Source organism: Triticum urartu, chromosome 6A (assembly GCF_056163025.1).
Source record: "Triticum urartu cultivar PI428250 chromosome 6A, HENAU_Tu73, whole genome shotgun sequence".
Classification (NCBI taxonomy): Eukaryota; Viridiplantae; Streptophyta; class Magnoliopsida; order Poales; family Poaceae; genus Triticum; species Triticum urartu.
In genome coordinates, this window is record NC_141878.1 from 17,418,227 (window position 1) to 17,479,174 (window position 60,948).

Genomic DNA, 60,948 nt, shown 5'->3' on the forward strand with positions numbered 1-60,948 from the left:
CGTACCTATCCCTTTTCGGAGTCTGAAACATTCCGGAAAGTGTCCCTTATGTATTCCTCCGGGGTTACAATTTTAATAATATTAGTTTCAACATTTATAGTATTACCTGAGATATAATGTTTAATTCTTTGACCGTTCACCACCTTCGGATTTGTGCCTTCGAAGTTGTTGATTTTTATGGCACCGGAACGATAGACCTCCTCGATAACGTAAGGACCTTCCCATTTAGAGAGAAGTTTTCCTGCAAAAAATCTTAAACGAGAGTTGTATAACAATACATAATCACCTACATTAAACTCACGCTTTTGTATCCTTTTGTCATGCCATCTTTTAACTTTTTCTTTAAACAGCTTGGCATTTTCATAAGCCTGGGTTCTCCATTCATCAAGTGAGCTAATGTCAAATAACCTCTTCTCACCGACAAGTTTGAAATCATAATTGAGCTCTTTAATGGCCCAATATGGCTTATGTTCTAATTCAAGAGGTAAGTGACATGCTTTACCATAAACCATTTTATACGAAGACATACCCATAGGATTTTTGTATGCATTTCTATAGGCCCATAATGCGTCATCAAGTTTCTTGGACCAATTCTTCCTGGATCTATTAACAGTCTTTTGCAAAATTAATTTGAGCTCTCTATTACTCAATTCTACTTGACCACTAGACTGTGGATGATATGGAGATGCAATCCTATGATTAACGTCATACTTAGCAAGCATTTTACGAAAGGCACCATGAATAAAATGTGAACCACCATCAGTCATTAAATATCTAGGGACTCCAAACCTCGGAAAAATAACTTCTTTAAGCATCTTAATAGAGGTGTTATGATCAACACTACTAGTTGGAATAGCTTCTACCCACTTAGTAACGTAATCAACAACAACTAAGATATGTGTATACCCATTAGAGGAAGGAAAAGGTCCCATATAATCAAAGCCCCAAACATCAAATGGTTCAATAACAAGTGAATAATTCATAGGCATTTCTTGACGTCTACTAATATTACCAATTCTTTGACATTCATCACAAGACAAGACAAACTTACGAGCATCCTTGAAAAGAGTAGGCCAATAAAAACTGGATTGCAATACCTTATGTGCAGTTCTATCTCCAGCATGGTGTCCTCTGTAAGCCTTGGAGTGACACTTGCGTAGGATATGTTCATGTTCATTCTCAGGTACACAACATCTAATAATACCATCTACTCCTTCTTTATAAAGATGTGGGTCATCCCAAAAGTAATGTCTCAAATCATAGAAGAACTTTTTCTTTTGCTGGTATGTGAAACTAGGTGGTATAAATTTAGCAACAATATAATTAGCATAATCAGCATACCATGGAGCAGTTCAAGAAGCATTTATGACATTTAATTGTTCATCAGGAAAGCTATCATCAATAGGTAGTGGGTCATCAAGAACATTTTCTAACCTAGACAAGTTGTCTGGAACGGGGTTCTCAGCTTCCTTTCTATCAATAATATGCAAATCAAATTATTGTAGCAAAGAACCCATCTAATAAGTCTAGGTTTAGCATCTTTCTTTTCCATAAGGTATTTAATAGCAGCATGATCAATGTGAATAGTTACTTTAGAATCAACAATATAAGGTCTGAACTTATCACAAGCAAATACAACTGCTAAGAATTCCTTTTCAGTAGTAGCATAATTTCTCTGGGCATTGTCTAGAGTTTTACTAGCATATTGAATAACATTTAATTTCTTATCAACTCTTTGCCCTAGAACAGCACATACAGCATAATCACTAGCATCACACATAATTTCAAAGGGTAAATTCCAATCAGGTGGCTGAACAATAGGTGCAGAAATCAATGCTTTCTTAAGTATTTCAAATGCTTCTACACAATCATCATCAAAGACAAAAAGAATATCTTTTTGTAATAGATTAGTCAGAGGTGGAGAAATTTTTGAGAAGTCCTTAATGAACCTCCTATAAAAACCGGCGTGACCTAGGAAGCTTCTTATACCTTTGATTTTCTTGGGACATGACATCTTTTCAATAGCATCAACTTTAGCTTTATCAACTTCTATGCCTCTCTCAGAAATTTTATGCCCCAAGACAATACCTTCATTAACCATAAAGTAACACTTCTCCCAATTCAAAACAAGATTAGTTTCTTCACATCTCTGCAAAACTCGATCAAGGTTGCTCAAGCAATCATCAAAAGAGGATCCATAAACGGAGAAATCATCCATGAATACCTCACAAATCTTTTCACAAAAGTCAGAGAATATAGCCATCATACATCTTTGAAAGATAGCAGGTGCATTACATAAACCAAAAAGGCATATGTCTATAAGAAAAAGTACCGAAAGGGCAACTAAAAGTGGTCTTTGCTTGATCATCAGCTGACACATGTATTTGAGAGAAACTAGAGTAATCATATAGAAAGAAAAAATGTGTATCTTTGAATAATCTTTCTAGCATTTGATCAATAAAAGGTAAGGGGTAGTGATCTTTTTTAGTAGCCTTATTTAATTTGCGGAAATCAATTACCATCCTATAACCTATAATAATTCTTTGCGGAATCAATTCATCTTTATCATTAGGAACAACAGTAATACCTCCCTTCTTAGGGACATAATGGACATGACTTACCCACTGACTATCAGCAACGGGATAAATTATACCTGCCTCAAGGAGCTTTAATGTTTCCTTTCTTACCACTTCTTTCATCTTAGGATTCAGCCGTCGTTGATGATCAATAACTGGTTTGGCGTATTTCTTCAAATTTATTTTGTGTTGACATAGAGTGGGACTAATGCCCTTAAGATCATCAAGAGTATATCCAATAGCAGCACGATGCTTCTTCAGAGTTTTCAATAATTTCTCTTCCTCCTTCTTTGAAAGGTTAGCAATAATAATAACAGGATATATCAGGTAATGGTTTAAGCTCAAACACGGGATCACCCTTGGGTGGAGGAGGATCCCCTAGGATTTCAACAGGCAAATTGTGTTTTAGAATGGGTCCTTCTTTAAAGAATACTTCATCTATTTCCCTTCTTTCATTCATAAACATATCATTCTCATGGTCTAGCAAATATTGTTCTAAAGGATCATTAGGAGGCACATCAATAGAAGCAAGACCAATAATTTTATCTTTACTAGGCAATTCTTCATCACGGGGTTGTCTATGAAATTTAGAAAAATTAAACTCATGAGACATATCATCCAAACCAATAGTAACGACATCCTTCTTGCAATCTATCTTAGCATTAACAGTATTCAAGAAGGGTCTACCAAATATAATGGGACAAAAGCTATCTTGTGGGGAACCAAGAACAAGAAAATCACCAGGATATTTAACCTTCCCACACAAGACTTCAACATCTCTAACAATCCCAATTGGTGAAATAGTATCTCTATTAGCAAGCTTAATGGTAACATCAATACCTTCTATCTCAGCTGGTGCAATATCATGCATAATTTCTTTGTATAAGGAAATAGGTATTGCACTAGCACTAGCACCCATATCACACAAGCCATGATAACAATGCTCTCCTATTTTAACAGAAATAACATGCATGTCTACCACAGGTCTATGTTTATCCTTAGCACCAGGTTTATCAATTCTAGCAGTTTCTTCACAGAAATAAATAACATGCCCATCAATATTATCTGCCAAGATATCTTTAACATAGCAATATTAGGTTCAAATTTAACTTGCTCAGGGGGTTTGTGTGTCTTAATATTACTTCTGTTGACTACAGTTGAAACTTTAACATGATCCTTTATTCTAACAGGGAAAGGTGGTTTCTCAACATAAGCAGTAGGAACAATAGGATCATTATAAGTGATAGTCTTTTCTTCAACTTTAATAGGTGCAACTACTTTTACTTCAATGGGAGGATTATATTTAAACCACTTCTCCTTAGGGAGGTCAACATGAGTAGCAAAGGATTCACAGAAAGAAGCTACTATCTCAGAGTCAAGTCCATATTTAGTGCTAAATTTACGGAAAACATCGGTATCCATAAAAGATTTAACACAATCAAACTTAGGTGTTATACCTGGCTCCTTACCTCCGTCGAGATCCCAATCTTCAGAGTTGCGTTTATTCTCTCCAATAAATTCCATTTGAATTCAACAGTCTTCATCATAAAGGAACCAGTACAAGAAGTATCGAGCATGGAGCGATTGTTGTCAGAAAGCCGAGCATAAATTTTTTGAATAATCATTTCTCTTGAGAGCTCATGATTGGGGCATGAATATAACATTGATTTAAGCCTCCCCAAGCTTGAGCGATGCTTTCTCCTTCGCGAGGCCAAAAATTATATATATAATTACGATCACGATGAACAAGATGCATAGGATAAAACTTCTGATGGAATTTCAATTTCAACCATTTGTAGTCCCATGATCCCATATGATCACATAGCCTATACCATGTCAATGCATCTCCCTTCAAAGATAAAGGGAAGACATTCTTCTTGATAACATCATCGGGCATACCTGCAAACTTAAATAATCCATAAACTTCATCCACATAGATTAAGTGTAAGTCGGGATGTAATGTTCCATCTCATGCAAAAGGATTAGCTAGCAGTTTCTCTATCATACCCGAAGGAATTTCGAAGTAAACATTTTCATTTTCAGTAGGTCCAGTAGGTTGAGGAGCAACTATTTGCTCTACCGGTCGGGGTGAAGATACCCCGAACAAGCCCCTCAAAGAATTACTTTCCATAGTAACAAGTGACAGTAAATTTCAGCACACCATATAAATTTTTCCTTACCAAATTCCACCTGCCAAAGGCGCTTCACTCCCCGGCAACGGCGCCAGAAAAGAGTCTTGATGACCCACAAGTATAGGGGATCTATCGTAGTCCTTTCGATAAGTAAGAGCGTCGAACCCAACGAGGAGCAGAAGGAAATGATAAGCGGTTTTCAGCAAGGTATTCTTTGCAAGCACTGAAATTATCGGTAACAGATAGTTTTGTGATAAGGTAATTGGTAACGAGTAACAAGTAACAAGTGTAAATAAAGTGCAGCAAGATGGGCCAATCCTTTTTGTAGCAAAGGACAAGCCTGGACAACTTCTTATATAGAGAAAAGCGCTCCCGAGGACACATGGGAATTATCGTCAAGCTAGTTTTCATCACGATCATATGATTCGCGTTCGGTACTTTGATAATTTGGTATGTGGGTGGACCGGTGCTTGGGTGCTGTCCTTACTTGGACAAGCATCCCACTTATGATTAACCCCCATTGCAAGCATCCGCAACTACAACAGAAGTATTAAGGTAAACCTAACCATAGCCTAAAACATATGGATCCAAATCAGCCCCTTACGAAGCAACGCATAAACTAGGGTTTAAGCTTCTGTCACTCTAGCAACCCATCATCTACTTATTACTTCCCAATGCTTCCCTCTAGGCCCAAACAATGGTGAAGTGTCATGTAGTCGACGTTCACATGACACCACTAGAGGGATGACAACATACATCTCATCAAAATAGCGAACGAATACCAAATTCACATGACTACTAATAGCGAGACTTCTCCCATGTCCTCGGAACAAACATAACTACTCACAAAGCATATTCATGTTCATAATCAGAGGGGTATTAATATGCATAATGGATCTGAACATATGATCTTCCACTAAGTAAACCAACTAGAATCAACTACAAGGAGTAATCAACACTACTAGCAACCCACAGGTACCAATCTGAAGTTTGGATACAAAGATTGGATACAAGAGATGAACTAGGGTTTGAGAGGAGATGGTGCTGGTGAAGATGTTGATGGAGATTGACCCCCTCCCGATGAGAGGATCGTTGGTGATGACGATGGTGATGATTTCCCCCTCCCGGAGGGAAGTTTCCCCGGCAGAACAGCTCCGCCGGAGCCCTAGATTGCTTCCGCCAAGGTTCCGTCTCGTGGCGGCGGAGTCTCGTCCCGAAAGCTTGCTTATGATTTTTTCCTCGACAAAAGACTCCAATTAGCAGAAGATGGGCATCGGAGGGCCACCAGGGGGCCCACGAGGCAGGGGGCACACCCAGGGGGTAGGGCGCGCCCCCCACCCTCGTGGCTGGTGGGTGGCCCCCCTCTGGTACTTCTTGCGCTCAATATTTTATATATATTCTGGAAATAACTTCCGTGAAGTTTGAGGACTTTTGGAGCTGTGCAGAATAGGTCTCTAATATTTGCTCCTTTTCCAGCCCAGAATCCCAGCTGCCGGCATTCTCCCTCTTCATGTAAACCTTGTAAAATAAGAGAGAATAGGCATAAGTATTGTGACATAATGTGTAATAACATCCCATAATGCAATAAATATCAATATAAAAGCATGATGCAAAATGGACGTATCAACCGTCCGGACCCGTTGGGGTCCGGCCGGGCCGGTGGTGGCCCGGCAAGTCTCTATTGCTATGTCCGGTCGGCTCCGCGCGGCGGTGGAGGTTGTTCCCTCCTGTCAGATGCGGTGCGGTTGCCTCCGAGCCCGGTGTCTTCTCGTCCTACCTCCAGGTATCGTGTTGGTGGCCTCAGTGAAACGGTGAAGATGGTGTGATATCCGTGGTGGCACAGGCTGGTGGGCGGCATGTTGGGCGGTGCGCTTCCGATTGTCTAGGGTGGCGGTGGTGGTTTTGGGGCGGGAGAAATCTCTGGCGGCTCGTTCGCCATCGGCGCGGCTGCGCCCATGGGCGTTGCCGGACCCTCCTGAGGGGCGTCGGTAATACCCCCTTCCCCACTGCCATCCGTGTACCGGGGGAAACCCTAGGACTTGTCCGGGCAGCAGCGTCGTCGTCGTCGCATTTCTTCCTGAAGATGTTGCTTGGTACGCAAGGCTTCGGAGTGCTTGGCGGGCGGTGGTTCTTCTACGGTGGGTGCAGCGGGTGTCGGTCATCTTTGCTTAGTTGAGCTGCCGGCGCCGGCATTTGTTTCTTTTTTTCTTTCTCTTCTTTTTCTTTTGGGCTTGTTTGTGCTGCGGCCCCAGCAAGCTGGTTGTATCCGTTGGACGTTGCTTTATAATCTAAAGCGGGGAAAACCCTTTTTCGTAAAAAACCATCCTTCTAACCATTCAATCACAGGTTGGTTCGTGAAATCGGTTTGGAGTTGATTCCCTCCTTGTGCGTTGCAGAGAAATTTAATTTATATATTGCACATGCAACGTCACATCAGATGGTCTATCATTGATTGAATGCCTGGACGGAATCACAAAATATCGGATGCTTAACATACGTGTGGAGAAATCAAGTTTACGAAATAGCCTAGCTAACCACAGAACATCCGATGCTTGAACATCCGTGTGGAGAAATCGAGTTTACAAGATAACCTAGCTAACAAAGTCTGTACTTTTGTTTTGAGCTTCTTTCTTTCGATGCCTTAGGTGCGCCCAAAACGAATGAAGTCACAAGAAGAACCTATTGGCTAATGTGCCCCAATCTGACTTCTCTTCCATCGGGCCTGCTGTGAGCACGCACCTTTGTCTCTACAAGCTGATTAATTAGCTCACCAAGGCCGTCGTTATATTAAGAAACAATTCATAGCATACTAGCTACTCCAAAACTAAAGCAAACCATAGACCTTTCGACACCGCGAGGACAACCTTTGGCAGGGGAGGAGGCCATATTCTCAAACAAATTGATAAAATTTGGTCGGCACCAGAAGAAGACGTTAAGTTCCTATCGGCTACCTGCTAGCTCGTCCATGTGGCAAAGTTGGCCAGCTCCAAATTAGAAACTCCCGTACGAATCTTTCGTATGATATAGCTATATAACAAAGAGCCTATCAGTGATGTAGCTATAATTGTACGGGAATATTCCCGTGCAAAGCTTTACAAAATTCCTAAGTTATACTAGTTCTATTTGACCTTGACCTAGATGGCTACCGTGTCCACATGGTGGCCGATCAAATGCAAATCTCAAGAGACATTGGAGAATGCGTACATGATTTATGAGATCCGGCCACTCGGCATTATCTTATGCATGATTGTGTAAACTAACATGTTACATGCGTGTGTGGGTGAGTAAGGATGGTCGCATTAGACATTTGAAATGATAATGTCGACTGATAAATGATGCATGGAGTACTTATTTCGTAATAGGTAATTTTAATAAATTATTACACTAATCTACCCAGTCAGTGTCATGGCTACTTAGCATAACTACTAAAACAAAAACAAAATGAATATATCCCTTGAATATAAGTTGCCTTCGACATTAATATGGTCTACAAGGTAGTATTTTGAACATTAATTTTTACAGAAGTATGTTACATCGAATCAAAGTAAGTATGGAGTAAAAGAATATATGTCATGACAGATCGATTGGTTTTGATACTGTAATTATCGGTAAGTATTGTTTAACAATCTTCAAAATAATTAAAAGTTTGGCTTCCATAGATGCTATCCTTACTTGAAGACATGGAGAGATTAAATTACTAATTCTTAGGTAGATTATCGTTGTTTCCAGCTTCACAGCTGAACAAAGTCAACTCAATATTTACCCATGATTAGATATCACACTATGTAGCTAAATTTTCGGAAAAACTGGAGGATAGTTCCTCCCCTTGCGTTTAGATCCACAAGCTTGTTGCTTTCACAGCACAAAAATGGAAGTGCTGGTCACAAAGAATTTATGTTGCCAGATTATGAACTTCGCTAATGAAAATCAGATATGTAAGTCGCCCTACATCCGTTTGTGGTAGTTAGGGTTCACATCATGCTATTATTTTTACAATTGATTTACTCTTTTCGTGCACAAGGTCGATGGGTCGGTTTCTGCTCTGGAGATGGACCAATGGAAGATGGCGGCGGCAGCCTTTGAGAGTGCGTCGGTCGGGTATGAGACCCACCCTCGATGTGTGGCTGGGCTGGAGTATCCAGCTTTAGATATTAAGGTTTGGTGCGATGTCCGTTTGGTATTAGCCCCGGATATTCAGCACACCCTAATCAATGGGATAGGAGTAGCAACAGGTACTGTTGCCTAGATGATGGCTTCAGCCTGACTGATATATTACTTTGTATGACCTCTATGAATAATTATAGCTACCTGCTAGCTCGTCCAGATGGCAAAGTTGGCCAGCTCCAAATTAGAAGCTCCCGTGCGAATCTTTCGTATGATATAGCTATATAACAAAGAGCCTATCAGTGATGTAGCTATAATTGTACAGGAATATTCCCGTGCAAAGCTTTACAAAATTCCTAAGTTATACTACTTCTATTTGACCTTGACCTAGATGGCTACCGTGTCCACATGGTGGCCGATCAAATGCAAATCTCAAGAGACATTTGAGAATGCGTACATGATTTATTTATGAGATCCACTCGGCATTATTTTATGCATGATTGGGTAAACTGACATGTTACTTCCTCCGTTCGGAATTACTTGTCTCCAATGTTCTAGATACATCCATTTCTGAGACAAGTAATTCCGAACGGAGGGAGTACATGCGTGTGTTGGGTGAGTATTAAGGATGGCCACATCAGACATTTGAAATGATAATGTCGACTGATAAATGATGCATGGAGTACTTGTTTCGTAATAGGTAATTTTAATAAATTAATACACTAATCTACCCAGTCAGTGTCATGGCTACTTAGCACAACTACTAAAACAAAATAAATAAATTAATACATCCCTTGTAATACAAGGACATAAGGTGCCTTGGACATTAACATGGTCTACAAGGTAGTATTTTGAACATTAATTTTTACGGAAGTATGTTACATCAAATCAAAGTAAGTATGGAGTACAAGAATATATGTCATGACAGATCGATTGGTTTTGATACTGTAATTATTGGTAAGTATTGTTTAACAATCTTCAAAATAATGAATTTCTTTGCTCCCATAGATGCTAGCCTTACTTGAAGACATGGAGTGATTAAATTACTAGGTCTTAGGTAGATTATCGTTGTCATTCCCAGCTTCACATCCGAACAAAGTCAACTCAAGATTTACCCATGATTAGATATCACACTATGTAGCTATTTTTTTTTTGTTAAAGAAGGAATATAGTTTCTCCCCTTGCGTTTACATCCACAAGCTTGTTGATTTTACAACAGAAAATGGAAGCGCTGGTCACAAAGAACTTATGTTGCCAGATTCTGAATTATGTTGCCAGATTCTGAAATTCACTAACGAAAATCGGATATGTAAGTCGCCCTAGATCCGTGTGCGTTAGTTAGGGGCAGATTTCACATCTGGCTATTGTTTTTACGATTGATTTTCTTTTTCCGTGCACATGGTGAACTGGTGACCAACATGGTGAAACAAACAGAATAGCTTTGAATTCAACAAATGTTATCCAACAAACATAATAGTTTGAAGAAGAAAACAGCTTGATGTGGTCAACTGAAAATCCCATAATTACTTCTTAGAATCCAAAAGATCTTCTTATTTTTCCTCTAATACATATGTATTTCCTGATTTTGACTGTTTTGTACAGTCCTCCCTGACATCGAGTGCATCGGACTCCTAGCTAAGTGGGCAGATCAATGACACTACGCAACCGCAAAAACAAATGGTGTACGTACTTTATATTCCCTCCGTCCTGAATTATTTGTCGCAGAAATGGATGTATGTATCTGAATAGAGAAAAGACAGACCTAGCTAGACACTATGTGAAATCTGCAAAGTAATCGTGACTGGTGTGCAGCTATTCTTGAATATATATTTTAAAAAATAAATGGACTCTCAATTCTTTTCCGTATTAATTAATGTTGTTGTGTACTGGATACTCTCGGGTATTAATGTTTGATGTGCAACTATTGTTCATGGTGGTCTCTTCTGGACGCCGGGGCAGCGGCCTCGGGTGGCGGACCGCTAGTTTGGCTTTCAGCAAGCGGTTTGGCGGCGGTGATGACCACGGCTGCTGGTCGTGTGGGCGGCAGCGGCTGCGACTGCGGCATTGGGTGACTCTGGTCTCGGCGGTGCCTCGGCGGTGTTCTTTCCCAGATTGTGCTCTGGAGGTTTGCTTGGTGGCGGCATGTCCTTCCTCGGGTTGGACAGGGGCTCGAGATTCCTCGTGAGGGGAGATTAAGAGGATCCAGGCGAAAACTTTGTGCTTTGGCACCAGCGATGACGATGCCCGCGGGTGTCGCATCCCTCTTGGGGGCGTCGTTGAGGTTCCTTTTGCCAAGCCAGGGCTTCGGGTTAAAACCCTTGACCGGTTCCTCGGTCTCGATGGCGGGGGCACAGTGTGTCGTCTCCTTCTTGAGGGCATCGTCGTGGAGCCCAAGTTACCTCTTGTGTGTCGCGCGGTCATCGGCGACATTTTCAGGTCCTGTCGAGGAGCTCCCTTGACGCTAGCGTAGGTGGATTCACTTACCTCCTATCTTTTACATAGGTCCTTGTTGGTTCCATTCGCGGTCCATGTTTTCCGCAGGCAGGTTCGGGCTCCACGATACGGAGAGGGAGGGCAGGGGGGCCCTCTCGGGCGGGAACTGGGAGTGAGTGGCGAAACGAGGTCCGGCGGTTTCCCTTGGCGGCGAGTCTCTGTCCTTGTTGGTAGTTTAGGTTGCTTTGTGGTAGGGTGTGATCTCTCTTGTTTTCTTGTATTTTCTTTTGATCTGCTTTGTAAGAGGTTCTTCTCATCACTATATATCGGTTCGGCTGTGTTGCTTTATATATAAAACAAGGCGGAAGCCTTTTTCGGTAAGAGCAAATTTTTGAATGCAGCCGGGGTCTGTGCTGAAGAAGAACACAGGATTGGAGAAGGTGAGCTGTGATTTACGGACGAAGGGCTGTCAGTCCCAAACTACAATCACTACTCACGCGAACACGTTAGAACACTTTGAGGTTTTGTGCTGCAAAAACTAGCAGTGTTTTCTGTTGTATTGATCTCCTTTTATTCAGAAGGAACAACGACCTTGCATGATCTCCTCAAATCGAGCATGCCGAAGCTCGCGGCAGCAACAGACTCGGTCCTATACTTATCCAAGGCGGCATACACACAATCTGTGAGCTCGAGGTGGTTGACTGAACTCAACTGAAAACTCGACTAGAGTAGGAAGTAGATGACCAGCTGCAGTTACTAATAAAACTTAAAATGAAATTAAGAACGAGGCCAACAGCTAGATTATATCTAATAATCACCTCCCTAATCTAGGTGTTCGACTGCTCGATCTCGAGGATGCCAATTTTTGCATGCGGAGCTCCTGAAAATGCACATGGCCGAGCGATTTTGTGAGGCTACTCCTGTGTGCAGTGTGTTGATATAATCAACTGCAATCACCCCACTCTCCACATAGTCACGAAAGAAGTGGTACGTAAGATTGATATGCTTACTTCGATCGTGGAACACAGGGTTCTTGCAAAATTGTATGGCAGATTTGTTGTCGACGCGAAGTTCAGCTTGGAGAGGGTCCTCCTTCAATAGATCGCCGATAAGATGGACGATCCAAACTCCCTAACAGGCGGTGTAATCCGACTCGCACAATGAGAGAGCTATGACCTTGTGCTTTTGACAACACTGGCGAGGTGGAGTTAGATGCTAGCAGGAGCACATCGGGAATGTTGTTCTTCTACGGCTCATGGCACCTATAACATCTGGTTCGCAAGCGATCTATACCATCTGGTGAGGCGTCTGGTGGTGGAGTGACTCTACACCTCCCGAAGCTGAAGCTGTAGAGGCGTCGACTGGCCTGGATACCATCTGCGGCATGACCAGCGTGGCCGGCGCAGGTGGCGTCACCAGCATGGCCGGCATGCCATGTCCTCCTAGCTCATGTGTAGGTGCCAGCACACCCGGAACCAAGTACACCACCGTGAGGCTGTTGTCAACGTCGTCGTACGCGTCGGCGCGCTCTAGTCCCAGCTCTGCTCTTCGTCGAAGATGACGTCCCATGTCACGTACAGGTGCTCGAATACCTTGTACGTCTTGCCGCCGCCCTCATACCCAAGAAACACTTCTGTCATCAAGCTTCTTGGCATGTGGCTTTGTGATCTTCATGTGCACGACGTAACCCAAGACCCGCAGGAAGTGGACGGGCGGCTTCTCGTCATGCCATGTTAGCCCGTCGAGTGGCTCAAGAGAAAAACGGCCGTAGCAACCGCTTCACCCCAGATACACGGCGGCATTGACATGGGTTTAAGCATACTCCGGGCCATGGAGATGATCATCTGGTTCCGCCACTCCAATGCCATTCAGCTGTGGTGAGTAGGGCACGGAAAGTTGCCGCTTGACACACGTTTCCACACAATAGGCTGCGAAGTCGTTGGAGTTGAACTCACCGCCTCGGTCAATGCGCAGGGCGCATAGCTTCATCTTCTTCTCAACTTCAACGCCAACCTTGAATCTACGGATGGTCCTCGCGGCTTCGTCTTTTGCCCCGAGCATCAACAGCCATATGAAGCAGCTGTGATCATCGATGAGGAGGAGAAACATCTTTTTCCCACCGGGTGTTTGTGGCGTGATCATGCCGCACAAATCGGCATGTACGAGGTCCAGCACCTTTGGAGCACGCCGCTTTGCGGCCTTGGGAAATGGTGTGCTGCGTTGCTTGCTGGCCAGGCATGCGTCACACAATTGATCCATCCGAGAAAATGTGTGGCATGCCGCGAACTATATTGTGGGACGCGAGCTTGCGCAAAGGATGAAAGTTTAGATGCCATAAGACTAGAGACTACCTACAATGGGAATAACATAGATAGTAACATCACACATATCTAGGTTAAATAGATGATGTGGCATGCAATAAATGAAGAAAAAGATAAAAGTGGTAACATAGCTAGTTACTATTAGACTAGCCACAATGGAGAGTAACATACACTAGTAACATACACATATCCCTAGACTATGTTACTACCTTCATAGTGGGTAGTAACATAAGTGTGGTGTCATGCAAAACTTCATTTATTAGGTTATAGACTCATATTGCATTGGAACATGTGATGTTACAATAACTAGCTAAATTACTCAAACTACTTCTCTCCTCATTAACTCATTGCCACATAAGTAAATTTACTGAGTTGGACTCGATGTTACTTCTCAATTTACTCCCATTGTGGCTAGAGTATGAGTAACATCACACATATCAAGGCAAGATGTGTCTATAGCATACTAAATGAAGTACTCCATGTTACCACACATATGTGAAGTATATAGAGGCGGCTAGCACCACGGTATACCTTAGCCAGCACCTTGCGACGAGGATCATGGATTATGAGAACCCCATCGTCGATCCCGGTCTTGCAGCCGTCTTTAATTACCTTGTGGTTTCCTATCCGGTTAAAAGTTTCTAGACCTCCATTTACAGGGAGAGTCATCTGTGCTTTGCATTGCAAGAGATTATGAACACAACAAGACAAGTAACAACACTTGGAGTTTAAGTAAACCAACTCTTGGTATAAGATTTGTTGCCCGGTTGCTATATTTGATCATCAAATTCCATAAATATTTTTTTTGCAGCTGTTGTCTTCACAACTAAAATGCATGACCGAATCTTGTCTTTTTATATTAATAAGTGGATTGCTTTGAAGCAGATATTGTGTTCGTGGACAAGCTTATTGTCCATGACTTGGAAACATGAGCCTGGGTGAACGGATTATGATTGAAAGCTCAAATCTCTTTTCTTCAAGTTTGACAGCCAGTTGTTAGCCACTAAGACGAGAACTCCATCAGTTATGGCCTTTCTAATTTGATGTGTTCCAAACTTGTGGAGCTTCATTAGGGGTAAGGGGGCCAATGCCCCCCCCCCCCCACCCAAGGGGTGGCTCAACCTTTTACATGACCTCCGAAGAGCTGTAGATTGAGTGTGATTTTTTCAGGCTCGAGCTATGTGGTATCCTCTATCTGTATCATTCCCTCGAGATCTCAACCATGTTTACCATACCAGCTGCACTTGTGTTCCATCTGCTAGAGCTCTTTTACGGTACCTTCCAATCATCATAAACAGTCTGTTGGCCGAGAAGGCACAGCGGGACGCGTTGGGCGCTTGTGTGGGCGCACGCTGGTCGTGTCGGGTCCGTGGCGTGTGTGTGCGTGAGTACATGCGTGTGGAGCATGGGGATGCCCGTGTAGGAGTACACCGTGCGTGTGTGTGTAGGGCCAGACCATTGGCGAGTGATACATCTCCAACGTATCTATAATTTTTTATTGTTCTATTATGTTATATTATCAATCTTGAATGTTTTAGATTCATTTTATAGCAACTTTATATCATTTTTTGGGTCTAACCTATTGGCATAGTGCCCAGTGCTAGCTGATGTTTTTTTGCTTGTTTTTACTTCGCAGAAAATGAATACCAAACGGAGTCCAAATGCCACGAAACTTTCTGAAGATTTTTTTTACCCAGAAGACACCTTGGGAGCCAAGGAAGTGCACGAGGAGAGGCCCATGGGGTCCACTAGGTACCAGGGTGCGCTAGAGGTGGGTAGTGGGGCCCACGGGAGGCCTCTCCACTGACTATCAGCTCTATAAATACTCTACAATCCCAAAACCCTAGGGGAGTCGAGAGATCAGAGTTTCCACCGCCGCAAGTTCCGGAACCACGAGATCCAATCTAGAGGCCTTTTCCGGCACTCTGTCGAAGGGGTCAACGATCACAGAGGGGTTCTTCATCATCACAATTGCCCCTTCGATGATGCGTGAGTAGTTTACCATAGACCTACGGATCCGTATGCAGTAACTAAATGACTTCTTCTTTCTTTTTGATTTTCAATACAGTGTTCTCCTCAATGTTCTTGGAGATATATTTGATGTAACTCATTTTTGCGGTGTGTTTGTTGGGATCCGATGAACTGTGAGTTTATGATCAGATCTATCTATAATATTATTTGGATCTTTGTTGAACTCTCTTATGCATGGTTGTTAAAGCCTTGTATTCTTCTCCAAAACTTTGGTTTGGTTTGTCCAACAAGATTGCTTTTTCTTGCCATGGGAAGAGTTGCTTTGTGATGGGTTCGATCTTGCAGTGCTCAATCTCAGTGACAGAAAGAGACATGACACGCATGTATCATTGCCATTAAGGATACAAATATGGGGTCTATACCTATATGAATAGATCTTGTCTACATCATGTCATCGTTCTTATTGCATTACTCCGTTTCTCCATGAACTTAATATTCTAGATACATGTTGGATAGCGGTCGATGTGTAGAGTAATAGTAATAGATGCAGGCATAAGTCGGTCTACTAATCTTAGACGTGATGCTTATATACATGATTATTTCTTTGGATATCGTCATAATTATTTCCTCTTTTATCAATTGCCCATCAGTAATTTGTTGACCCACCATTGAGAGAAGCCTCTAGTGAAATCTATGGCCTCCGGGTCTATTTCATGTCATATCATTTTCAGATCTATTAATCTAAAAATCCAAAAATACCTTGCTGCACTTTTCTTCATGTGTGCAACGTAACCAAAGACCCGCAGGAAGTGGACGGGCGGCTTCTCCTCATGCGATGTTAGCCCGTCGAACATTTTTTTTGACGAGTGGCTCAAGAAAAAAACGACCATAGCGACCACTTCGCCGCGGATACATGGCCGCACTGACACAGGTTTATGCCTACTCCGGACCATGGAGATGATGTTCTTGTTCCGTCACTCCAATGGCGTTTTGCTGTGGCGAGTAGAGCACATAGAGTTGTCGCTTGACACCCGTCTCCGCACAATAGGCCGCGAAGTCGTTGGAGTTGAACTCACCACCTCGGTCGGTGTGCATCAGCAGCAGCAGCCGCATGAAGCGGCTGTGATCATCGACGAGGAGAAACATCCTTTCCCACCGGGTGTCGATGGCGTGACTAGGCCGCACAAACCGGCATGTACCAGGTCCAGCGCCTTTGGAGCACGCCCTTCGCCTCCTTGGAAAACGGTGTGTGGCGCTGCTTACCAGTGAGGCATGCGTCACACAATTGATCCACCTGAGAAATGTGTGGCAGGCTGCAAACTATAACGTGGAACGCGAGCTTGCACGAAGCATGGAAGTTTAGATGCCATAAGCGGGCATGCCACCTCTCAGATTCCTATCCATGATGTGCGACGAGGATCACGGATTGTGAGAACCCCATCGCCGATCTCGATCTTGTAGTCGTATTTAATTACTTCATGGTTTCCCATCCAGTTAAAAGTTCCTGCACCTCTGTTTATAGGATGAGTCGTATGTGCTTTGCATTGCAAGAGATTATGAACACGAGAAGGCAAGTAACAATACTTGGAGTTTAAGTAAACCAACTCTTATTAGTACAAGATTTGTTGCTCAGTTGCCATATTTGATATTCAAAATCCATAGACAAGTCCAGTGGAAGAAAGAGGACCTTTTGACTAGGGTTTCTCGTGCCTCCTGCCGGTGCCATCGCCGGTCTACCTCGTCTCCTATGGTCTTAGGGACATGGAGGCGTGGCGGATCTCGACCCACGCCGCTGGTAGGGCTCCATTTTTTCATGCTCTTTTGAGTTTTGTTAGGGTTTGTTCCCTTCTTAGAGAGGCGAGGAGGCGGCGACTCTCTGAAGATGGAATAAGGTTCTCCTCGCCTTGTCTCCGTCTCGGTGGTGTTTCTAGTATCGTCAGTGGGCGTGTGAAGATTTGTCTCCGGCGGATCTCATGGGATTCGGTCAGCGTTTGTCTTTGATGGATCCACGTGGATCTTGTCTTCGTTCGTCTGTGTTCGTGTGTCTACAGATTGGATCCTTCTGATCTACGCTTCTCTTTATTGGCGGTGGTTGCTGTTCTGGTGTGCTGGTCCTATGAGGCCTTAGCATGACGACTTTCTGACTGTCTACTACAACAAGGTTTGCCCGGCTCCAATGAGGAATGGCCAAAGACAGCGGCGCGTCTTCGGCTCGCTTCAGTGCTAGTAGTCATCGCTAGGTTGTCTACGGACCTAGATGTATATTTTACTTATGGTGTTCTTTGTACTACCTTGACAGTTGATGAATAGATTGAAAGTTATCCTCATAAAAAAAGATATTCAAAATTCATAGATCTTTTTTTGCAACCATTGTCTTAATAACTAAAATGCATGACCGAATCTTGTCTTTTTATACTAACAATTGGATTGCTTTAAAGCAGATATCATGCTAGTGGACAAGCTTATTGTCCATGGCTTGGAAACATGCGTCCAGGCTGTATGGATTATGATTGGAAGCTCGGTTCTCTTTTCTTCTAGTTTGACGTCCAGGATTAGTCACTAGGCCAAGAACTCCATTAGTTACGGCCTTTCTGATTTGATGCGATTGAAAGAACTTGTGGGGCTTCACTAGGGGTAAGGGGGACCCTATTGAGTTCTTCTCACCCTTTGTGTGTTCTTCTGTGTATGAGAGAGAAAGCGAGCGGAGAGAGTTGTGTGAGGCAATTTGAGGAAGAAGAAAAGCAGGCGCCTACTCGGCCGGCACGGGTGCTCGCTGGACTGCATCATGAAGGTGTCGGAGTTAACCACGGTGCATAGTTCGCGGAGCTGCTGATGGCGTTTTGCAGCTGCGTGGGCTGAGCAGTGGATCGCGGAGGAAAAACAGAGTTTTCATTCTTTTGTAAATAAATAGACATATGCCGCAGTGTGGGAGTAGTATAAACAAAAACTTTGTACAAACTATGAGGTGCCGGAGTGGAGTATGATTAATTAAATCATTCAGGAGAGCACTATTCTTTTATTTACCTTTGTGCCTGTCTGATGCGCCTTCTGTTTCTTTCCCAATCCTATCTTATTCTCTCTCTCTCCAGCTTCGATTCCCAAATCTTCCCACCCGGCTCACCGGCGACCATCCCCTGATCTGGTACGATCCAGGGGGGCGCGGCATCTGCTCAAATCGCCATTACTGCAGCCGCGATGTAGACTAAAACTAAATGAATCCTTCCATTTCATTTTCTACATCTTCATCCATTTCATCCACATCTTCTGTAGGTGGAGTGCAGTTGAGGTCTGGGAGATCCATTTTCTCCTAAAGATATGAATATGCAAGATGAAGAAGAACGACAAGTACGAGTAGAAGTAGAAGAAGAAATCCTAGGTGCATGTAAGGTAGAGTGAAGATGAAGTAGAAGCAGAAATCCAAGTAGAAGTAGAAGATAAAGTAGAAGTAGAAGAAAAAGTTGTAACGCTCTCGATGCGGCTATATCTCCCACGTGTCGAAGTACGACTTAGAGGCATAACCGCATTGAAAGCAATGTCGCAAGTGAGGTAATCTTCACACAACCCATGTAATACATAAGGGAAAGAGATACATAGCTGGCTTACACTCGCCACTTCACACTGAATAAAACATTACATTCATCCAAATATACTCAAGGTCCGACTACGGAACCTAAAATACAAGAAGACTACCCCAAATGCTACACAGATCCTCGATCGTCCCGACTGGGCTCCACTACTGATCAACTAGAATGAAACAACATAAAGGACAAGATCTTCATAGAGCTCCTCCTTGAGCTTGGTTGCGTCATCTGCACGGTTCAACGGCACCTGCAAACTGGTTTTGGAAGTATCTGTGAGTCACGGGGACTCAGCAATCTCACACCCTCGCGATCAAGACTATTTAAGCTTAAAGGTAAGGTAGTGGTATGAGGTGGAGCTGCAGCAAGCGACTAGCATATATGGTGGCTAACATACGCAAAAGAGAGCGAGAAGAGAAGGCAAAGCGCCGTCGAGAAACTATGATCAAGAAGTGATCCTAGAACAACCTACGTCAAACATAACTCCAACACCGTGTTCAATTCCCGGACTCCGCCGAGAAGAGACCATCACGGTTACACACGCGGTTGATGTATTTTAATTAAGATAAACTTCAGGTTTTCTACAACCGGACATTAACAAATTCCCATCTGCCCATAACCGCGGGCACGGCTTTCGAAAGTTCAAATCCCTGCAGGGGTGTCCCAACTTAGCCCATCACAAGCTCTCATGGTCAACGAAGGATATTCTTTCTCCCAAGACATTCCGATCAGACTCGGCATCCTGGTTAGAAGACATCCTCGACAATGGTAAAACAAGTCCAGCAAAGCCACCCGAATGTGTCGACAAATTCCGATAGGAGCTGCACATATCTCGTTCTCAGGGCACACCGGATTGTCCAAACTTCCGGTAGGCCAGCCCAGAGTTGCCCCTGGTGGCCACCGGCAGCTGACAAGGTGGACCAACACTCAGAGGAGCACTGGCCCGGGGGGGTTAAAATAATGATGACCCTCGAGAGCGCGACTCCCAAGGAAAAAGAAAAGGCTAGGTGGCGAATGGTAAAACCAAGGTTGGGCCTTGCTGGAGGAGTTTTATTCAAAGCGAACTGTCAAGGGGTTCCCATTATAACCCAACCATGTAAGGAACGCAAAATCTGGGAATATAACACCGATATGACGGAAACTAGGGCGGCAAGAGTGGAACAAAACACCAGGCATAAGGCCGAGCCTTCCACCCTTACCAAGTATATAGATGCATTAATTAAATAAGAGATATTATGATATCCCAACAAAATATCCATGTTCCAACAAGGAACAAACTCCAATCTTCACCTGCAACTAACAACGCTATAAGAGGGGCTAAGCAAAGCGGTAACATAGCCAAACATCGGTTTGCTAGGACAAGGTGGGTTAGAGGCTTGGCTTAACAATATGGGAGGCATGATAAGCAAGTGGTAGGTATCGCAGCATAGGCATAGCAAAAGAGCGAGCAACTAGCAAGCAAATATAGAAGTGATTTCGAGGGTATGGTCATCTTGCCTGAAATCCCGCAAGAAAGAAGAACGAGACCATAAAGAAGACAAACGGACGAAGTCGAACGAATCCTCACAACGCGACGTTATTGGAACTAACCCGAAGAAGCAACACCGGAAAGAAGCAAACAACATAGTAAACAACCACCACATAAACATGGCATGATGCACAACCAAATATGATGCATGTCCGGTTTAAAGATACATGGCATGGCAAAAGTGCACAAGCAATCCTACAAATTAACTGGAGCTCAATATGCAAAGGTGCATATTGACGAAACACCACGACAAGTTATTTAGTTTGATCTCGTTTATATACCCAACAATATTGAATGTTGATTAACATGGCAAGGGGGTGAATCACAACAAAACTACCTATCTAGGCAAGTTTAAATGAGGCCGGAAACAACGAACAATGATTCCAATAAAACCCCATATGCATATTTTAAGGTTTGGTACTGTTCTGCCCTAAACACAATTTTAGAGTTGTTAAACATGCAAAGTAAAGCCACCATGTTAAACTAGGCATTTTTCTACCCCATTTACATATAAAGTTTATTAAGTTCAGAGTTACGGTTAATTAGTTATGAAATAAAGCATTTTAGCATGGCATAGGAGCAAATTTAACCAAACAGCATTTTAAACATTTCAAACATGGATGAAAGTTACAAATTATTAAACTAGAAAAAATTCTAAACAACTTTCATATATAATTTATTTAGATCCGATGCACGATTGTGAAGTTATTAAATGCATGAAACTAGGGGGTTTTCTGTAAAATCTGCCGTCTCAGGAAAATAGAAAAAATTCGTAGGACCAGGAAATAAACTAGCGGGCCGAAACTGGCCGGCCCAACAGGAACAGGGGAGGGGCTGGACGCGTCCTCACCATGGGCCGTGCCCAGCCGAGGAGGAGGGAGCTGGGCCGCGGATCTGGGGCGCTGATGGGCCCCGTGTGGGTCGCGGCCCACGGGGCTGTGGCCGTCCTCCTCCCGTTCCCGCACGAACAGGGAGGCAGGGGCGGCAGTGGCGGTTCACGCCGGTGACGGCGAGGCTCGAGGGCGGTGGCGGGGTCCGGCGGGGTTGAGGCGAACGAGAACCGGTCGCGGGGCGGCGGATCCCGACCGGGTCGGGCGAAGGAAAGGCCGGCGGCGAGCTCCACGTCGCAGCGGTGCCCTAGAGAGAGAGAGAGATCGGGTGAGGAAGAGAGAGGAAACACGGGGAAGAACAGGGAGCAGAGGACGGCGAGGCCTGGCTTGGCGGAAGGAGTCCGGCGATGGCGGCGCGGGCGCGGGGCGGTGGTGGCACGCGGCTCGTCGGTGACGAGGCGAAGGCGGCAACGCGGCGACGACCGGGGCGACGAGGTTTCGCGGAGGCGGCGCGAGCGGGCTCCCTCAGGCCCAGATCGGCCTGGGCGGGCCTGGTGCGGGCCGGGAGGGCCGCGGGGAGGTGGGAGGAGGCCAGGGTGACGTGGCACATGGGGATTGGCTGGAGGCGGCGCTCGGGGACAGGTGGCGCGCTGGGATTCGCCGTCGCGCGTGGCGGCGGCTGCGACAAGTGGCGGGCGCGGGCTAGCGGCGCTGAAAGCGAGGAGACAGGGGGAGGTGGCGGCTGCGGGAGGTTAGGGGAGGTTAGGGGTTAGGGTTTTCCAAATTAGGAAGGAGGGGTGTTTCTATACGATAGGTGCTAGGGTTAGGGGGCTTTGAGGGGGTTTTCGGGGTGTTTCGGAGCCTCCGATCGTGATCTGACGGTCCGGAACGGAGGGGGTTTTAGGTGGGCAGCAGGTGGGTTGTAAAAAGAGGTTGGGCTGACATGAGAGGAGAGGAGTGCAGCCCGGCAACTGTTTCCAGAGACCGAAAACGTCCGACGTTTTGATCAACTATAATGTCGCTATAGTTTAAGGTTGGGCTATCAAACGAACTCCGAATGCGATGAAACTTGACAAGCGGTCTATCTACACTATAATAAGACCACACGCCAACTTTCAACCCATTCTGAGAACATTTTCCGGCCACTTGTAAAATAATATTTCAGACATGCCGCGGGCGCGTGCAAGTGTGTCTGGGCTCAGGACGGACAACAGAGAGAACGAGGAGGCCGTGACGGATGCAAGTTTCGAAAAACATGATGATGCAATGCACATGATGACATGACAAGATGCAACACGCAAGCGAATGACATGGCAACGACAACGAAACACTGGAAGACACCTGGCGCAACGGTCTCGGGGCGTCACACAAGTAGAAGTAGAAGAATAACAAGTACAAGAAAAAGAAGAAGAAGAAGAAGAAGAAGAAGAAGAAGAAGAAGATGATGATGAGAAGTAGAAGCACTTGACAGAATTTTTATGCACCTATGTGCATATCTATAATACCTAAATAGTTCATCCCCACTATCTCATTTCTCTTTACATGCAGCCATGCCACATCACTACACATGCCAACTCAGCTTTTCCAGCCAACCATGTCATGGCATTTGTTTTCACATGCACCGCACATACGATGAAACCACGTCATTCATTGTTGTCATTAACTTCTATAAAGCACCTTACGATTTGTGTTGAATTTTAAACGAGAGCAAGCGAGAGACAATCGAATAAATGATTGAACTATCGATTCCATTGAATGATTCTCGGTATATATACAAGGGGAATAGACACAATTAAGAGATGTCACTGTTCATAGAGGTGGAAAGGGGAGAGGCGCAACGGTTGCCAATGCAATCAACGTACAGATTACAATGGGATGATTATCTCTTTAATTAACCTATTAATTTAATCCTAACACTCCCCCTAATCTTTCCTCGTCCTTGCAACCGATCATCTTTGGAATCATCCTTGAATTAACTCTTCTCCAAAAACCCTGTGGGAAAAATGTGAGAAGTATTGTAGTATGATATGTTGCCAAAACTCCTTCAAACCCAGTGGGAAAAATAAGAAGAAAATGATGCAACATATAATGGTTATTGTCTCTTTTAACTCAATACAAGAAAACCATAGAGTTCAAAGGACAATAAATATGTCGTATATACTTTTCTAAAAACCCCGGTGGGGAAAATTAAAAGTATGACACATAATCTCATGTTGGTATTACCTCATTAAAAACCTTTATGAGAACCTGTAAAGTAAACTCATGAAGGGAAAAAGAGTATAATATGATGCATTGAACAAGAACAATTCAGGAAGATACTTCCCCTGATTCTTGCAAAATTCGAAGCCGTCACCTACCAATTCAACGAACACATTTCTGAAACATAGAAGTTGGTAGAAACCCGATGAACAAATCAGTCGCATGATTTAATTTGCAAGATATGTAATATAGTTATATTGCTTATTATGTAACCTGTTTCCATCCGGGCAACACAAGTAACATTATCGTTGAGATCATGGTTGATGGATGCCATGAGGTCTGTTTTGAAGACTTCTCATGAGAGGGCTACTGCACCTAGGAGGAACACTAAGCTTGTCTACGATCTGACATAGTAGGGATCTGATCGATGTATCCAACGATATCTGTGTTCACATTTCTGTGAACTAAAAAACCAGGACAAGATGTTTGATGCATTGGAGATATCAAAAGATTTTCTTGAGTACCAACCAATTGTTTTTGGTGGATCCAATGGCATTGTGGAACGTTGAGTTCCAATATCTCATTTTCATCATCTCTTGGTCTACATAGATCTTTCTCTACATCTAGAGAATAACTACCATGAGAGTTATGGATGGATAAGATTTGTCCACAATGAATTTCTCCAATATATTTTGGATATAGACAACATAGTATACCATAATGTATGAGTGAAGGTGCTCAAGTTGTAGTAACGAGCGATATTTTGGTTTACCCTTCATTTTAAACTCCGTCATTTAGATGATTACATGTGTCGTCATTGCACACACAAACATGGATAATCATCATTATAGGAGTAATCCTTGTGTATAAGGATCTCACTACGTCAGTTGTACCATATGTACCGACAATAATAAGTCGTATGGTGACTCACTTATTTTACACAATGTATGTTGCATTTTGTATTTCAATTCAGAATTGAGATTCCATCGGGAATCGATCATATATGTGTGAATCTACTGATCTACATGGATATGTAATCACTACATCTATCAATTGCAGAGATAGATAATTTTGTACTGCCAATGATATAAGTTATCGGGAATAGAACCTTTGGAGAATAGTTGGGTATCTGCGTGAACCCTTGTGTTACATTACTTGCTCTATGTTTCACCACCTCATTGTTCTCAATTCCGTTTCCAGAAGAAAACTGGTGTAGGTATTGCTTATGAATACCTTCCCATTATTGAGCAAGATTATTTCTACCTAGATTATACCCTTTGCTTGAGTTAAGTCCGAGTGTTGTTCACACTTTGCCATGGCCATAGTCTTCGGATCTGAATCACTTGAAAGGTTTTTTCTGAAGGAAATATGCCCTAGAGGCAATAATAAAGTTATTATTTATTTCCTTATATCATGATAAATGTTTATTATTCATGCTAGAATTGTATTAACCAGAAACATAATACATGTGTGAATACATAGACAAACAGAGTGTCACTAGTATGCCTCTACTTGACTAGCTCGTTAATCAAAGATGGTTATGTTTCCTAACCATGAACAAAGAGTTGTTATTTGATTAACGAGGTCACATCATTAGTTGAATGATCTGATTGACATGACCCATTCCATTAGCTTAGCACCCGATCGTTTAGTATGTTGCCATTGCTTTCTTCATGACTTATACATGTTCCTATGACTATGATATTATGCAACTCCCGTTTGCCGGAGGAACACTTTGGGTGCTACCAAACGTCACAACGTAACTGGGTGATTATAAAGGAGCATTACAGGTGTCTCCAAAGGTAGATGTTGGGTTGGCGTATTTCGATATTAGGATTTGTCACTCCGATTGTCGGAGAGGTATCTCTGGGCCCTCTCGGTAATACACATCACATAAGCCTTGCAAGCATTATAACTAAGATGTTAGTTGTGAGATGATGTATTACGGAACGAGTAAAGAGACTTGCCGGTAACGAGATTGAACTAGGTATTGGATACCGACGATCGAATCTCGGGCAAGTAACATACCGATGACAAAGGGAACAACGTATGTTGTTATGCGGTCTGACCGATAAAGATCTTCGTAGAATATGTAGGAGCCAATATGGGCATCCAGGTCCCGCTATTGGTTATTGACCGGAGACGTGTCTCGGTCATGTCTACATAGTTCTCGAACCCGTAGGGCCCGCATGCTTAAGGTTACGATGACAGTTATATTATGAGTTTATGCATTTTGATGTACCGAAGTTAGTTCGGAGTCCCGGATGTGATCACGGACATGACGAGGAGTCTCGAAATGGTCGAGACATAAAGATTGATATATTGGAAGCCTATGTTTGGATATCGGAAGTGTTCCGGGTGAAATCGGGATTTTACCGGAGTACCGGGAGGTTACCGGAACCCCCCGGGAACCATATGGGCCTTAGTGGAAAGGAGAAAGGGGAAGCCCAAGGTGGCCGCGCGCCTCCCCCTTCCCCTAGTCCTATTAGGACTAGGAGAGGTGGCCGGCCCCCTCTCTCTCTTCCCCCCCCCCCCCCCCCGAGGAATCCTGTTCCAACTAGGATTGGGGGGGAATCCTACTCCCGGAGGGAGTAGGACTCTCCTGGCGCGCCCCTTGTGGCCGGCCAGCCTCCCCCCTTTGGTCCTTTATATACTGAGGTAGAGGCACCCTAGAACACACAAGTTGATCCACGTGATCTATTCCTTAGCCGTGTGCGGTGCCCCCAGCCACCATAGTCCTCGATAATACTGTAGCGGAGTTTAGGAGAAGCCCTGCTGCTGTAGTACATCAAGATCGTCACCACGCCGTCGTGCTGACGGAACTCTTCCCTGACACTTTGCTGGATCGGAGTCCGGGGATCGTCATCGAGCTGAACGTGTGCTCGAACTCGGAGGTGCCGTAGTTTCGGTGCTTGATCGGTTGTATCGTGAAGACGTACGACTACTTCCTCTACGTTGTGTCAGCGCTTCCGCAGTCGGTCTGCGTGGGTACGTAGACAACACTCTCCCCTCTCGTTGCTATGCATCACATGATCTTGCGTGTGCGTAGGAAATTTTTTGAAATTACTACGAAACCCAACAGTGGTATCAGAGCCTAGGTTATTTATGTTGATGTTATATGCACGAGTAGAACACAAGTGAGTTGTGGGCGATATAAGTCATACTGCCTACCAGCATGTCATACTTTGGTTCGGCGGTATTGTTGGACGAGACGAGCCGGACCAACATTACGCGTACGCTTACGCGAGACCGGTTCCCCCGACGTGCTTTGCACACAGGTGGCTTGCGGGCGACTGTCTCTCCAACTTTAGCTGAACCGAGTGTGGCTACGCCCGGTCCTTGCGAAGGTTAAAACGGAGTCTATTTGACAAACTATCATTGTGGTTTTGATGCGTAGGTGAGATTGGTTCTTACTTAAGCCCGTAGCAGCCACGTAAAACTTGCAACAACAAAGTAGAGGACGTCTAACTTGTTTTTGCAGGGCATGTTGTGATGTGGTATGGTCAAGACATGATGCTGAATTTTATTGTATGAGATGATCATGTTTTGTAACCGAGTTATCGGCAACTGGCAGGAGCCATATGGTTGTCGCTTTATTGTATGCAATGAAATCGCGATGTAATGCTTTACTTTATTACTAAGCGGTAGTGATAGTCGTGGAAGCATAAGATTGACGAGACGACAACGATGCTGCGATGGAGATCAAGGTGTCGCGCCGGTGACGATGGTGATCATGACGGTGCTTCGAAGATGGAGATCACAAGCACAAGATGATGATGGCCATATCATATCACTTATATTGATTGCATGTGATGTTTATCCTTTTATGCATCTTATCTTGCTTTGATTGACGGTAGCATTATAAGATGATCTCTCACTAAATTATCAAGAAGTGTTCTCCCTGAGTATGCACCGTTGCCAAAGTTCGTCATGCCCAGACACCACGTGATGATCGGGTGTGATAAGCTCTACGTCCATCTACAACGGGTGCAAGCCAGTTTTGCACACGCAGAATACTCAGGTTAAACTTGACGAGCCTAGCATATGCAGATATGGCCTCAAAACACGGAGACCGAAAGGTCGAACGTGAATCATATAGTAGATATGATCAACATAACGATGTTCACCATTGAAAACTACTCCATCTCACGTGATGATCGGTTATGGTTTAGTTGATTTGGATCACGTGATCACTTAGAGGATTAGAGGGATGTCTATCTAAGTGGGAGTTCTTAAGTAATTTGATTAATTGAACTTAAACTTATCATGAACTTAGTACCTGATAGTATCTTGCTTGTTTATGTTGATTGTAGATAGATGGCTCGTGCTGTTGTTCCGTTGAATTTTAATGCGTTCCTTGAGAAAGCAAAGTTGAAAGATGATGGTAGCAATTACACGGACTGGGTCCGTAATTTGAGGATTATCCTCATTGCTGCTCAGAAGAATTACGTCCTAGAAGCACCGCTGGGTGCCAGGCCTGCTACTGGAGCAACACCAGATGTTATGAACGTCTGGCAGAGCAAAACTGATGACTACTCGATAGTTCAGTGTGCCATGCTTTACGGCTTAGAATCGGGACTTCAACGACGTTTTGAACGTCATGGAGCATATGAGATGTTCCAGGAGTTGAAGTTAATATTTCAAGCAAATGCCCGGATTGAGAGATATGAAGTCTCCAATAAGTTCTATAGCTGCAAGATGGAGGAGAATAGTTCTGTCAGTGAGCATATACTCAAAATGTCTGGGTATAATAATCACTTGATTCAGATGAGAGTTAATCTTCCAGATTATTGCGTCATTGACAGAATTCTCCAATCACTGCCACCAAGCTATAAGAGCTTCGTGATGAACTATAATATGCAAGGGATGAACAAGACTATTCCCGAGCTCTTCGCGATGCTGAAAGCTGCGGAGGTAGAAATCAAGAAGGAGCATCAAGTGTTGATGGTCAACAAGACCACTAGTTTCAAGAAAAAGGGAAAAGGGAAGAAGAAGGGGAACTTCAAGAAGAACGGCAAGCAAGTTGCTGCTCAGGAGAAGAAACCCAAGTCTGGACCTAAGCCTGAAACTGAGTGCTTCTACTGCAAGCAGACTGGTCACTGGAAGCGGAACTGCCCCAAGTATTTGGCGGATAAGAAGGATGGCAAGGTGAACAAAGGTATATGTGATATACATGTTATTGATGTGTACCTTACTAGAGCTCGCAGTAGCACCTGGGTATTTGATACTGGTTCTGTTGCTAATATTTGCAACTCAAAACAGGGACTACGGAATAAGCGGACACTAGCAAAGGACGAGGTGACGATGCGCGTGGGAAACGGTTCCAAAGTCGATGTGATCGCGGTCGGCACGCTACCTCTACATCTACCTTCGGGATTAATATTAGACCTAAATAATTGTTATTTGGTGCCAGCGTTGAGTATGAACATTATATCTGGATCTTGTTTGATGCGAGACGGTTATTCATTTAAATCAGAGAATAATGGTTGTTCTATTTATATGAGTAATATCTTTTATGGTCATGCACCTTTGAAGAGTGGTCTATTTTTGATGAATCTCGACAGTAGTGATACACATATTCATAATGTTGAAGCCAAAAGATGCAGAGTTGATAATGAAAGTGCAACTTATTTGTGGCACTGTCGTTTTGGTCATATCGGTGTAAAGCGCATGAAGAAACTCCATACTGATGGACTTTTGGAACCACTTGATTATGAATCACTTGGTACTTGCGAACCGTGCCTCATGGGCAAGATGACCAAAACACCGTTCTCCGGTACTATGGAGAGAGCAACAGATTTGTTGGAAATCATACATACCGATGTATGTGGTCCGATGAATATTGAGGCTCGTGACGAATATCGTTATTTTCTCACCTTCACAGATGACTCAAGCAGATATGGATATATCTACTTAATGAAACATAAGTCTGAAACATTTGAAAAGTTCAAAGAATTTCAGAGTGAAGTGGAAAATCATCGTAACAATAAAATAAAGTTTCTACGATCTGATCGTGGAGGAGAATATTTGAGTTACGAGTTTGGTGTACATTTGAAAAATTGTGGAATAGTTTCACAACTCACGCCACCCGGAACACCACAGCGTAATGGTGTGTCCGAACGTCGTAATCGTACTTTACTAGATATGGTGCGATCTATGATGTCTCTTACTGATTTACCGCTATCGTTTTGGGGTTATGCTTTAGAGACGGCCGCATTCACGTTAAATAGGGCACCATCAAAAACCGTTGAGACGACGCCTTATGAACTGTGGTTTGGCAAGAAACCAAAGTTGTCGTTTCTTAAAGTTTGGGGCTGCGATGCTTATGTGAAAAAGCTTCAACCTGATAAGCTCGAACCCAAATCGGAAAAATGTGTCTTCATAGGATACCCAAAGGAGACTGTTGGGTACACCTTCTATCACAGATTCGAAGGCAAGACATTCGTTGCTAAGAATGGATCCTTTCTAGAGAAGGAGTTTCTCTCGAAAGAAGTGAGTGGGAGGAAAGTAGAACTTGACGAGGTAAATGTACCTACTCCCTTATTGGAAAGTAGTACATCACAGAAAACTGTTTCTATGACACCTACACCAGTTAGTGAGGAAGCTAATGATGATGATCATGAAACTTTAGAACAAGATCCTACTGAACCTCGTAGATCAACCAGAGTAAGATCCGCGCCAGAGTGGTACGGTAATCCTGTTCTGGAAATCATGCTACTAGATCATGATGAACCTACGAACTATGAAGAAGCGATGGTGAGCCCAGATTCCGCAAAGTGGCTTGAAGCCATGAAATCTGAGATGGGATCCATGTATGAGAACAAAGTATGGACTTTGGTTGACTTGCCCGATGATCGGCAAGCAATTGAGAATAAATGGATTTTCAAGAAGAAGACTGACGCTGATGGTAATGTTACTGTCTACAAAGCTCGACTTGTCGCAAAAGGTTTTCGACAAGTTCAAGGGGTTGACTACGATGAGACCTTCTCACCCGTGGCGATGCTTAAGTCTGTCCGAATCATGTTAGCAATTGCCGCATTTTATGATTATGAAATTTGGCAGATGGATGTCAAAACTGCATTCCTGAATGGATTTCTGGAAGAAGAGTTGTATATGATGCAACCGGAAGGTTTTGTCGATCCAAAGGGAGCTAACAAAGTGTGCAAGCTCAAGCGATCCATTTATGGACTGGTGCAAGCCTCTCGGAGTTGGAATAAACGTTTTGATAATGTGATCAAAGCATTTGGTTTTATACAGACTTTTGGAGAAGCCTGTATTTACAAGAAAGTGAGTGGGAGCTCTGTAGCATTTCTGATATTATATGTGGATGACATATTATTAATTGGAAATGATATGGAATTTCTGGATAGCATAAAGGGATACTTGAATAAGAGTTTTTCAATGAAAGACCTCGGTGAAGCTGCTTACATATTAGGCATTAAGATCTATAGAGATAGATCAAGACGCTTAATTGGACTTTCACAAACAACATACCTTGACAAAATTTTGAAGAAGTTCAAAATGGATCATGCAAAGAAAGGATTCTTGCCTGTGTTACAAGGTGTGAAATTGAGTAAGACTCAATGCCCAACCACTGCAGAAGATAGAGAGAATATGAAAGATGTTCCCTATGCATCAGCAATAGGATCTATCATGTATGCAATGCTGTGTACCAGACCTGATGTGTGCCTTGCTATAAGTCTAGCAGGGAGGTACCAAAGTAATCCAGGAGTGGATCACTAGACAGCGGTCAAGAACATCCTAAAATACCTGAAAAGGACTAAGGATATGCTTCTCGTATATGGAGGTGACAAAGAGCTCGTCGTAAATGGTTACGTTGATGCAAGCTTTGACACTGATCCGGACGATTCTAAATCGCAAACCGGATACGTGTTTACATTAAACGGTGGAGCTGTCAGTTGGTGCAGTTCTAAACAAAGCGTCGTAGCGGGATCTACATGTGAAGCGGAGTACATAGCTGCTTCAGAAGCAGCGAACGAAGGAGTCTGGATGAAGGAGTTCATATCCGATCTAGGTGTCATACCTAGTGCATCGGGGCCAATGAAAATCTTTTGTGACAATACTGGTGCAATTGCCTTGGCAAAGGAATCCAGATTTCACAAGAGAACCAAGCACATCAAGAGACGCTTCAATTCCATCCGGGATCTAGTCCAGGTGGGAGACATAGAGATTTGCAAGATACATACGGATCTGAATGTTGCAGACCCGTTGACTAAGCCTCTTCCACGAGCAAAACATGATCAGCACCAAAGCTCCATGGGTGTTAGAATCATTACAGTGTAATCTAGATTATTGACTCTAGTGCAAGTGGGAGACTAAAGGAAATATGCCCTCTTTGCAATAATAAAGTTATTATTTATTTCCTTATATCATGATAAATGTTTATTATTCGTGCTAGAATTGTATTAACCGGAAACATAATACATGTGTGAATACATAGACAAACAGAGTGTCACTAGTATGCCTCTACTTGACTAGCTCGTTAATCAAAGATGGTTATGTTTCCTAACCATGAACAAAGAGTTGTTATTTGATTAACGAGGTCACATCATTAGTTGAATGATCTGATTGACATGACCCATTCCATTAGCTTAGCACCCGATCGTTTAGTATGTTGCTATTGCTTTCTTCATGACTTATACATGTTCCTATGACTATGAGATTATGCAACTCCCGTTTGCCGGAGGAACACTTTGGGTGCTACCAAACGTCACAACATAACTGGGTGATTATAAAGGAGCATTACAGGTGTCTCCAAAGGTAGATGTTGGGTTGGCGTATTTCGAGATTAGGATTTGTCACTCCGATTGTCGGAGAGGTATCTTTGGGCCCTCTCGGTAATACACATCACATAAGCCTTGCAAGCATTATAACTAAGATGTTAGTTGTGAGATGATGTATTATGGAACGAGTAAAGAGACTTGCCGGTAACGAGATTGAACTAGGTATTGGATACCGACGATCGAATCTCGGGCAAGTAACATACCGATGACAAAGGGAACAACGTATGTTGTTATGCGGTCTGACCGATAAAGATCTTCGTAGAATATGTAGGAGCCAATATGGGCATCCAGGTCCCGCTATTGGTTATTGACCGGAGACGTGTCTCGGTCATGTCTACATAGTTCTCGAACCCGTAGGGTCCGCACGCTTAAGGTTACGATGACAGTTATATTATGAGTTTATGCATTTTGATGTACCGAAGTTAGTTTGGAGTCCCGGATGTGATCACGGACATGACGAGGAGTTTCGAAATGGTCGAGACATAAAGATTGATATACTGGAAGCCTATGTTTGGATATCGGAAGTGTTCCGGGTGAAATCGGGATTTTACCGGAGTACCGGGAGGTTACCGGAACCCCCCGGGAACCATATGGGCCTTAGTGGGCCTTAGTGGAAAGGAGAAAGGGGCAGCCCAAGGTGGCCGCGCGCCTCCCCCCTTCCCCTAGTCCTATTAGGACTAGGAGAGGTGGCCGGCCCCCTCTCTCTCTTTCCCCCCCGAGGAATCCTGTTCCAACTAGGATTGGGGGGGGGGAATCCTACTCCCGGAGGGAGTAGTACTCTCCTGGCGCGCCCCTTGTGGCCGGCCAGCCTCCCCCCTTTGGTCCTTTATATACTGAGGTAGAGGAACCCTAGAACACACAAGTTGATCCACGTGATCTATTCCTTAGCCGTGTGCGGTGCCCCCAGCCACCATAGTCCTCGATAATACTGTAGCGGAGTTTAGGCGAAGCCCTGCTGCTATAGTACATCAAGATCGTCACCACACCGTCGTGCTGACGGAACTCTTCCCTGACACTTTGCTGGATCGGAGTCCGGGGATCGTCATCGAGCTGAACGTGTGCTCGAACTCGGAGGTGCCGTAGTTTCGGTGCTTGATCGGTTGGATCGTGAAGACGTACGACTACTTCCTCTACGTTGTGTCAGCGCTTCCGCAGTCGGTCTGCGTGGGTACGTAGACAACACTCTCCCCTCTCGTTGCTATGCATCACATGATCTTGCGTGTGCGTAGGAAATTTTTTGAAATTACTACGAAACCCAACATTTTCAATCTAGTTGAGAAATGTATGTCAACAATTGTAGACTTCTGGTTATATGTTTCTCCAGAATCTATATATCAATATATAGTTGATGGAAATATCGTTACCCATGGTGACTGCTCGCGATTTCCCAATGTGGTTGAGTCGGGTATTCCGATGTCCCGCCCATTGTGTGCACTATGACCTGGGTTGGTGGAGGTTTCCCGTCCACTAGGTGTATACTACCCATTAGATGTCTGTCAACGTGAAGTTGACTTGCATTTACTGATTTATAGGCCTTGATATCCTTGCTTGCGAGAAGCTGAATCCTAATGTATTTCTGCCATACATCTCCCCCTGTTGATTTGAACGGGGAGTGGAGTGGATTTTGCTGGTACCTCCACTCTTTCAGGCGTACTTTTGTAGGATTGTGTAACATCTTTATAGTCAGTAAATGAATCTGGCAGGTTATTTGCAATGTGTTGCAAATCTTCTGAACGCATGGTTCAGATCTTTGAGCACCTGGATTTGAGGCAGAAATGTGTTGAACATTCCACTAATTTCCTGGCATTCTTTATGGTACTTGAAATCTCCCCCTAATGCCTGGAAATGTTCCTCATTAAATTGGCATACTGGCCTTGAATAACTCCCCATCCAAGGGGCTTGAGGTATTGACGGAAATACAATTATTCCTCACATAGATCCCAACTATATGTTAAGGGGCCAATGATGTATCTCGAGTGGTGATATCGGTATGCAACCGAATTACCGCATATAGGAAATACTTGGTAGATATCCACATATCAAAGATAGAGGGGAATAATATTCTGCAGTTCTGTCATGAGCGTGTAAAACTGCATGACTCCAACATAAAGTTGCACTACTAGGGAAAAGCCTAGCAGTAGCGCGGGTTCTAGGTATATCAGTAGGGCGGGGACCGGCGCTACTAATAAGGAGCTACAGCTAACCCGTAGCAGCAGCGCGTGCACACCCGCGCTACTGCTATACAAGTGTAGCAGCAGCGTGCTGCGTGGAAGCTCGCTACTGCTAATAGCTCTAGCGCGCTTTGGCTGGACGCGCTACTGCTACTATCACGCTGTTGATAACTTTTCTCCACTCGCTAATGCTAATTTTAGTAGTTTTGATTTTTTTTCTGCATATTTATTTTATATTTGAACAGGCTTTATACAAGAATCTTTAGCAGATACAAATGTCATCATGATACACATACAAATGGCTGCGAAACCACAAATGTAATCATAGCATATCCATATAAATAGTCTCATCATAATCATCATCCAACACAAAGTGGTATCTCGTCATCATCTCCAAAATAGCGATACATGCAAGTCTCGAATATTTGCAACTACAACGTCATCCATCTAAACAATGGTATACGCAAGAAGAGCTATCACTATGAGTGAGAGCGGAACTATGCAGTACATGAGGCGGTGGTTATGAGTCCTGTCTCGCGCTAGCGTGAATCTCAAGTAACTAGCTTCAGCTTCTTGTCTGGTTTTGAAGCCTTTATGACTGGCGCCCGAGACCCCATTCACTTGCGCCTGACACTCAGGCCACTCGTTGTACACCCCCAGAACCTTCCCTTTGTACACGACATAGCACTGCCATCTTGCCATCAAGAAACTAGGTACCTGTTAGAGATGCAACTTCATCAAGAGGATGTACCATCATATGCAACAAAATATACTAGAGCAACACGAAAAAGAAAGGGTTAGCAACTAGATGCAACATACTGTACGCAAACTAATTAACTAGAGGTACGTAGGTCATCGTACCCAAACTAACAAAGTAGTGTTACGCAAGTTCGGCAGGGACCATGGACATCACAAAGTTTCATCACTACAGAAAGTATACAAGTTCAACCGACACATATCATCATCATCGGCATTGTAAATCACTAGAAGTTCCATCCTTCCATATCATCGAGGATGGACCCTAGCTTCTTGAACGGCGTGAGGTCCTGACGTTGCATGCCTATGCGAGTTCGGATGTCAGCTCGCGATATAGGGTCGTAGTGGAACATCCCCTTCTCATCGACGACTTCTTTCATGATGATCGTTGCAATGTCCCTTTGGATGCGAAAGAAGTCATCTCTAAGTTTATAATCCGCTTCTCCATGAGATTCTACCCACTTGCGGATATGATCATCGTTTCTGGTTGTCATACGAAGCTTTTGGTGATCTGTGTTGAACTCAATCATGAGATGGAGGATGTAGAATTCATCTTTATTGCTTGGTTTTGGGACATGGATGCAGCAGAAGTTAGTTTTATGCGCGAAACACATCTTCTTATTCCTTTGTTTTCTGATCTGCATGTGGCATCATCTAGAATATTCATTATGTGGGTGTAGTCCTTCTTCTCGTAGTCTCTGGAAGGGTTGAAATACACAGCGTAGGAGACTCGCGGGTAAAGAACGATAAGGACGGCGCACCCGTTGCTGCGGGAAAAAGACACCTCAAATTATTCTCCATATGAGCGAGAAGGAATGATTGAAATGTACGAAAGGGTTGTCCGGAACTGACTTACTTTGAATGATAAGGAAGGAGGACAATTTCCTGGTCCTTATTCTGTACCATGAAGTTTTGGAGGTAGTCCCTAGAAGTTTCACGCTCAAAGTCGCCGAGACTCAAGAAAGACTCGTGCATGTAGTACGGATCCACCACACATATTTGCGAGACTTCTTCTCTCTTCATGACGGAGCTCATATGTAGCGCAAAAAAGCGGACGATTGTAAAATTGAGTCGCCTTGTCAGAAACATGTCAAAGATCTGGTCAAACCGTAGGAAGAACACCTCTGCGGGCCGTGTGTTGACGTAGCACTTCCCCTCAGGCACACGAGCCGCGTATGTCGGATATCCTGGATCCTTCGAGGCTAGTAGGCTTTTCTCAGTCGACAGCACATGGTCGTGCAGTCTCCTGAGATCCCCTGATAGTGCCTCCAGTGGTTTTGACGGTAGCATCGGCTCGCCCGTGAGATGGAACATGGCCGCACCTTTCACGGGTACACGCTCTTCAGAATCCATCGTCTGGCTGCTATGTGCTCTGGCTTGTTTGGAGGCAACTATCTTCCCCGATCTCTTCCTCTCCTTTTTCTTGGGCACACCTTCCAAATCCTTCCTTAACCCCTGCCCCAATGTTCCCGGGCTAAGCATTGTACGACCCCCGGCTAGTTGAGCCTGTGTTGAGGCGGCATCTTCAGGCGTGTCCTGCGATGATTTCATGAAGAGAGACTTTTTGCAATCCCTGCTACGACCTTCCTGCCCGACAGTTCATCCATATCCTCATTAGCATGCTCATAGCCCGATTCGTCATATGATTGACTCATCATATCTAAGTCACACTCATACAAGTTTGTATTGAGGAAACCCATTGGGTTGACCTCCGTCTCATCATCCATTCTCTGTTCTACAGGACCGATTACATCAGCCAGTACTATTGCACCCCCTTCATCACGTCGTCCGCCGCTCTCACCCGGTAGTACATGAGTTGATAATTGCGTAGGCGAGGTGGTGGTCTCCGCACATGCTTGTTGATGTGTGGTTATTGGTGTGCTCCCGGCCGGCTCCAGACGAATAAGATTCTTCGGTCATAGTAGCGCCCAACCCTTGCAGCTTCCAATCTTCGGCCATGGAAAAAATTGTGGCCTTATTAGTTTTAATTTCTTTCTGGAAACAACCTCTTACAGAAATGTAAGGAAAGGCTGCGTACTATAGACCCAAAGTGGTCGAACCCTTCCCCGGACCCTGCGCAAGCGGGAGCTACATGCACCGGGCTGCCCTTTTTTATTAGTTTTAATTTCTTTCAGCTTCAACATTCTAAATTCCATGAATTGTTTTCAGCAGTAGAGTGTATGATACTTTTGTGATCTTGTGACAGATGTGGAAGGAGCACCTTCAAGGTCGCGTGAGTCTGAGCCTTCATCTTCTGGCCAAGGAAACAAGCCATCAGATGGTTTGGCACAAGATTCGACTCTACCCAGCAAACTTCCTTCTGCGCCTGAATATGCGAATTCTTCTCAAAGACCTGGCAGTCCTACACCATTAACATCCGAGCGTGTTGCTGCGAACTCAGCTGCGAGTGCTGCTCCAGGCTTATCACCAAGTTCTTCGATGGGATCTCTTAGCTCAGACAAATCAAGTTTGAACCCAAACGCTAAGGTCAGGATGTAATGTAGATATGTGTATCATATCTGGCCATGTTTTGTCGCCTGTGCCAAGTGCACTGACTATTGGTTTTCCGTACCAGGAATTCAATTTGAACCCTAATGCTAAGAGTTTCACTCCCTTGACTTCTCCGAGGCCACATCACCCTCCAGCGCTTGATGCAACATACTATTATCCTAATAACATGGGGGTTACTGGACATGGTTTGCCTGTTGGCATGGGGGTGAGTTTCTACTTTTGATAGTTGCCAAGTTACTTACTATTTATGTAAAATGGTTGCAATGTTTGAATTCAAATGGATGCATCTTCTAGACCTATAAAAGCTCGAAGGCCGGAGAACCAAAACCATCTCGGCCATTGAACCATGCTGATCTGATGGTCTATATCACCCCCAATGTTTAGCACCAAACTTGTTTAATGCTCTAGTTACTCACCACTGTCACTGGTTATAAAGAAGTTTAGACTTAACACCATCCTATGAAATCTGCCACACAATTAATATTCTGCCAAATATCAGCATTCAATTAATATTTTACCTAATACTCCCTCCGTCTGAAATTACTTGTCCCAGAAATGGATGTATCTAGACGTATTTTATATCTAGATACATCCATTTTTATCCATTTCCGCGACAAGTAATTCGGGACAGAGTGAATATCAACGTGCAATTAATATCTTACCAAATATCAGCGTGCAATTTATATACCTAATATCAGTGTGTATTGTGATGCGATTACTGGAGTCGTGTCACTAGTAGAAAACAGGGCTATGGTCCAGGCCGGCTCAGCCCATTAGTCCCGGTCCAGTCTAGAACCGGGACCAATGTGGGCATTGGTCCCGGTTCGTGAGCCCAGGGGGCCGGCCGGGCCACGTGGGCCATTGGTCCCGGTTCGTCTGGACCTTTTGGTCCCGGTTGGTGGGACGAACCGGGACCAATGGGCCTCGCTCCTGGCCCACCACCATTGGTCCCCGTTGGTGGATTGAACCGGGACCAAAGGCTTCCCTTTAGTCCCGGTTCATGTCATCAACCGGGACCAATGAGGTGCCTATATATACCCCCTCGCGCAAGAGCAGAGCACAGTGCTCTGTTTTTTCTGGCCGAGGGGGAGAGGGCTTTGTGGTGCTCTAGCTCACCTCCTATGCACATGAGGTGTTCGATGGAATGCCCGAGCCACACTACTTAATCTTTCTCCTCTCGAAGCTCGACCTCCAAGCTCCATTTTCCTCGAGATTTGTCTAGATTTAGCGGTCCGTCACGCCCCGTCCCCGTCTTCACCGCCGTCGATCACCCGCGCCGATCTCATCACCGACACCACCGTGGTGAGCCTCTTGTTCTTATCTTCTTTCTGAAAGGAAAAATATTCTTACTTGTATGTTTAGATAGATACTTGTATCATTTTCTTACATTTATTATTGCATCTTATATAGTGCGATGGTTTTGGTATCCGCCCCCGTCGGCCCTCGTCCTGTCTATGATTCGGATTTGGTATGTATATTATCTTTATAACTATTGGTTCATTTATTGTTTATGAAAATTATGCCGACCAACGTGACATAGATTTTATTTATCTAGGATGTATGTGAATCGGAAATGCCAACCGACCCTATTGTCGAGAGGTTAAATTTAGTTGAAGAAGAAAACAATTTGTTGAAGGAAAAAATAAAAAAAATTGAGGAGGAGAAGATGATATTGGAGTTGCATGTTGCGGATGTCGTCGATGATCACAAGATCAAGATGGATGCAATGCGCTTGAAGATTAGAAAGATTAGAAAATATGCCATTCATACCGAGGCTTGGTATCATTGTGCCGTTGGATCAATTGTTACCTTGGTTGCGATTATGATCGCATTTGTTTTCGCATTGAAATGTTTTACATAGTTTCAATGTATGGTTTAATTAATTAGATGCTCTGGAGAGCTATATGTTGTTAGATGAGAACTATGTATGCACTTTGGTTTTAATGTGATGATGAACTTCTATTAATTTGGACACTTAATTATATATAATGCACGCAGATGAACCGGCAATGGATGTACGGTGACAGACACACCCGCGAGTACATTAAGGGCGTGCATGAGTTTCTCGATGCGGCTGAGGCAAACAAGCAGAATGGTTTTATGTGTTGTCCATGCACTGAATGTGGGAATACGAGGTCTTACTCTAACCGGAAAATCCTTCACTCCCACCTGCTTTACAAGGGTTTCATGCCACACTATAATGTTTGGACGAGGCACGGAGAAATAGGGGTTATGATGGAAGACGGCGAAGAAGAAGAGTACGATGACAACTATGTGCCCCCTGAATACGGTGATGCTGCAACGGGGGGAGCTGGTGAAGATCAAGAGGAACCAGACGATGTGCCCAATGATGCTGCCACGGGTGAGGCTGCTGAAGATCAAGAGGAACCAAACGATGTGCCCGATGATGATGATCTCCGCTGGGTCATTGTCGATGCAAGGACGCAATGCATTAGTCAAAAGGATAAGCTGAAGTTCGATCGCATGTTAGAGGATCACAAAAAAGGGTTATACCCCAATTGTGAAGATGGCAACACAAAGCTCGGTACCGTACTGGAATTGCTGCAGTGGAAGGCAGAGAATGCTGTGGCTGATAAAGGATTTGAGAAGCTACTGAAAATATTGAAGAAGAAGCTTCCAAAGGATAACGAATTGCCCGACAGTACATACGCAGCAAAGAAGGTCGTATGCCCTCTAGGATTGGAGGTGGAGAAGATACATGCATGCCCTAATGACTGCATCCTCTACCGCGGTGCATACAAGGATCTGAACGCATGCCCGGTATGCGGTGCGTTGCGGTATAAGATCAGACGAGATGACCCTGGTGATGTTGACGGCGAGCCCCTCAGGAAGAGGGTTCCTGCGAAGGTGGTGTGGTATGCTCCTATAATACCACGGTTGAAACGTCTGTTCAGAAACGAAGAGCATGCCAAGTGATGCGATGGCACAGTGAGAACCGAAAGAAAGATGGGAAGTTGAGAGCACCCGCTGACGGGTCGCAGTGGAGAAAAATCGAGAGAAAGTACTAGGATGAGTTTGCAAAGGACCCAAGGAATGTATGGTTTGCTTTAAGCGCGGATGGCATTAATCCTTTCGGGGAGCAAAGCAGCAATCACAGCACCTGGCCCGTGACTCTATGTATGTATAACCTTCCTCCTTGGATGTGCATGAAGCAGAAGTTCATTATGATGCCAGTTCTCATCCAAGGCCCTAAGCAACCCGGCAACGAAATTGATGTGTACCTAAGGCCATTAGTTGAAGAACTTTTACAGCTATGGAATGGAAACGGTGTACGTACGTGGGATGAGCACAGATAGGAGGAATTTAACCTTAAGGCGTTGCTGTTCGTGACCATCAACGATTGGCCCGCTCTCAGTAACCTTTCAGGACAGACAAACAAAGGATACCACGCATGCACGCACTGTTTAGATGACACTGAAAGTATATACCTGGACAAATGCAGGAAGAATGTGTACCTGGGCCATCGTCGATTTCTTCCGACCAACCATCAATGTCGAAAGAAAGGCAAGCATTTCAAAGGCGAGGCAGATCACCGGAAGAAGCCCGCCATGCGCACCGGTGATCACGTGCTTGCTATGGTCAATGATTTATACTACGTAATCTTTGGAAAGGGTCCCGGTGGACTAGCTGTTCCGAATGACACTGAGGGACACGCACCCATGTGGAAGAAGAAATCTATATTTTGGGACCTACCCTACTGGAAAGACCTAGAGGTCCGCTCCTCAATTGACGTGATGCACGTGACGAAGAACCTTTGCGTGAACCTGCTAGGCTTCTTGGGCGTGTATGGGAAGACAAAAGATACACCTGAGGCACGAGAGGACCTGCAACGTTTGCACGAAAAATATGGCATGCCTCCGAAGCAGTATAAAGGTCCTGCCAGCTACGCTCTTACGAAAGAAGAGAAAGAAATCTTCTTTGAATGCCTGCTCAGTATGAAGGTCACGACTGGCTTCTCGTCGAATATAAAGGGAATAATAAATATGCCAGAGAAAAAGTTTCAGAACCTAAAGTCTCATGACTGCCACGTGATTATGACGCAACTGCTTCCGGTTGCATTGAGGGGGCTTCTACCGGAAAACGTCCGATTACCCATTCTGAAGCTATGTGCATTCCTCAATGCAATCTCTCAGAAGGTGATCGATCCAGAAATCGTACCAAGGCTAAGGAGTGATGTTGCACAATGTCTTGTCAGTTTCGAGCTGGTGTTCCCACCATCCTTCTTCAATATCATGACGCACGTCCTAGTTCATCTAGTCGACGAGATTGTCATCCTGGGGCCCGTATTTCTACACAATATGTTCCCCTTTGAGAGGTTCATGGGAGTCCTAAAGAAATATGTCCGTAACCGCGCTAGGCCAGAAGGAAGCATCTCCATGGGCCATCAAACAGAGGATGTTATCGGGTTTTGTGTTGACTTCATTCCTGGCCTTAACAAGATAGGTCTCCCTAAATCGCGGTATGAGGGGAGACTGACAGGAAAAGGCACTCTTGGAAGAGACTCAATAATATGTAGGGACGGATATTCTTGGTCTCAAGCACATTACACAGTTCTACAGAACTCTACCTTGGTGACCCCGTATGTCGATGAACACAAGAACAGTCTGCGCTCCAAACACCCGGAGCAGTGCGACAACTAGATTACATGTGAACACATCAGGACTTTCAACAGTTGGTTGGAAACACGTCTCAGAGGTGACAACACTGTTTGTGATGAGTTGTACTTGTTGTCCAGGGGACCATCTTTGACTGTATTGACTTACAAAGGATACGAGATAAATGGGAATACATTTTACACGATCGCCCAAGATCAAAAGAACACCAACCAAAACAGCGGTGTCCGCTTTGATGCAGCAACCGAGAGCGGAAAGGACACATATTATGGTTACATAGTGGACATATGGGAACTTGACTACGGACCTGATTTTAAGGTCCCTTTGTTTAAGTGCAAATGGGTCAATCTGTTAGGCGGCGGGGTACAGGTAGACCCACAGTACGGAATGACAACAGTGGATCTGAAAAATCTTGGGTACACTGACGAACCGTTCATCCTAGCCAATGATGTGGCACAGATTATCTATGTGAAGGACATGTCTACCAAACCGAGAAAAAGAAAAGATAAGGAAGCGAATACATCATACGATGAGCCAAAGCGCCACATAGTTCTTTCAGGAAAAAGGGACATCCTGGGAGTGGACGGCAAGACAGACATGTCTGAAGATTATGAAAAGTTTCATGAAATTCCTCCCTTCAATGTCAAGGCTGACCCAAGCATCCTGATAAACAATGAAGATTATCCATGGTTACGGCGCAATAAGCAAATGACACAAGCGAAGAAAAAGTGAAGACTTTCTCCCACAACTATTATGATGATACCATGCCAAATTTGTAACAGACGAACATGCTACCATTGTCCGTTTTATACATGCACATGCTATGTGGGTGAAATTATGATACCATGCCAACTTTCAACCTTTTCAGAGTTCATTTTGAAATGCTTTCCAATTTCAGAGTCATTTAGCTCAAATAATGAATTAATAGCAAACAGAATGAACTACAAAATTTTTATGAAAATAAAAACAATCAATTAAAATATTATGTTATGATCAAATAAAATAAAACTATAATATTCTTCAATAGCAAAAAGAATATAATTTTTGTGACCTAAAATCAAACTATAAGTATTTAATTGTAAGTATAAATAAAAAATAAATAGCAAAGAAGAAGAAAAATTCTATTTTTATAGTAAAGTTATTCATAAACTAGTGATTCACACAAATTTTATAAAATTCAAATTTAAACTATTCAAAATTTTAAAACTAATGGCACTAACAGCAAGTTTATAATTTTTGTGACCTAAAATCAAAAAGAAATCACTAAAAAACTATAAATATTTAGTTGTAAGTATAAAAAAAATAGAAAAAAAATTCTATTTTTATAGTAAAGTTATTCATAAACTAGTGATTCACACAAATTTTTAAAAATTCAAATTTAAACTATTCAAAATTTAAAACTAATGGCACTAATAGAAAGTTTATAATTTTTGTGACCTAAAAGCAAAAAGAAATCACTAAAAAACAGTAAGTATTTAGTTTTAAGTAGAAATAAAAAAATAAAAAACCAAAAAAGTGTAGAAATAAAAAAGAAAAAACCAAAAAAAATGCCACCTACTGGGCCTCCACAGCCTGAATACGACTAGAAACCCTACATGGGCCAGGATTCAGGCCCGCAGAGGCCCAATAGGACCACAGGCAGTAACAAGTTTAGGCCCGAAAGCCTGCATTAGAGAGGAGCTCGAATGGGGAGGCACAACAGCGCTTATAAACAAGTGCCGGCGCCCTTCAGCTAGCGATGTGGGACTAAACTTCAGCTAGCGATGCAGCACAAGGCCATTGGTCCCGGTTGGTGGCACCAACCGGGACTAAAGGGGGCATTGGTCACGGTTCGTGGCACCAACCGTGACCATTTCCCCCCTTTAGTCCCGGTTGGTGCCACCAACCGGGACCAATGGCCTTCGCTTCCCGCCCTTTCGGCTGCCGAAAATTGGCCTTTGGTCCCGGTTCGTCGCACCAACCGGGACTAAAGGGGGGCATTAGTCCCGGTTTGTGCCAGAACCGGGACCAATGCTCTTGCTATATATACAACACTTGTCAAAAATTTCATTCAGTTCCTCATTCTCCCCGCCGCCGATGCCGCCCTCTGCCCCGACGCCCTGCTCCTCGTCCTCGTGGCCCGCGCACGTCGTCGCAGCCCCCGTCGTCGCCCGCGCCGCCCCGTCATCGCCCGCGCCGCCCCGACGCCGCCCCCGCCGTCGCCCGCGCCGCCCCCGCCGTCGCCCGCCCCCGTCGTCGCCCGCGCCGCCGTAGCCCGAGCCCCGCGCTGCCCCGAGCCCGCCGTCCTCGTCGCCCCTACCCCGTCGCCGCCAGGCGCTGCCCCGACGCCGCCCGCCGCCCGCCCCCGCCAACGCCGTGGTCGTCGCCGACGCCATCGCCGCCGCCGCCGCTGTCGCCCTAGCCGGCCGCCCCCGTTGTGAGCCGCCGCCATCGAGGCTCTGTTTATATATGCAAAAGTTTATATATGCAAAAATTTATACATATATGCAAGTATATATGTATTTTATATATGCAAAAATTTATATATCTAGCTAGGAAGAAGGAAGAAAGGAAGAAGAAGAAAAACTTATATATGAGAAATGTATGTATTTGTATATGAGAAATGTATGTATGTATGTATAGATGTATGTATGTGGATACATGAGGGGGGTCGATATACCCCCTCTTCGATAGCATTTTTGTGCATTTTAGGTTAGTGTATATATATGTTGATGTATATATGTTAGTGCATTTTATGTTTGTTGCATTTTAGGTTAGTGCATTTTATGTTAGTAGAGAGGAAAAAGTAAAATAAGGAAAAGGAAAATAAGTAGAGAAAGAAGGAGAAGAAGAAGGAGAAGACGAGGAGAGGAAGAAAAGGAAGAGGAGAAGAAGAAAGGAATAGAGGAGAAGAAGAAAAAATAGAAAAAAAATTCTATTTTTTCTTCTTCTCCTCTATTCCTTTCTTCTTCTCCTCTTTTTTTTCTTCTTTTTTTTCTTCGATCTTCTCCCCGTCCCGATAGGAAAGTTTTATATAGAAAGTTACAGTTTTAGAAAAGTTTTATATATGCAAAAATTACAATTTTAGAAAAAGAAGGATAGGAAAGAAGAAAATAAGAAGAGGAAAGAAAGAAGAAGAGGAGAGGAAAAGAAGAGGAGAAATAAATAAGAAGAAGAAAAAAGAAGAAAAAGAAGAGGAGAAGGAAGAAAGGAATAGTGGAGAAGAATATTTTCTATTCTTCTCCACTATTCCTTTCTTCCTTCTCCTCTTCTTTTTCTTCTTTTTTCTTCTTCTTATTTATTTCTCCTCTGCGAGGGCTCGAGGGTCGGGAACTAGGGTAGAGGGTCGAGGGTCGTTAAGGGGTCAAGGGTCGAGGGTTTCAGGGTCGAGGGTTCGAGGGTTCTATAGGTTCGAGGGTCGAGGGTTCCAGCAGGGTCGTCTAGGGGTCGAGGGTTCCGGGGTCGTCGAGGGTTCGAGGGGTCGAGGATCGCCAAGGGGTCGAGAGAGGTTTCCTATTGTCAAAGTATTGAAGAAATCCATGCCTTCATCATTAGCCGGAAGTAACCAGGGCATGTTGGTATGAAGTTCTGCAAAGTTGTTCTGGAATGGAGTCCCGGATAGAATAATCCGCCTTTTGGTACGAATGCAGCAAAGGCCTTCCAAATAGCGATATTCGGAAGGCTCTTGCTGAACTTTGTACCAAAAAGTGAATTATCCTATCTGGGACTCCGTTCCAGAACAACTTTGAAGAGCTTCGTACCATCATGCACATGTTACTTTCGCCTAATGATGAAGACATGGTTTTGTTGAATCCTTTGACACTAGGCAACCTCCCGACCCCTCGGCGATCCTCTCGAACATGAGAGGAAGAAGAGGGTCGTCTAGGGGTCGAGGGTTCCAGGGTCGTCGAGGGTTCGAGGGGTCGAGGATCGCCGAGGGGTCGAGAGAGGTTTCCTAGTGTCAAAGTATTGAAGAAATCCATGCCTTCATCATTAGCCGGAAGTAACCAGGGCATGTTGGTACGAAGTTCTGCAAAGTTGTTCTGGAATGGAGTCCCGGATAGAATAATCCGCCTTTTGGTATGAATTCAGCAAAGGCCTTCCAATTAGCGATATTCGGAAGGCTCTTTCTGAACTTTGTACCAAAAAGCGAATTATCCTATCTGGGACTCCGTTCTAGAACAACTTTGAAGAGCTTCGTACCATCATGCACATGTTACTTTCGCCTAATGATGAAGACATGGTTTTGTTGAATCCTTTGACACTAGGCAACCTCCCGACCCCTCGGTGATCCTCTCGAACATGAGAGGAAGAAGAGGAAAAAAAAGAAGAGGAAGAAGAAAAAAAAGAGGAGAAGAAAGAATAGAGGAGTTCTTCTCCTCTTTTTTTTCTTCTTCTTCCTCTTTTTTTTATCGGGAACGAGGGTCGTCGAGGGACATAGATGTAGTGTCGTCGTTGTCGATATATACCCCCTCCCGATAGCTTACTATGATTAGGTAGCTAGTTCTACGTTTGGCACTAATATATCCATCTGTCATGTTTGAATAATAATTGCCATGTTGTAAATATTTGTAGAAACTATGGACACCGCCCTAGACGAAGCAACAAAAGAAGCGTTGTTGAGGGACATAATCGCAGAAGGAAGTGATGCCATCTCGTTGTTTCTCAACGAAACCGATGGTCTGGAAGGAGAGGGTGAACAAGATGGCTATGGTGACCTAATGCCGGTGCAAGAAGAAGAACATGAGGACGGCTCCGGTGACCCAATGCCGGTGCAAGAAGGAGACCGTGATGACGGCTCCGGTGACCGAACCGAGTCTGCCAGGTATATATATTAGTTAAGCCTATGCTGACTAGCTGATTGATGCATTCATTGTTTTGGTATGTACACATATTAATTAAGTCTTTGTTCTTTTTTCTAGCCCTCTGGATCGAGCACAACTTCGGTAAAGAGACGAGGCCCAAAGAAAAAGTTGAGCTCGGATGAAAAGTTTGAGATCATAGCAATCGCGCCCGACGGCCAACCTATTGAACCCCTCCGGACAAAGAGCGCATTTGTTGCTCAGTGCGGGGTTCTGGTTAGGGACAAGATCCCGATAAGCATCCAGCAATGGTTTAAGCCGGCTACAGAAGACCCTGAGGTGTCTTATGTCAATGATATGCAGAAAAATGATCTTTGGACTGAGCTGAAGTCAAATTTCACCCTACCGCCTGAGGATAATCTAGAGAACCCAGTTAAAGAGAAATTAATCAAGTCTTTTGCTCTGAAGAGGATGGCAGAACTATTCAGGAGGTGGAAGAAAGAGCTGAATAAGTTTGTCGAAAATAATGAGACACCAGAATTCAAGGGCAGATATGAGAAGATCAGAGATCACTGGCCCGCATTTGTGGCCCACAAGACATCAGAAAAGAGTAAGAAGATGTCGGCGACAAACAAGCAAAATGCTGTGAAGAAGAAGCTTCACCATCGCACGGGGTCAGGTGGCTACCTCGTAGCCCGGCCTAAGTGGTCCAAGACTGAGAATGATCTGGTTCATAAAGGGATCGAACCAGAGACAATTAACTGGCCAGACCGTTGCCGGACTTGGTTCTTCGGGGCTGGCGGAACCCTGGACCCTGTAACAGGGAAGTGCATTTGGACGAACGATCAAATGGACATACCAGTCAGTAAGCTTAAGCAGTATATCAAAGCAGCGCACGAAGGGACATTCTTTCCAGACAGAGAGAACGACGAGCTCACAATGGCCCTCGGGAATCCTGAGCACCCTGGACGGACATGAGGCACGCCAGGCTCCATTCCGTGGAAGGTTGGGTTTCCGGACGCAGGCGGTTACAAATCCCATGAGAGGAGGAAAAAAGTGCAGCAGACCCAAATACAGGCGCTGCAAGCAAGGGTAGACGCGATAGAGGAACGAGAAGCAAATCGCAGCAAACGTACTGCCGAAGCCTCCCCCGAAGCTACCCCACCATCTCAGCGCAGAAGCAGCGTGGCTTCCACCGAGCTGCTTCAGCCGGAGCATGCCTTGACGGCTCCTGCCAGCTATCCCGTGGATGCTATAACGGAGTCTCAAAATTGCCACCTTATGACGCAATGGATGAATTTGGAGGTCAAGGCGGCTGTTGGCTCTGTTTATCCTACTGAACCCGGCGCAACTTTTCACTGCCGGCCGATTCCAGAAGGATATGCTAGGGTGATGGTGGATGAGATAACGGAGGGATTTGAGGACCTCCAGCTTGACCACCCTACCGGTGAAGGGGACACTCGGCTGGGGTCAGCTCTGAAGACTCCATGCCTATGGCGGAAGGAGCTCATCAACCTTCCGAACTGGACGCCACCGCCTCCTCCTCCTCCTCCTCCGGCGAGTCAGGGCACTCCGCCTCCACCGCCTCCTCCTCCGGCGAGTGACGATCAGGGCCCGCGGCCGGCTCCTTCTCTGGCGCGTGGCGGCACTCCGCCTCCTTCTCCGCCTGCGCCGACGCGCCCGAGCAGCCAGCCTCCTCCTTCTCCGCCTTGTCAGCAAGGGCGGAAGAGACCTACCGCCGCTCCAGCTGCTCCGGCGCGTCGTAGTCCTTCTCCTCTGCCTCTTAAGCAAGTAAAGAAGACAACCGCTCCGTCTGCTCGGTCGGCGTCTAGCAGTACAACCAGAGGCGGGAGGACATACAGATTCGGTCCTTCTCTGAAGACTCCTGAGAAGTTACCATATGAGAGGACCCTGGAGGAGAACGCCGAGATCGCGCGAGAAGAAGTGAGGAACTTCTTTGAAGGGGTGAAAGCAAAGAAACATCCACCTCCGGAGGAGAAGGTAGATCGGGTGAAAGTGAAGCGCACTCTGGCTGCCCTGACAAAACCACCGAAGTCTGATCCGCCGAAAGGAAACTATGACCGCATTATTGGAAAGGAATTTGCCGAAGCGGAGCGGTCGGGAAGTACTGTCAGTGATCAAAGGCTGAAAGAACGACGAGCTGGGAAACAAATTGCCCAGCTCGGCGAACAAGCGAAGCAATCGTGCCCCCCGCTCAAGGTGCCTAGCCACAACGTCGCTAATGATCCCAGGATGGTGCCCGGTTATAGCAATCTTGCAGATTACCTGCCCGACGAAGTACATTATGAACCCATGGACGTGCAGATACAAAGATACGAGTACGGGAAGCCTCTCGTCAAAGATGAAAGATCTCTATCAACGATGATGCGAAGATTGCATGATTGGTACTTGAAAATCTGCAGAGACTCTGGGGGAGGAGTACTTTGTATGTGAAAGTTAAAAAGAAGCATGACCTCGTTGGAATTGATCTGTTGCCTGTTCCATTTGAGGAGTTCTATCAGTTTTTCAATCAATTGGCCCTCGATAAAACAACGGTCGCCTGCTACTATCTGTAAGTAGTACTACTTCTGTCATTAAGTTTCTCTATATAGCTTAGCTCTTTCATTGCATGTATTTATAATCATCCTCACTATATTATGCAGATTGAAGATCGCCGAATTGAAGAAAAGACAAGTCGGTGATATTGGGTTCATTAACACATATCTCATAGATGCAACTCAGGTTAAACTTCATGCCGCAGCTACCGAGGCCAACTTGCTACGATCGTTCGTAATAAATCAAAACAAAGATATAATACTCTTTCCTTACAACTTCAGGTGAGTGTTACTGTCTTGTGCGTATTCGGTTTCCCTTATATATTAGTCAAGGTTATAGTAATGTAATTGATGAGTTATGCATGTGTGTGCAGTTTCCACTATATTCTCCTAGAGATTAAGCTTGAGCAGGGACTAGTAACCGTCTTAGACTCAAAACGAAAAGATCCCCAGGACTATGCAGACATGACTCAAATACTCCAGAAGTAAGTTAAATCGATCATTATCCACCATATCAGCAACTTTGTTCATTTCCTGATATCAAGTAATTGTTTTCTTTGTCCGGCAGGGTTTGGAGAAAATTCACCAAAACAGTTCCGGGACTGCCGAAGGAGCTGGAATTTAGACACCCGAAAGTAAGTACTATAGTAGCATGTTCCGCGCATCTCCTAGTGATTCAAGCGCTAGTTTCATCAATACCATTTAGCATTCTTGCTTATCAGTTTGATTGACCTCTATTTCTTGTAAAGTGGTTGTGGCAGGAACAAGGGAATGATTTCTGTGGATACTACATCTGCGAGTCCATCCACCACACGACCTGTGAGCGGGGCGGGTACTCTAACGAACAATATGAAGTACGTAAATAACAACATTCACAATTTTATTTTATTACCATCATTTGTGTTGAGTTTCATTCATTTATATATATATATGTATTGACCCCCTTCTTCAAATTAGATGTTTCGGAAGCGGGATGAACTCCTAGCACCAGCTCGCATGCGAGTAATTCAAGAGGAATTGGCGGCATTCTTTCTTGACCACGTGATCCCTGAAGACGGAGAATTCTATGTGGACCCTGAGTCCGTATGATTATATTTGTAAGAGATAATTATTGTATATATGTAGCCGGTAGTGTCAGATAGATATACGAGAACTTGTTGTTCGACCAATCTCTCGGAGAAGGAGAGATGGTCGATATCACTTCTCTCTGTATGCATATATGTTCATGACGATCTTCTGTTTCCTTCGTTTGCTTACTAGCTAGCCAGCGTGTCTAGTCCTCTCTATACGTATGTATAGTACGTAGCGTCGACCAAGCACGGACATAAGAGAGGACACTTCTCTCTATTAATTATAGCTAGCTAACACAATATATGAAACACCTAAATTAACCCCCCAAAACCCCCAACCACCCCCCCTTTCAAAAAAAAAACCCCCAGCCACAGAAATGCTGACGCGTGGATGCCTATTGATCCTGGTTGGTGCCACCAACCGGGACCAAAGGGTCTCCTGACTGGGCTCTGCGCACTGCCCACATGGAGGCCCATCAGTCCCGGTTCTGGATTGAACCGGGACTAAAGGGTCGGGGCATTAGTACCGACACTTTAGTCCCGGTTCAGGAACCGGGACTAAAGGCCCTTACGAATCGGGACTATAGGCCCTTTTTCTACCAGTGTATAGTTGTCTCAGTTATGAACATATTTGTTGGTTTTTACCCCCCAAAAATTGTGAATGGTTGCAGTGAAAAGTTTGCAGGCTAATCAGCCAAACAGTTAATCTGGCACCAAAGCTTATCAGTAGATTTTATTGATAAGCTTTTCTTAATTGCTGTGGCCCTTCACTATTTTTCAAGGTCTTAAAATGCAGTAGTCCATGCTTTCCAAGGCGCACATAGGCTGAATATCTAGGTTATGTTTCCAAGTGTGCTTTCAGTTGAACCAATATGCAGTATATATTGTAAAATGATGCGATTACATTTTATCTATTAATTATGTGGCGGTTCTTGAACATTGTACATTCTATTTTGTGTCCCCTTGTAAAAAGGCTGTACTAACTTCTGATGCATCGGCAGTGATTGCTGTAACTCACTATGATAATTATATTGCAGTTCCCACAGGCGTATGGTGGACAGCCTGTTGTTTACAATGCTCAGCCTGGATCTTCTCCCCAGGGTTACATGCATCCTTCTGGGCAACAGGTGAGACAGCTTACGTGAAATGAACTTCACTATGCATTCTTAGTTTCTTTACAGCCTCCCATGTATCATGTTTTGGCTTATCGTTGACATGCTGTTATGCTTATAGTTTTCTAATGATCCTATCTAAGACCTAGGCTGGGTTCTCTTGGTTTATATAGTTATTACTTATGTTGATGTTACACATTGGTGTTTATTAATTGTCTTATGTTTGGACCATGAGTTTGCCATTCCATGCTGTTATATACTAGTAGTCATTCATTTCCCCCTCAGGTCTAATGCCTGGACGCTGAATTACTGACTAATTGCATATAAGCTGATGCCCCGAGATTACTGATGCTCTTTGCTACCATCGTGCTAACTAACTTTATTTTCTTATCTGCAGTATGGGCAGCAAATGATGATGGGACAGACCCGCCCTGTCTATTATTATGCACCTGGAAGCCTCTTTTGAAGTGAAATGTTGTACACCCCAGCTCTGTTAAGTTGGAGATGCAAACTGCCCGTTCTAAACTTCTAATCATGTCTTCTTAATCTGTTTTGCAGGAGATGCAGCAGCAGCAATACAGAGGAAGGAACTTCTAGGTAGATTGATTTTGTTACGCTGCAATGTGGAACTCTGCAGTGAAATCCCCATTGGCGGGGGATGCTAACCAGGCCGATGCGCCGCCATGCGTGAAAAGAACTGGCGATGGCCTCTGACTTCAACCGTGTGTGTTTTGTCGCCAGGACGAAGATCACCGCTGTTGCTTCTGCGGCAGTGTTCGAGTCTGAAGCGGGCTAACTTGGATTTATTGTTCTTATTTATACCGTAGACGCGATGTTGTAAATTAAAAATGCCAGGTCATCTATTTCGTGTGCCCCTGGGATCATGATATTCTCAAGTGTGTGGGTGGGTCCTTTCTTTTTTGTAATACTTGGTGTTTGATGTCTACATCTTGCTGATTTATTTAAGACTTGTTTGGGAATCCAAAAACTGAGGAGTATAGTTTAAAAAAAAACTGAGGAGTACCACTGGCTGTCAGATTTTGTGGTGCTATTGAATTCTAGTATGTGAAATGTTGCGTGAATTTGGATTCCAAGAAGTTGTGGGAATCAGTCATATTTGGAACGCCTTGTACTGTGTGAAAATCTTGTTGCTTCCGGTCCAAGGAGCATCGGATGAAAGATACTGTGTTCTACTCCCTCTGTCCTGTAAAAAAACATATTACATTATGGGACGAAGGGGGTGATCCTGTGTTCTACTCCCTCTGTCCGTTTTTGACACTGGTATAGTATAAAAAACACCATTATATTATGGAATGGAGTTGTGTACAATTTCACGGCAATATGGCATCGGGAAACTCTAAAATATCAGGGTTCGGTAACGGGGAACTCTATAAATTATCAGGGCTCGGTAATGTTTCAAGGAGCATCGGATTCTTTTCTAGAAAAACATGCATGTCATTACGTCATGGAATTTTACATGCACGTGAAACCTTGAGCATCTTAGATTTCCAAATTTGTTCTTTTCAACTCTGCACTTTTTTTACTTATCTCCTTTCTATCAGCTTTCACACCTGAAGAGGCCGGCTCTTCTGGATGCTACACTTTTAGTTTTAACCTCGCTCCCATCCTACGTTGTCCCGTGGGTAGCAGGTTCCATGCCCTAAGGGCATCTCCAATGTTATCTCCCACGGGATCAAACTCAATGAAATTAAAATTTAGGTCCATCACTTTTCTTATCAGAGCAACTCTTTCCTGACCGTTCGATCAACCCCGCTAGAAAGTCCTTGTCGGGTAAACACAACACGTTCACACTTGCAGGTAGGTGGCAGGGTGCTCCCCGCGTGTGACCATCTTCTCCATAAGCATGTCCTTTTTTCTCTCCTCACGCGTAATCTGTCCAAGGGATTTCTCTTTCTGGCCGGTTGACAGGTTGGTGACACAGCTTATCAATAGCACGACACGTCATCCAACGCGGTGCACACGCATAAATGCATACTCTCACTTGGAGCCTGTTCCTTTGATACGCTAGGATTCAAAAAAGGAAAGAAAGGGAAAAACCTTCACGAATGTATCATATTTGAACATCAAATTTTCATCCAAAATTTGTCTCCATGCAAAATACTACTCCAGCGCACACGCTAGCCAACTATAGTAGTATATTTTGTTGAACAGATCATGGAAACTACACAAAAGTGTTGGAGTTAATAGATATACCGTGTATGTGTAAGTTTTGACCGACCGATCCAATGAAACTTAATCGCTTTACGAGGTCTGCCTATATATACACAGTTAGAGTTCAGTTAATCTTCACATGAGTATGATGAAAGGAGTGGGCATGCCTATAATATGTGTAGTTTTCTATAGGAAGAAAATTAAACAAAAGGTAAAACAAAATCAAATAATAGTTTTCTAAGTAAGAATGAATTAGTGGCATTGGTATTATCCTTTAAGAAGAAGGAAAATAATAATAAAAAAATTACACAAAATCTACACAAAAATTGCACCTTTTATAATATAAACAAGCCTATACTAGTGAAATTTTCATAAAAACAAATTTTCCTAAAAGGAATGAATTAGTAGCATTGGTATTACCCATAAAGAAGAAATGAAATAAAAACTTAAATACATTAAAATAAGTAAATTTTCTAAGAAAGATGAATTAGTGACATTTGTATAATGGTATTACCCTTTAAGGAGAAAGATAAAAAACAAATAATGACAAAATTTACACACAATTTGCGCAGAATAAGCATACAATTCCGGAATTTTCACAAAAAAGAATTTTACTAAAAAGAAATGAATTAGTGGCATTGGTATTACCATTAAGGAAGAAAGAAATTGAAATAAAAACTAAAGCAAATCAAAATACTGAAGTTTCTACTCCCTCCGTTCCTAAATTTTAGTCCTTTTAGAGATTCCAATATGGACTACATGCAGAGCAAAGAGTGAATCTACACTCAAAAATATGTGTATATACATCCATATGTAGTCCCTAGGGAATTCTCTAAAAGACCTATATTTAGAAATAGAGGGAGTAAGAAAGAATGAATTACTGACATTGATATTATGCTTTAAGAAGAAAGAAATGTAAAAATAAAACAAATAATAACAAAATTTACAAAGAAAATATGCTTTCCTTAAATATGCAAAAATAAGTATATTATAGTGGATTTTTTTTACCAAAAAGAAGTTTCTTAAGAAGGAATGAATTAGTATTGGCATTACCCTTAAAGAAGAAGAAAAAGAAATAAAACTAAGACAAAATAAAAATAAGAAGCTGTCTAAGAAAGAATAAATTTGTGGCATTGGTATTTCCCTTTAAGAACAAAGATAAATTAAATAAAACAAGTAATGATAAAATTTACATAGAAACTATGTTTTTTATAATATGCAAGAATAAGCTATACATTAGTAGAATTTTCACAAAAAGAAGTCCTAAGAAAGAATGAATTAGTGACATTGGTATTACTCTTCAAGAAGAAAGGAAATGAAACAAAAACTTAAACCAATCAAAATAATGAAGTTTTGTAAAAAAGAATGAATTAGTGACATTGATATTACCCTTTAAGAATAAAGAAAAATGAAATAAAATAATGAAAATATTTGCACACAGTTTACACAAAAAATGTGCTTTTCTATATTATACAAGAATATATAATAGTGGATTTTTCGTGAATGAATTATGGGCACCGGTATTACGCTTCAAGAGAAAAAATCCTTGCACACGGTTTTGCATTGAAATTGTACCTTTTCTAAGATGCAAAGAACAAGTATATAATATTAAATATTCATTCACACACACCCAACATCCCAAAAATACCAAGATAGAAAAAGACCACCGAATGGAAAAGAAAACATAAACGAAAGAAAAACTAATACAAATAGAAAAAATAGGCAATGAGTAACGGATTTCAAGCACAATAGAGAAATCTTCAGCCCCGGAAGCCCTGAAAATTGACAAAAGGAAAAAAATAGCACAAATCTTGACAAAAGAATCAACGGTTAAAAAATTGACTCGCCCAACTTTAAATTTCAGGCAACTTACATAGTATTCTTCTAAGATGTGCACAATATAGCAAATAGAAACTACTGATTGAGTCCACAATGTTTTAGACTCCTAATTTTATTTCATATTACATTTTTTGTAAAAGAGTAAAGTAATAAAAAGTAAAAAATAGCAATATGTTTTTGGTCTTTTTCGGCTCTCATTACATGAAATACTTATACAACTCCAAAAATCAAAACTGTACCTGCAAGCCACATAAATAATGTAAAACAGCTCAGCGCTGCTGGGAACTTGGAGAGATTGCCATTAGTGCAACAACGAGCAGCTCCAGGTCCATCTCAGCGACGATTGCATGCCAGCGATGGGATCGTGTAAACAATTTTTTCCCTCGGCCTTTTCCGACACCACACCCATTATTTCAATATATCATACTGCACTCTGAAACCCATATGTTAATGCTTACAACAAAGGCACAATATCTATGCATACAACAATAGTGATTGCAATCTGACAAGTAGGTAATCAAGCATACATCCAACATAGGTTGCAGTCTTATATAGCATGATCCCGATTAAACTTGTTTTTGCGCAAGTGCCGGGACAAGAATGAGATTTTCCTTGCGACCTACTGTGACGCCGAAGGACTCTTCCATATTGATTTTTACTGTCCCTGCAGGTAGGTCCCAATTGAAGTGGTACATGAGGTTTGCCAACATTATCTCAACAGTCGCCATTCCAAAGTTCATACCTGGGCACACCCTTCGTCCAGTCCCAAAAGGCAAATAATGAAAATTGCTTCCCTTGAAGTCATGAATCATGGTGCTTCCAACATTTTCCATGAAGCGCTCGGGCATGAACTCCTCTGCGCTCTCCCAGTAGGCAGGGTCCCTTGCTAGAGCCCATCCATTGATGATCACACGGGTACCAGACGGTATGGTGTATCCCTCTATGTCGCAGTCGGCCGTGGAGAGGTGGGGCAGGAAGAGCGGCACAGGGCTGTGTAGCCGGAGCGTCTCTTTGATAACACCCTTGAGGTAGATCATGCCACTCAGATCCTCTTCTGTAACCATTTCCTTCCCCTCTGCTACGCTCCTCACTTCAGCTTGGAGCTTGGTCATCACCTCCGGATTTTGGATTAGCTCAGCCATTGCACAATCCAGCACTATGAATGATGTGTCCGTCCCACCTATGAACATGTCCTGCGAAAATAGAGACCGCCATTTTTACATGTCAATATATTAGTTATGTTTAATTTTATATGTATCTAAATATGGGGTTATTTATAAGTATGATATGCATACCACCAACACGGCTTTGACGTTTTCTCTCGTGAGGTCGTACTCTTGTTGAATGGAGAGCAATACATCGATGAAATCTGTCTCTCCGTCTTGCTTGATTTCATGGTCCAACATCGTGTTCTTGGCGTGGTCGTTGATGATCTCATCAAGCAAGTCATCCCATTTCTTCTTCACTCTCTCCGCCCTAGCACACACCATCCTCCTTACCACGTCCAGCCTTGCCAACTTGGGGAAGTAGTCCTCCAGGTTGAACCCACCTATGAGCATCGAGCTAGTCTCTACCAGCTCGCGGAACAACTCGTTCCGACCGCCGCCTCTGAAGGACTTGCCCGACACAGCATGGCAAACAATATCAGTGGTGAACGAGCTAAGCAGCTTACTAAGGTCCACTGCATCGCTCCTGGCGGTTGCCTCGCGGATCCTCGCCAGAGTGTGTTGTACCTGTCGATCATTTTGCCATGGATGAGTGGATGATCAATAGGGATCATCGTATACCATGAATTACAAATTTTCACACGGAAAGACAAAGTCAACACTACTTGGAGCTCAGTAACCACCACAAGGTTTGTTACTAGTAGCCTCTCTAGTCGACAATATATCAACCCTGGCTGGAATCAAACTTCTTCTCTATATTTGACGATTAATATATTCAAAACTTGTTACTAGTTTGTGTTGAAAATAAATACTTTCACGATATAATTTTTTTATGTCCACATTAATAGAAAAATCGTGTTCTTAGTGACATATTGCAGAAACTAGTACTCAGAAACCAATTACCTCTTTTTCACGGGCGAGACGGTAGGAGCCAACTTTCTTCGAACCAAGAAGATGTGTTGCGACAATCTTTCTAATCTGGCGCCAGTGATCCCCATATGGGGAGAAGGCCATATCAGTTGATCCATAGAAGAGGACGTCAGTCACAGCGGACTGCACCCGGGACGCACACACATGGTCGTGCGTGCGGAGAACTGCCATGGCTGCACGAGCGGACGACACAACGAGGCTGGGGACGGCGCCAAGGCGTAGAAGCATGACATCCGGGCCATGCTTCTCAGCGAGACTGCGGAGGGAAATGTGGGGCAGTGAACCGACGAGGTGGAGGTGGCCGATGAGAGGGAGCTTGTAGGGAGGCGATGGGAGTCTATCGAGCAGCTTGTCTGCTCTCCTTGTGGTTGTCGTGGATGTGGCAAGCCGAACGATGAGGAGGAGGAGGATAAGAGGGCATACGATGAGCACAAGGACTTGGGGCTCATGGAGGCTGTGAAGAACTTGAGCCATGGCTAACTAGCTTGTTCAATGTATTGAGCAAACTTTCTAGTGCGATGGTTGGTGTTCTATTTTCCTCGTAATTTATAGCCCAAAGTATCATTTTTGTTGTCCTCTGTGATGATTTCTCTAGTGGAAACGGTTTGGAGTTTCTTTAACACAATACAATTAAAGTCGCTCACATACAGGAGCATACACTTATTTTTATGAATGCACACCCACACACCCTTTTCCTATGAGGGTCTCCGAGAGATTGAGCTGACATAGCATCTTGAAATAGACGAAGTCACCACAGGTGCCTCGTAGTCGACGGAAACATCTCCTTCTACTGAAGGAACATTGCAAAAAAGTCTGAAATAAATCTAGAAAAATGTGAGCACCAACGCAAGTCTTGGACTCGAACTCTGAAAAATGTGAGCACCAACGGTTTGGAGTTTCTTTAACACAATACAATTAAAGTCGCTCACATACAGGAGCATACACTTATTTTTATGAATGCACACCCACACATCCTTTTCCTATGAGGGTCTCCGAGAGATTGAGCTGACATAGCATCTTGAAATAGACGAAGTCACCACAGGTGCCTCGTAGTCGACGGAAACATCTCCTTCTACTGAAGGAACATTGCAAAAAAGTCTGAAATAAATCTAGAAAAATGTGAGCACCAACGCAAGTCTTGGACTCGAACTCTGATGGGTTGGGAATAACACTGTCCTCCTAACCATCCAACCATAGATTGGTTTATGAAATCAGTTCGGAGTTGATTCCCTCCTTGTGCGTCACAGAGAAATTCAATTTATGTATCGCACATGGGACGTAACATCAGATGGTCTATCATTGATTGAATGCGTGGATGGGATCACAAAACATCGGATGCTTGAACATACATGGGGAGAAATCAAGTTTACAAAATAACCTAGCCTGTAAATTTTTTTTAGTGTACCAAGTCTGTACTTTTGAGCTTCTTTCTTTCGATCTCTTACGTGCCCCCAAAACAAATAAAGCCACGAGAAAGAACCTATTCGCTCTTGTGCACCTTTGTCCCTACAAGCTAATTAATTAGCTACCGCTCAAAAAAAGTTAATTAATTAGCTCACCAAGGCCGGCCATCGTTTTGTTAAGAAGGCAAACGACTAAATACGGCTGGCCGGCCGAAGTTTCGACCGGCTGAGCGCGCGCTGTAAGATGTAGGCAGATCCTACGGTGTGGCTGGCTGGCTGGCTGCGTGTCCCATTTTTTAGAGAGCACGTGTTGGTGGCTCAGCAACGAAGGAGACTTTTTTAATGGAGCCGGCGAGCCGATTTGCTGAGGCGGTGAGCGGTGGCGTACGATGATGACTCTTTTTTTTTGCAACCGTTGTCGATGTTTGCTACGAGCGGAGGGAGGTTTTGCTACGACCAGCAACCGAGGGAGGTACATTGCGAGCTCGTCCATGGGTGCTGTGGCCGGCGTCCACCGCCACCGAAGCTCCGCCCCGTTGTTAACCGGAGTTGCGACCGTCGCCATATTGACTGCAACCTACGGGCGCATGGTGTTGCATGCGTGGAGCCAACGAGAAACACATGGGATGCAGTGATCGCCGGCGAGGGGGGCGAACCAGCGATGTTGAAGGCGGTGCTTCGAGGTTAGTCGTTCACTCCCGCATGGCAAGTGTTGGCGGCCCACTGCTCCTTTTTTCCGCTGGCGTTGTCGGATTTGTTTTTAGGAGAGAAAACGACACGAGAAGCCCCGATCTAACAGCCATACGTGCACGCATCCAACGCCTACGCGGTGACCGGCACAAATTTGGGCCGGCCGACTGGCGGCTAGCACTGGCCTATTAAGAAACAATTCATAACATGCTACTCCAAAAATAATGCAAACCATAGACCTTTCGACACCACATGTTGTACGTGGATAACCTTTGGCAGGGAAGGAGGCCATAGTCTCAAACAAATTGATAAAATTTCATCGGTACGAGAAGAAGGCGTTAAGTTCCTATCAGCTACCTGCTACCTTGTCCAGGAATCAAAAGTTGGCCAGCTCCAAATATATATATTATACAAGCTCCCGTACGAATCTTTCATATGATATAGCTATATAACAAAGAGCCTATCAATGATGTAGCTATAATAATCTGTGCTCTGTTGTACGGGGAGATTCCTGTGCAAACCTTTACAAAATTCCTAGTACTAGACTACTAGCTACTCCCTCCGTTCCGAATTACTTGTCTTAAATTTCTCCACCTGAGAAAGCCGCCGGATCCGCTCGCGCGGCCGCCCGTGATGGTGGCGGCGAGGCCTCGGCCGCTCCTTTCCTCAAGGAGGACCTCGG

At 43.9% G+C, this 60,948-nt stretch overlaps 2 protein-coding genes across 2 annotated transcripts; one reads left to right on the top strand and one right to left on the bottom strand.

The window, feature by feature from the left end:
- Positions 1 to 21,880: 21,880 nt before the first annotated feature.
- On the top strand, positions 21,881 to 52,532 carry LOC125527292 (uncharacterized). The gene is made up of 5 exons (XM_087529529.1): positions 21,881 to 22,241; positions 37,610 to 37,890; positions 37,979 to 38,119; positions 51,992 to 52,081; positions 52,464 to 52,532. Exons 1-5 carry the CDS (start codon positions 21,881 to 21,883, stop codon positions 52,530 to 52,532), a joined length of 942 nt encoding a protein of 313 aa, XP_087385655.1.
- A 4,111-nt stretch (positions 52,533 to 56,643) lies between these two features.
- On the bottom strand, positions 56,644 to 58,647 carry LOC125527291 (indole-2-monooxygenase-like). Its single transcript, XM_087527274.1, has 3 exons — positions 58,147 to 58,647; positions 57,373 to 57,810; positions 56,644 to 57,270 (listed from the first exon to the last, which is right to left on the bottom strand). The coding sequence occupies exons 1-3, from the start codon at positions 58,645 to 58,647 to the stop codon at positions 56,644 to 56,646; spliced, it is 1,566 nt and encodes a 521-aa protein (XP_087383400.1).
- Between the last annotated feature and the right edge of the window lie 2,301 nt (positions 58,648 to 60,948).

Coding starts and splice junctions, on each gene's coding strand:
- LOC125527292 (XM_087529529.1), top strand. CDS start 21,881: ATGGCGGCGCGGGCGCGGGGCGGTGGTGGCACGCGGCTCGTCGGTGAC. Junction 22,242..37,609: donor GAGGTTAGGGGAGGTTAGGG/GTTAGGGTTTTC, acceptor ATCTTGTGACAG/ATGTGGAAGGAGCACCTTCA. Junction 37,891..37,978: donor GTTTGAACCCAAACGCTAAG/GTCAGGATGTAA, acceptor TTTCCGTACCAG/GAATTCAATTTGAACCCTAA.
- LOC125527291 (XM_087527274.1), bottom strand. CDS start 58,647: ATGGCTCAAGTTCTTCACAGCCTCCATGAGCCCCAAGTCCTTGTGCTC. Junction 57,811..58,146: donor GTCTCGCCCGTGAAAAAGAG/GTAATTGGTTTC, acceptor AATGATCGACAG/GTACAACACACTCTGGCGAG. Junction 57,271..57,372: donor ACGTCAAAGCCGTGTTGGTG/GTATGCATATCA, acceptor CTATTTTCGCAG/GACATGTTCATAGGTGGGAC.